Source organism: Durio zibethinus, chromosome 9 (assembly GCF_047325235.1).
Source record: "Durio zibethinus cultivar Kanyao isolate XHJ-2024 chromosome 9, ASM4732523v1, whole genome shotgun sequence".
In the NCBI taxonomy this organism is placed as follows: Eukaryota; Viridiplantae; Streptophyta; class Magnoliopsida; order Malvales; family Malvaceae; genus Durio; species Durio zibethinus.
In genome coordinates, this window is record NC_143170.1 from 20,377,141 (window position 1) to 20,449,229 (window position 72,089).

Genomic DNA, 72,089 nt, shown 5'->3' on the forward strand with positions numbered 1-72,089 from the left:
TAAATGGACATGACTATTTGAACTGATTCGATAAAAAAAATTAACTTTTTAAATCACTTAGTTATTAATTTTTGGAATATTAATAAATTAGTTTTATTTTATTTTGAATAAGCTTGTATGAACTAAAACAATTGTTTTATGACAAACGAAAGGTCATAACAATTTTAAATAGAAAATTGGTCAAATAGTCATAGCTATTTAAATTTGTTAATATTAGTTTATAATATTAATTATTAGTTCATACAAGCTTATAAAACAGTTGATTAATATTTGTCTTGTCACAAATATCGGATTTCTGAATAATTATCTATTTTAATTATCGATAATTTATCATAAAATATCAAATATACATTTTAAAATATTTATGATTATTTTTAATAATTATTTAATGAAATTCATAAATTATATTATTATTTCATAGCTTATTTATTAATAAATATCAATAATTAACTAATAATATTTTAATATTTTAATTTAAATATTTAAAACTTTTAATTATTAACATTCAAAATATTAATAAACAAAAGATATTAACAAATAAATCTGTTTACCAATCAAGTTCAAATAGTTGTGACTATTTGAACAATTATTTATTTAAAATCATTATGACCTTTTGTTTTGACAAAACAACAGTTGTTTCAGTTCATAAAAGCTAATCCAAGATAAAATAATACTAATTTCTTAATATTTCAAAAATTAATGAGCAAGAGTTTAAAAAAATTAATTTGTTTATTTAACAAATTTAAATAGTTATGGCTATTTGAATATTATCTATTTAAAATCATTATGATCTTTTGTTTTGTCAAAAAACAATTGTTTCAGCTCATACAAGCTTATTCGAAATAAAATAATAGTAATTTATTAATATTTCAAAAATTAATAAGTGATTTAAAAAATGATTTTGTTTACTGAATTAGTTCAAATAATTATGGCTATTTCAATAATTATCTATTTGAAATCAATATTACCTTTTGTTCGGTCATATAATAATTGTTTTTTTATCATACAAGCTTCTGAATAAAATAACACTAATTTATTAACCTTTCAAAAGTTAGTAAGTAAGAAATTTAAAAAATAAATTTATTTATCGAACCCGTTTAAATAGTTATGACTATTGGAACGAATGTATAGTTTAAATCAGTTATTTAAAAAGTAAACCTTTTTTGTTCTGTCATAAAACAATTATGCATGTTCATACAAGCTTATTCGAAATAAAATAATACTAGTCTAATAATACTCCAAAAATTAATAACTAAGAGATTTAAAAAATAAAATATGTTTGTCGAACCAGTTTAAATAGTTAAGACTATATAAACAATTATCTATTTTAAATCGTTATGATCTTTTGTTTTATCGTAAAATTATTTTTTAAATTCATGCTAGCTTATTCAGAATAAAATAAAATGAATTTATTAATATTTCAAAATTAATAAGAAATTTAACAAATAATTTTGCTTACCTAACCAGTTCAAATAATTATAATTATTTGAATAATTATTTATTTCAAATAATTATGACTTTTTTTTGTCGTAAAACAAATGTTTTTGTCCATATAAGTTTGTTTGGAATAAATTAATACTACTCTATTAATAATTTAAAAATTAATAATAGATCTAAAAAATAAATCTTTTTAGATATCTATTAATTAAAAAAAATGAAAAATGAAAATATTTAAATTAAAATCAATTCCAGATAATTAATAATAAATTATAAGTATTTATAATAATAATAATTATAACCAAGAAATAATTTAATTTATTAAAGTTAATAGAATTAAGTTAATTAAATATTATAAATAGTAAATAAATAAACTATAGAAATAGCTATAGTTTTTATTAATTATAAATTAATTGATAATTAAAATTATTTAATTAAAATAATTATAACTGTATAGATTATAACTAAGAATTTAATATTCTTATTTAGTTATTATTATATATATTTTATTAGATAATTAAATTTATTTATGATAAATTAGATAATAGTAGATATAAGATCTCGAGACAAATTAAAAGCTTTTATTCATAATATAATTATTAATTTTTATGATTTATATTAATTTTTAATCACTTATTAATTATAAATAAATTTATTGGATTGCTTATAAATTTATATAATTACGTAATATAATTATATCACATAACAAATAGTTTATTTTTTATTATAATTTATTTTTAATTAATAATTAATAATTGTGTTAATTGTAGCTATTTTGTTAAATATATATATTGTTTGATTTATTAAGTAGCTAATTAAAAATGATTTATAACAATAAATATAGTTATGTCAATGCATTAAATATTCATAACTATTTGAATATTATTCTAATTTAAGTTTCAATTTGTTTAATTTTAAATAACAAGATACTAATATTTGAAATTTCAAAAAATTCCATCATTGGATAATTATTATTTATTCTCAACATCCTTAGAGCACCTAAAAATGTATCTAAAAGCAAATAAGTATGAAACACAATGAAAAATTAAAATCGCGCAATAATTGTGCGAATGGTTTTTAAGCCCAGAATTGTTCAGAAACAAAGTCTGATGTTTTAAATCATAATTATTATCTATATGGCTTTTTTTATTTATAATAATTTGAAATAGATAATTGTTCAAATAGTAATAACTATTTGAACTGGTTATAATTATTTAAACCGGTTTGGTAAATCAATTTATTTTTTAAATCTTTTACTAATTCTTGAAGTATCAAAAAATTAGTATTATTTTGTTTCAAATAAGCTTATAAGTTGAAAATCAATTGTTTTAATTAAAATTATTTAATTAAATTAATTATAACTGTATAGATTATAACTAAGAATTTAATATTCTTATTTAATTATTGTTATATATTTTTTATTAGATAATTCAATTTGAATTAAATTTATTTATGATAAATTAGATAATAGTAGATATAAGATCTCAGGACAAATTTAAAGCTTTTATTCAGAATATAATTATTAATTGGTAAACATATTTAAATATTAATTTTTAAGATTTATATTAATTTTTAATTATGAATAAATTTATTGGATAGCGTATAAATTTATATAATTATGTAATATAATTATATCACATAACAAATAGTTTATTTTTTATTAATAATTAATAACTGTGTTAATTGTAGCTATTTTGTTAAATATATATATTATTTAATTTATTAAGTAGCTAATTAAAAATTATTTATAACAATAAATATGGTTATGTTAATGTATTCAAATATTCATAACTATTTGAATATTATTCTAATTTAAGTTTCAATTTGTTTAATTTTAAATAATAAGATACTAATATTTGAAATTTCTAAAAATTCCATAATTGGATAATTATTATTTATTGTCAACATTCTTAGAGCACCTAAAAATGTATCTAAAAGCAAATAAGTATGAAATAAAATGAAAAATTAAAATCGTGCAATAATTGTGCGAATGGGTTTTAGGCCCAAAATTGTTCAGAAACAACATTTGACGTTTTAAATCATAAATATTATCTATATGCCTTTTTTTATTTATAATAATTTGAAATAGATAATTGTTTAAATAGTAATAACTATTTGAAGTGGTCATAATTATTTAAACCGGTTTGGTAAATAAATTTATTTTTTAAATCTCTTACTAATTCTTGAAGTATTAAAAAATTAGTATTACTTTGTATGAAATAAGTTTATAAGTTGAAAATCAATTGTTTTATGACAAAAAGAAAGGTAATAACAATTTTATTTAATAAGATTGTATGTTGGAAAACAATTGTTTTATGACAAAATGAAAGGTAATAATGATTGGAAATAGATAATTATTCAAGGCCATAATTATTTGAATAATTTGGCAAGCTGATTTATTTTTTAAATCTCTTATTAATTTTTGAAATATTAACAAAGTAGTATTATTTTATTTTGCATAAGCTTTTATACTGAAATAATTATTTTATTAAAAAACAAAAGGTTATAACGATTTGAAATAGATAACTATTCTAATGGACATGACTATTTGAACTGATTCGATAAAAAAATTAACTTTTTAAATCACTTAGTTATTAATTTTTGGAATATTAATAAATTAGTTTTATTTTATTTTGAATAAGCTTGTATGAACTAAAACAATTGTTTTATAACAAACGAAAGGTTATAACAATTTTAAATAGACAATTGGTCGCTATTTAAATTTGTTAATATTAGTTTATAATATTAATTATTAGTTCATATAAGCTTATAAAACAGTTGATTAATATTTGTCTTGTCTCAAATATCAGATTTCTGAATAATTATCTATTTTAATTATCAATAGTTTATCATAAAATATCAAATATAATATTTATGATTATTTTTAATAATTATTTAACAAAATTAATAAATTATATTATTATTTCATAGCTTATTTATTAATAAATATCAATAATTAACTAATAATATTTTAATATTCTAATTTAAATGTTTAAAACTTTTAATCATTAACATTCAAAATATTAATAAACAAAGGATATGAAAAAATAAATCTGTTTACCAATCAAGTTCAAATAGTTGTGACTATTTGAACAATTATTTATTTAAAATCATTATGACCTTTTGTTTCGACAAAAAAATAATTGTTTCAGTTCATAAAAGCTTATCCAAGATAAAATAATACTAATTTCTTAATATTTCAAACATTAATGAGCAAGAGTTTAAAAAAATTAATTTGTTTATTTAACAAATTTAAATAGTTATGGCTATTTGAATATTATCTATTTAAAATCATTATGATCTTTCGTTTTGTCATAAAACAATTGTTTCAGTTCACACAAGCTTATTCGAAATAAAATAATAGTAATTTGTTAATATTTCAAAAATTAATAAGTGATTTAAAAAATGATTTTGTTTACTGAATTAGTTCAAATAATTATGGCTATTTCAATAATTATCTATTTGAAATCAATATTACCTTTTGTTCGGTCATATAATAATTGTTTTTTTATCATACAAGTTTCTGAATAAAATAACACTAATTTATTAACCTTTCAAAAGTTAGTAAGTAAGAAATTTAAAAAATAAATTTATTTATCGAACCCGTTTAAATAGTTATGACTATTCAAACGAATGTATAGTTTAAATCAGTTATTTAAAAAGTAAACCTTTTTTGTTCTGTCATAAAACAATTATGCATGTTCATACAAGCTTATTCGAAATAAAAATAATACAAGTCTAATAATACTTTGAAAATTAATAACTAAGAGATTTGAAAAATAAAATTTGTTCGCTGAACCAGTTTAAATAGTTAAGACTATATGAACAATTACCTATTTTAAATCGTTATGATCTTTTGTTTTATCATAAAATAATTTTTTCAATTCATGCTAGCTTATTTATAATAAAATAAAATGAATTTATTAATATTTCAAAAATTAATAAGAAATTTAACAAATAATTTTGCTTACCTAACAAATAATTATTATTTATTCATAATATAATTATTAATTTTTAATTATTTATTAATTACGAATAAATTTATTGGATTGCTTATAAATTTATATAATTATGTAATATAATTATATCACATAACAAATAGTTTATTTTTAATTATAATATATTTTTAATTAATAATTAATAATTACGTTAAATGTAGCTATTTTGTTAAATATATATTATTTGATTTATTAAGTAGCTAATTAAAAATGATTTATAACAATAAATATAGTTATGTCAATGCATTAAATATTCATAACTATTTGAATATTATTCTAATTTAAGTTTCAATTTGTTTAATTTTAAATAACAAGATACTAAAATTTGAAATTTCAAAAAATTCCATCATTGGATAATTATTATTTATTCTCAACATCCTTAGAGCACCTAAAAATGTATCTAAAAGCAAATAAGTATGAAACACAATTAAAAATTAAAATCGTGCAATAATTGTGCGAATGGTTTTTAAGCCCAGAATTGTTCAGAAACAAAGTTTGATGTTTTAAATCATAATTATTATCTATATAGCTTTTTTTATTTATAATAATTTGAAATAGATAATTGTTCAAATAGTAATAACTATTTGAACTGGTTATAATTATTTAAACCGGTTTGGTAAATTAATTTATTTTTTAAATCTTTTACTAATTCTTAAAGTATTAAAAAATTAGTATTATTTTGTTTCAAATAAGCTTATAAGTTCAAAATCAATTGTTTTCATTAAAATTATTTAATTAAAGTAATTATAACTGTATAGATTATAACTAAGAATTTAATATTCTTTTTTAATTATTGTTATATATATTATATTAGATAATTCAATTTGAATTAAATTTATTTTTGATAAATTAGATAATAGTAGATATAAGATCTCAGGACAAAATTAAAGCGTTTATTCAGAATATAATTATTAATTGGTAAACATATTTAAATATTAATTTTTAAGATTTATATTAATTTTTAATTATGAATAAATTTATTGGATAGCGTATAAATTTATATAATTATGTAATATAATTATATCACATAACAAATAGTTTATTTTTTATTATAATTTATTTTTAATTAATAATTAATAACTGTGTTAATTGTAGCTATTTTGTTAAATATATATATTATTTGATTTACTAAGTAGCTAATTAAAAATTATTTATAACAATAAATATGGTTATGTTAATGCATTCAAATATTCATAACTATTTAAATATTATTCTAATTTAAGTTTCAATTTGTTTAATTTTAAATCATAAGATACTAATATTTGAAATTTCTAAAAATTCCATCATTGGATAATTATTATTTATTCTAAACATTCTTAGAGCACCTAAAAATGTATCTAAAAGCAAATAAGTATGAAATAAAATGAAAAATTAAAATCGTGCAATAATTGTGCGAATGGTTTTTAAGCCCAAAATTGTTCAAAAACAAAATCTGACGTTTTAAATCATAATTATTATCTATATGCCTTTTTTTATTTATAATAATTTGAAATAGATACTTGTTAAAATAGTAATAACTATTTGAAGTGGTAATAATTATTTAAACCGGTTTGGTAAATAAATTTATTTTTTAAATCTCTTACCAATTCTTGAAGTATTAAAAAATTAGTATTATTTTGTTTCAAATAAGTTTATAAGTTGAAAATCAATTGTTTTATGACAAAAAGAAAAGGTAATAACAATTTTATTTAATAAGCTTGTCTGTTGGAAAATAATTGTTTTATGACAAAACGATAGGTAATAATGATTGGAAATAGATAATTATTCAAGGCCATAATTATTTGATATAATTTGGCAAGCTGATTTATTTTTTAAATCTCTTATTAATTTTTGAAATATTAATAAAGTAGTATTATTTTATTTTGCATAAGCTTTTATACTGAAACAATTATTTTATGAAAAAACAAAAGGTCATAACGATTTGAAATAGATAACTATTCAAATGGACATGACTATTTGAACTATTTTGATAAAAAAAATTAACTTTTTAAATCACTTAGTTATTAATTTTTGGAATATTAATAAATTAGTTTTATTTTATTTTGAATAAGCTTGTATGAACTAAAACAATTGTTTTATGACAAACGAAAGGTCATAACAATTTTAAATAGACAATTGGTCAAATAGTCATAGCTATTTAAATTTGTTAATATTAGTTTATAATATTAATTATTAGTTCATACAAGCTTATAAAACAGTTGATTAATATTTGTCTTGTCTCAAATATCGGATTTCTGAATAATTATATATTTTAATTATCGATAATTTATCATAAAATATCAAATATACATTTTAAAATATTTATGATTAGTTTTAATAATTATTTAACAAAATTCATAAATTATATTATTATTTCATAGCTTATTTATTAATAAATATCAATAATTAACTAATAATATTTTAATATTTTAATTTAAATATTTAAAACTTTTAATTATTAACATTCAAAATATTAATAAACAAAGGATATGAAAAAATAAATATGTTTACCAATCAAGTTCAAATAGTTGTGACTATTTGAACAATTATTTATTTAAAATCATTATGACCTTTTGTTTTGACAAAAAAAAACAATTGTTTCAGTTCATAAAAGCTAATCCAAGATAAAATAATACTAATTTCTTAATATTTCAAAAATTAATGAGTAAGAGTTTAAAAAAATTAATTTGTTTATTTAACAAATTTAACTAGTTATGGCTATTTGAATATTATCTATTTAAAATCATTATGATCTTTTGTTTTGTCATAAAACAATTATTTCAGTTCATACAAGCTTATTTGAAATAAAATAATAGTAATTTATTAATATTTCAAAAATTAATAAGTGATTTAAAAAATGATTTTCTTTACTGAATTAGTTCAAATAATAATGGCTATTTCAATAATTATCTATTTGAAATCAATATTACCTTTTGTTCGGTCATATAATAATTGTTTTTTTATCATACAAGCTTCTAAATAAAATAACACTAATTTATTAACCTTTCAAAAGTTAGTAAGTAAGAAATTTAAAAAATAAATTTATTTATCGAACCCGTTTAAATAGTTATGACTATTGGAACGAATGTATAGTTTAAATCAGTTATTTAAAAAGTAAACCTTTTTTGTTCTGTCATAAAACAATTATGCATGTTCATACAAGCTTATTCGAAATAAAATAATACTAGTCTAATAATACTCTGAAAATTAATAAATAAGAGATTTAAAAAATAAAATATGTTTGCCGAACCAGTTTAAATAGTTAAGACTATATGAACAATTATCTATTTTAAATCGTTATGATCTTTTGTTTTATCGTAAAATAATTTTTTCAATTCATGCTAGCTTATTCAGAATAAAATAAAATGAATTTATTAATATTTCAAAAATTAATAAGAAATTTAACAAATAATTTTGCTTACCTAACCAGTTCAAATAATTATAATTATTTGAATAATTATTTATTTCAAATAATTATGACCTTTTTTTTGTCGTAAAACAAATGTTTTTGTCCATATAATTTTGTTTGGAATAAATTAATACTACTGTATTAATATTTTAAAAATTAATAATAGATCTAAAAAATAAATCTTTTTAGATATCTATTAATTAATAAAAATCAATAATTAAAATATTTAAATTAAAATCAATTCGAGATAATTAATAATAAATTCTAAGTATTTATAATAATAATAATTATAACCAAGAAATAATTTAATTTATTAAAGTTAATAGAATTAAGTTAATTAAATATTTATAAATAGTAAATAAATAAATTATAGAAATAGCTATAGTTTTTATTAATTATAAATTAATTGATAATTAAAATTATTTAATTAAATTAATTATAATTGTATAGATTATAACTAAGAATTTAATATTCTTATTTAATTATTATTATATATATTTTATTAGATAATTCAATTTATTTATGATAAATTAGATAATAGTAGATATAAGATCTCAGGACAAATTTAAAGCTTTTATTCATAATATAAATATTAATTTTTATGATTTATATTAATTTTTAATTATTTATTAATTATGAATAACTTTATTGGATTGCTTATAAATTTATATAATTATGTAATATAATTATATCACATAACAAATAGTTTATTTTTTATTATAATTTATTTTTAATTAATAATTAATAATTGTGTTAATTGTAGCTATTTTGTTAAATATATATATTATTTGATTTATTAAGTAGCTAATTAAAAATTATTTATAACAATAAATATAGTTATGTCAATGCATTAAATATTCATAACTATTTGAATATTATTCTAATTTAAGTTTCAATTTGTTTAATTTTAAATAACAAGATACCAACATTTGAATTTTCAAAAAATTCCACCATTGGATAATTATTATTTATTCTCTACATACTTAGAGCACCTAAAAATGTATCTAAAAGCAAATAAGAATGAAACACAATGAAAAATTAAAATCGCGCAATAATTGTGCGAACGGTTTTTAAGCCCAGAATTGTTCAGAAATAAAGTCTGATGTTTTAAATCATAATTATTATCTATATGGCTTTTTTTATTTATAATAATTTGAAATAGATAACTGTTCAAATAGTAATAATTGTTTGAACTTGTTATAATTATTTAAACATGTTTGTTAAATCAATTTATTTTTTAAATCTTTTACTAATTCTTGAAGTATTAAAAAATTAGCATTATTTTGTTTCAAATAAGCTTATAAGTTGAAAATCAATTATTTTAATTAAAATTATTTAATTAAATTAATTATAACTGTATAGATTATAACTAAGAATTTAATATTCTTATTAATTATTGTTATATATATTTTATTAGATAATTCAATTTGAATTAAATTTATTTATGATAAATTAGATAATAGTAGATATAAGATCTCAGGACAAAATTAAAGCTTTTATTCAGAATATAATTATTAATTGGTAAACATATTTAAATATTAATTTTTAAGATTTATATTAATTTTTAATTATGAATAAATTTATTGGATAGCGTATAAATTTATATAATTATGTAATATAATTATATCACATAACAAATAGTTTATTTTTTATTATAATTTATTTTTAATTAATAATTAATAACTGTGTTAATTGTAGCTATTTTGTTAAATATATATATTATTTGATTTATTAAGCAGCTAATTAAAAATTATTTATAACAATAAATATGGTTATGTTAATGCATTCAAATATTCATAACTATTTGAATATTATTCTAATTTAACTTTCAATTTGTTTAATTTTAAAAAATAAGATACTAATATTTGAAATTTCTAAAAATTCCCTCATTGGATAATTATTATTTATTCTCAACATTCTTGAAGCACCTAAAAATGTATCTAAAAGCAAAAAAGTATGAAATACAATGAAAAATTAAAATCATGCAATAATTGTGCGAATGGTTTTTAAGCCCAAAATCGTTCAGAAACAAAATCTGACGTTTTAAATCATAATTATTATCTATATGCCTTTTTTTATTTATAATAATTTGAAATAGATAATTGTTCAAATAGTAATAACTATTTGAAGTTGTCATAATTATTTAAACCGGTTTGGTAAATAAATTTATTTTTTAAATCTCTTACTAATTCTTGAAGTATTAAAAAATTAGTATTATTTTGTTTCAAATAAGTTTATAAGTTGAAAATCAATTGTTTTATGACAAAAAGAAAAGGTAATAACAATTTTATTTAATAAGCTTGTATGTTGGAAAACAATTGTTTTATGACAAAACGAAAGGTAATAATGATTGGAAATTGATAATTATTCAAGGCTATAATTATTTGATATAATTTGGCAAGCTGATTTATTTTTTAAATCTCTTATTAATTTTTGAAATATTAATAAAGTAGTATTATTTTATTTTGCATAAGCTTTTATACTGAAACAATTATTTTATGAAAAAACAAAAGGTCATAGCGATTTGAAATAGATAACGATTCAAATGGACATTACTATTTGAACTGATTCGATAAAAAAAATTAACTTTTTAAATCACTTAGTTACTAATTTTTGGAATATTAATAAATTAGTTTTATTTTATTTTGAATAAGCTTGTATGAACTAAAACAATTGTTTTATGACAAACGAAAGGTCATAACAATTTTAAATAGACAATTGGTCAAAAAGTCATAGCTATTTAAATTTGTTAATATTAGTTTATAATATTAATTATTAGTACATACAAGCTTACATAAACAGTTGATTAATATTTGTCTTGTCTCAAATATCGGATTTTTGAATAATTATTTATTTTAATTATCGATAATTTATCATAAAATATCAAATATACATTTTAAAATATTTATGATTAGTTTTAATAATTATTTAACAAAATTCATAAATTATATTATTATTTCATAGCTTATTTATTAATAAATATCAATAATTAACTAATAGTATTTTAATATTTTAATTTAAATATTTAAAATTTTTAATTATTAACATTCAAAATATTAATAAACAAAGGATATGAAAAAATAAATCTATTTACCAATCAAGTTCAAATAGTTGTGACTATTTGAACAGTTATTTATTTAAAATCATTATGACCTTTTGTTTCGACAAAAAAACAATTGTTTCAGTTCATAAAAGCTTGTCCAAGATAAAATAATACTAATTTCTTAATATTTCAAAAATTAATGAGCAAGAGTTTAAAAAAATTAATTTGTTTATTTAACAAATTCAAATAGTTATGGCTATTTGAATATTATCTATTTAAAATCATTATGATCTTTCGTTTTGTCATAAAACAATTGTTTCAGTTCATACAAGCTTATTGAAAATAAAATAATAGTAATTTATTAATATTTCAAAAATTAATAAGTGATTTAAAAAATGATTTTGTTTACTGAATTAGTTCAAATAATTATGGCTATTTCAATAATTATCTATTTGAAATCAATATTACCTTTTGTTCGGTCATATAATAATTGTTTTTTTTATCATACAAGCTTCTGTATAAAATAACTCTAATTTATTAACCTTTCAAAAGTTAGTAAGTAAGAAATTTAAAAAATAAATTTATTTATCGAACCCGTTTAAATAGTTATGACTATTCGAATGAATGTATAGTTTAAATCAGTTATTTAAAAAGTAAACCTTTTTTGTTTTGTAATAAAACAATTATGCATGTTCATACAAGCTTATTCGAAATAAAAATAATACAAGTCTAATAATACTCTGAAAATTAATAACTAAGAGATTTAAAAAATAAAATTTGTTCGCTGAACCAGTTTAAATAGTTAAGACTATATGAACAATTATCTATTTTAAACCATTATGATCTTTTGTTTTATAATAAAATAATTTTTTCAATTCATGCTAGCTTATTCAGAATAAAATAAAATGAATTTATTAATATTTCAAAAATTAATAAGAAATTTAACAAAAATTTTGCTTACCTAACAAATAATTATTATTTCTTCTCAACATTCTTAGAGCACATAAAAATGTATCTAAAAACAAATAAGTATGAAATACAACGAAAAATTAAAATCATGCAATAAGTGTGCGAATGGTTTTTAAGCCCAAAATTGTTCAGAAACAAAAATTTTTAAGATTTATATTAATTTTTAATTATGAATAAATTTATTGGATAGCGTATAAATATATATAATTATGTAATATAATTATATCACATAACAAATAGTTTATTTTTTATTATAATTTATTTTTAATTAATAATTAATAACTGTGTTAATTGTAGCTATTTTGTTAAATATATATTATTTGATTTATTAAGTAGCTAATTAAAAATTATTTATAACAATAAATATGGTTATGTTAATGCATTCAAATATTCATAACTATTTGAATATTATTCTAATTTAAGTTTCAATTTGTTTAATTTTAAATAATAAGATACTAATATTTGAAATTTCTAAAAATTCCCTCAATGGATAATTATTATTTATTCTCAACATTCTTAGAGCACCTAAAAATGTATCTAAAAGCAAATAAGTATGAAATACAATGAAAAATTAAAATCGTGCAATAATTGTGCGAATGGTTTTTAAGCCCAAAATTGTTCAGAAACAAAATCTGACGTTTTAAATCATAATTATTATTTGTATGCCTTTTTTTATTTATAATAATTTGAAATATATAATTGTTCAAATAGTAATAACTATTTGAAGTGGTCATAATTATTTAAACCGGTTTGGTAAATAAATTTATTTTTTAAATCTCTTACTAATTCTTGAAGTATTAAAAAATTAGTATTATTTTGTTTCAAATAAGTTTATAAGTTGAAAATCAATTGTTTTATGACAAAAAGAAAAGGTAATAACAATTTTATTTAATAAGCTTGTATGTTGGAAAACAATTGTTTTATGACAAAACGAAAGGTAATATTGATTGGAAATAGATAATTATTCAAGGCCATAATTATTTGATATAATTTGGCAAGCTGATTTATTTTTTCAATCTCTTATTAAATTTTGAAATATTAATAAAGTAGTATTATTTTATTTTGCATAAGCTTTTATACTAAAACAATTATTTTATGAAAAATAAAAAGGTAATAACGATTTGAAATAGATAATTATTCAAATGGACATGACTATTTGAACTGATTCGATAAAAAAATTAACTTTTTAAATCACTCAGTTATTAATTTTTGGAATATTAATAAATTAGTTTTATTTTATATTGAATAAGCTTGTATGAACTAAAACAATTGTTTTATGACAAATGAAAGGTCATAACAATTTTAAATAGACAATTGGTCGCTATTTAAATTTGTTAATATTAGTTTATAATATTAATTATTAGTTCATAAAAGCTAATAAAACAGTTGATTAATATTTGTCTTGTCTCAAATATCGGATTTCTGAATAATTATCTATTTTAATTATCGATAATTTATCATAAAATATCAAATATACATTTTAAAATATTTATGATTATTTTTAAAAATTATTTAACAAAATTCATAAATTATATTATTATTTCATAGCTTATTTATTAATAAATATCAATAATTAACTAATAATATTTTAATATTTTAATTTAAATATTTAAAACTTTTAATTATTAACATTCAAAATATTAATAAACAAAGGATATGAAAAAAGAAATCTGTTTACCAATCAAGTTCAAATAGTTGTGACTATTTGAACAATTATTTATTTAAAATCATTATGACCTTTTGTTTCGACAAAAAAATAATTGTTTCAGTTCATAAAAGCTTATCCAAGATAAAATAATACTAATTTCTTAATATTTCAAAAATTAATGAGCAAGAGTTTAAAAAAATTAATTTGTTTATTTAACAAATTTAAATATTTAGGGCTATTTGAATATTACCTATTTAAAATCATTATGATCTTTTGTTTTGTCGTAAAACAATTGTTTCAGTTCATACAAGCTTATTCGAAATAAAATAGTAGTAATTTATTAATATTTCAAAAATTAATAAGTGATTTAAAAAATGATTTTGTTTACTGAATCAGTTCAAATAATTATGGCTATTTCAATAATTATCTATTTGAAATCAATATTACCTTTTGTTCGATCATATAATAATTATTTTTTTATCATACAAGCTTCTGAATAAAATAACACTAATTTATTAACCTTTCAAAAGTTAGTAAGTAAGTTCGTTAAAAAATAAATTTATTTATCGAACCCGTTTAAATAGTTGTGACTATTCGAACGAATGTATAGTTTAAATCAGTTATTTAAAAAGTAAACCTTTTTTGTTCTGTTATAAAACAATTATGCATGTTCATACAAGCTTATTCGAAATAAAATAATACTAGTCTAATAATACTCTGAAAATTAATAACTAAGAGATTTAAAAAATAAAATATGTTTGCTGAACCAGTTTAAATAGTTAAGACTATATGAACAATTATCTATTTTAAATCGTTATGATCTTTTGTTTTATCGTAAAATAATTTTTTCAATTCATGCTAGCTTATTCAGAATAAAATAAAATGAATTTATTAATATTTCAAAAATTAATAAGAAATTTAACAAATAATTTTGCTTACCGAACCAGTTCAAATAATTATAATTATTTGAATAATTATTTATTTCAAATAATTATGACCTTTTTTTTTGTCGTAAAACAAATGTTTTCGTCCATATAAGTTTGTTTGGAATAAATTAATACTACTCTATTAATATTTTAAAAATTAATAATAGATCTAAAAAATAAATCTTTTTAGATATCTATTAATTAATAAAAATCAATAATTAAAATATTTAAATTAAAATCAATTCCAAATAATTAATAATAAATTATAAGTATTTATAATAATAATAATTATAACCAAGAAATAATTTAATTTATTAAAGTTAATAGAATGAAGTTAATTAAATATTTATAAATAGTAAATAAATAAACTATAGAAATAGCTATAGTTTTTATTAATTATAAATTAATTGATAATTAAAATTTTTTAATTAAATTAATTATAACTGTACAGATTATAACTAAGAATTTAATATTCTTATTTAATTATTCTTATATACATTTTATTAGATAATTAAATTTATTTATGATAAATTAGATAATAGTAGATATAAGATCTCAGGACAAATTTAAAGCTTTTATTCATAATATAATTATTAATTTTTATGATTTATATTAATTTTTAATTATTTATTAATTATGAATAAATTTATTGGATTGCTTATAAATTTATATAATTACGTAATATAATTATATCACATAAAAAATAGTTTATTTTTTATTATAATTTATTTTTAATTAATAATTAATAATTGTGTTAATTGTAGCTATTTTGTTAAATATATATATATATATTATTTGATTTATTAAGTAGCTAATTAAAAATTATTTATAACAATAAATATAGTTATGTCAATGCATTAAATATTCATAACTATTTGAATATTATTTTAATTTAAGTTTCAATTTGTTTAATTTTAAATAACAAGATACTAACATTTGAAATTTCAAAAAATTCTATCATTAGATAATTATTATTTATTCTCAACATCCTTAGAGCACCTAAAAATGTATCTAAAAGCAAATAAGTATGAAACACAATGAAAAATTAAAATCGTGCAATAATTGTGCGAATGGTTTTTAAGCCCAGAATTGTTCAGAAACAAAGTCTGATGTTTTAAATCATAATTATTATCTATATGGCTTTTTTTATTTATAATAATTTGAAATAGATAATTGTTCAAATAGTGATAACTATTTGGACCGGTTATAATTATTTAAACCGGTTTGGTAAATCAATTTATTGTTTAAATCTTTTACTAATTCTTGAAGTATTAAAAAATTAGTATTATTTTGTTTCAAATAACCTTATAAGTTGAAAATCAATTGTTTTAATTAAATAATTATAACTGTATAGATTATAACTAAGAATTTAATATTCTTATTTAATTATTGTTATATATAATTTATTAGATAATTCAATTTAAATTAAATTTATTTATGATAAATTAGATAATAGTAGATATAAGATCTCAGGACAAAATTAAAGCTTTTATTCAGAATATAATTATTAATTGGTAAACATATTTAAATATTAATTTTTAATTATGAATAAATTTATTGGATAGCGTATAAATTTATATAATTATGTAATATAATTATATCACATAACAAATAGTTTATTTTTTATTATAATTTATTTTTAATTAATAATTAATAACTGTGTTAATTGTAGCTATTTTGTTAAATATATATATTATTTGATTTATTAAGTAGCTAATTAAAAATTATTTATGACAATAAATATGGTTATGTTAATGCATTCAAATATTCATAACTATTTGAATATTATTTTAATTTAAGTTTCAATTTGTTCAATTTTAAATAATAAGATACTAATATTTGAAATTTCTAAAAATTCCATCATTGGATAATTATTATTTATTCTCAACATTTTTAGAGCACCTAAAAATGTATCTAAAAGCAAATAAGTATGAAATAAAATGAAAAATTAAAATCGTGCAATAATTGTGCGAATGGTTTTTAAGCCCAAAATTGTTCAGAAACAAAATCTGACGTTTTAAATCATAATTATTATCTATATGCCTTTTTTTATTTATAATAATTTGAAATAGATAATTGTTCAAATAGTAATAACTATTTGAAGCGGTCATAATTATTTAAACCGGTTTGGTAAATAAATTTATTTTTTAAATCTCTTACTAATTCTTGAAGTATTAAAAAATTAGTATTATTTTGTTTCAAATAAGTTTATAAGTTGAAAATCAATTGTTTTATGACAAAAAAGAAAAGGTAATAACAATTTTATTTAATAAGCTTGTATGTTGGAAAACAATTGTTTTATGACAAAACGAAAGGTAATAATGATTGGAAATAGATAATTATTCAAGGCCATAATTATTTGATATAATTTGGCAAGCTGATTTATTTTTTAAATCTCTTATTAATTTTTGAAATATTAATAAAGTAGTATTATTTTATTTTGCCTAAGCTTTTATACTGAAACGATTATTTTATGAAAAAACAAAAAGTCATAACGATTTGAAATAGATAACTATCCAAATGGACATAACTATTTGAACTGATTAAATAAAAAAATTAACTTTTTAAATCACTTACTTATTAATTTTTGGAATATTAATAAATTAGTTTTATTTTATTTTGAATAAGCTTGTATGAACTAAAACAATTGTTTTATGGCAATTGAAAGGTCATAACAATTTTAAATAGACAATTGGTCAAATAGTCATAGCTATTTAAATTTGTTAATATTAGTTTATAATATTAATTATTAGTTCATACAAGCTTATAAAACTGTTGATTAATATTTGTCTTGTCTCAAATATCAGATTTTTGAATAATTATATATTTTAATTATCGATAATTTATCATAAAATATCAAATATACATTTTAAAATATTTATGATTATTTTTAATAATTATTTAACAAAATTCATAAATTATATTATTATTTCATAGCTTATTTATTAATAAATATCAATAATTAACTAATAATATTTTAATATTTTAATTTAAATATTTAAAACTTTTAATTATTAACATTCAAAATATTAATAAACAAAGGATATGAAAAAATAAATCTGTTTACCAATCAAGTTCAAATAGTTGTGACTATTTGAATAATTATTTATTTAAAATCATTATGACCTTTTGTTTTGAGAAAAAAACAATTGTTTCTGTTCATAAAAGCTTATCCAAGATAAAATAATACTAATTTCTTAATATTTCAAAAATTAATGAGCAAGAGTTTAAAAAAATTAATTTGTTTATTTAACAAATTTAAATAGTTATGGCTATTTGAATATTATCTATTTAAAATCATTATGATCTTTTGTTTTGTCATAAAACAATTGTTTCAGTTCATACAAGCTTATTCGAAATAAAATAATAGTAATTTATTAATATTTCAAAAATTAATAAGTGATTTAAAAAATAATTTTGTTTATTGAATTAGTTCAAATAATTATGGCTATTTCAATAATTATCTATTTGAAATCAATATTACCTTTTGTTCGGTCATATAATAATTGTTTTTTTATCATACAAGCTTCTGAATAAAATAACACTAATTTATTAACCTTTCAAAAGTTAGTAAGTAAGAAATTTAAAAAATAAATTTATTTATCGAACCCGTTTAAATAGTTATGACTATTCGAACGAATGTATAGTTTAAATCAGTTATTTAAAAAGTAAACCTTTTTGGTTCTGTCATAAAACAATTAGGCATGTTCATACAAGCTTATTCGAAATAAAATAATACTAGTCTAATAATACTCTGAAAATTAATAACTAATAGATTTAAAAAATAAAATATGTTTGCCGAACCAGTTTAAATAGTTAAGACTATATGAACAATTATTTATTTTAAATCGTTATGATCTTTTGTTTTATCGTAAAATAATTTTTTCAATTCATGCAAGCTTATTCAGAATAAAATAAAATGAATTTATTAATATTTCAAAAATTAATAAGAAATTTAACAAATAATTTTGCCTACCTAACCAGTTCAAATAATTATAATTTTTTGAATAATTATTTATTTCAAATAATTATGACCTTTTTTTTTGTCGTAAAACTGTTTTTGTCCATATAAGTTTCTTTCGAATAAATTAATACTACTCGATTAATATTTGAAAAATTAATAATAGATCTAAAAAATAAATCTTTTTAGATATCTATTAATTAATAAAAATCAATAATTAAAATATTTAAATTAAAATCAATTCCAGATAATTAATAATAAATTATAAGTATTTATAATAATAATAATTATAACCAAGAAATAATTTAATTTATTAAAGTTAATAGAATTAAGTTAATTAAATATTTATAAATAGTAAATAAATAAACTATATAAATAGCTATAGTTTTTATTAATTATAAATTAATTGATAATTAAAATTATTTAATTAAATTAATTATAACTGTATAGATTATAACTAAGAATTTAATATTCTTATTTAATTATTATTATATATATTTTATTAGATAATTAAATTTATTTATGATAAATTAGATAATAGTAGATGTAAGATCTCAGGACAAATTTAAAGCTTATATTCATAATATAATTATTAATTATTAATTATTTATTAATTATGAATAAATTTATTGGATTGCTTATAAATTTATATAATTACGTAATATAATTATATCACATAACAAATAGTTTATTTTTTATTATAATTTATGTTTAATTAATAATTAGTAATTGTGTCAATTGTAGCTATTTTGTTAAATATATATATTATTTGATTTATTAAGTAGCTAATTAAAAATTATTTATAACAATAAATATAGTTATCTCAATGCATTAAATATTCATAACTATTTGAATATTAATCTAATTTAAGTTTAAATTTGTTTAATTTTAAATAACAGGATACTAATATTTGAAATTTCAAAAAATTCCATCATTGGATAATAATTATTTATTCTCAACATCCTTAGAGCACCTAAAAATGTATCTAAAAGCAAATAAGTATGAAACACAATGAAAAATTAAAATCGCGCAATAATTGTGCGAATGGTTTTTAAGCCCAGAATTGTTCAGAAACAAAGTCTGATGTTTTAAATCATAATTATTATCTATATGGCTTTTTTTATTTATAATAATTTGAAACAGATAATTGTTCAAATAGTAATAACTATTTGAACTGGTTATAATTATTTAAACTGGTTTTGTAAATTAATTTATTTTTTAAATCTTTTACTAATTCATGAAGTATTAAAAAATTTGTATTATTTTGTTTCAAATAAGCTTATAAGTTGAAAATCAATTGTTTTAACTAAAATTATTTAATTAAATTAATTATAACTGTATAGATTATAACTAAGAATTTAATATTCTTATTTAATTATTGTTGTATATATTTTATTAGATAATTCAATTTGAATTAAATTTATTAATGCTAAATTAGATAAAAGTAGATATAAGATCTCAGGACAAAATTAAAGCCTTTATTCATAATATAATTATTAATTTTTATGATTTATATTAATTTTTAATTACTTATTAATTACGAATAAATTTATATAATTACGTAATATAATTATATCACATAAAAACTAGTTTATTTTTTATTATAATTTATTTTTAATTAATAATTAATAATTGTGTTAATTGTAGCTATTTTGTTAAATATATATTATTTGATTTATTAAGTAGCTAATTAAAAATTATTTATAATATGAAATATAGTTTTGTAAATACATTAAATATTCTTAACTATTTGAATATTATTCTAATTTAAGTTTCAATTTGTTTAATTTTAAATAACAAGATACTAACATTTGAAATTTCAAAAAATTCCATCATTGTATCATTATTATTTATTCTCAATATCCTTAGAGCACCTAAAAATGTATCTAAAAGCAAATAAGTATGAAACACAATAAAAAATTAAAATCACGCAATAATTGTGCGAATGGTTTTTAAGCCCAGAATTGTTCAGAAACAAAGTCTAATGTTTTAAATCATAATTATTATCTATATAGCTTTTTTTATTTATAATAATTTGAAATAGATAATTGTTCAAATAGTAATAACTATTTGAACTGGTTATAATTATTTAAACCGGTTTGGTAAATCAATTTATATTTTAAATCTTTTACTAATTCTTGAAGTATTAAAAAATTAGTATTATTTTGTTTCAAATAACCTTATAAGTTGAAAATCAATTGTTTTAATTAAAATTATTTAACTAAATTAATTATAGCTGTATAGATTAAAACTAAGAATTTAATATTCTTATTTAATTATTGTTATATATATTTTATTAGATAATTCAATTTGAATTAAATTTATTTATGATAAATTAGATAATAGTAGATATAAGATCTCAGGACAAAATTAAAGCTTTTATTCAGAATATAATTATTAATTGGTAAACATATTTAAATATTAATTATTAATTATTAATAAATTTATTGGATATCGTATAAATTTATATAATTATGTAATATAATTATATCACATAACAAATAGTTTATTTTTTATTATAATTTATTTTTAATTAATAATTAATAACTGTGTTAATTGTAGCTATTTTGTTAAATATATATTATTTGATTTATTAAGTAGCTAATTAAAAATTATTTATAACAATAAATATGGTTATGTTAATGCATTCAAATATTCATAATTATTTGAATATTATTCTAATTTAAGTTTCAATTTGTTTAATTTTAAATAATAAGATACTAATATTTGAAATTTCTAAAAATTCTATCATTGGATAATTATTATTTATTCTCAACATTCTTAGAGCACCTAAAAATGTATCTAAAAGCAAATAAGTATGAAATACAATGAAAAATTAAAATCGTGCAATAATTGTGCGAATGGTTTTTAAGCCCAAAATTATTCAGAAACAAAATCTGACGTTTTAAATCATAATTATTATCTATATGCCTTTTTTTATTTATAATAATTTGAAATAGATAATTGTTCAAATAGTAATAACTATTTGAAGTGGTCATAATTATTTAAACCGGTTTGGTAAATAAATTTATTTTTTAAATCTCTTACTAATTCTTGAAGTATTAAAAAATTAGTATTATTTTGTTTCAAATAAGTTTATAAGTTGAAAATCAATTGTTTTATGACAAAAAGAAAAGGTAATAACAATTTTATTTAATAAGCTTGTACGTTGGAAAACAATTGTTTTATGACAAAATGATAGGTAATAATGATTGGAAATATATAATTATTCAAGGCCATAATTATTTGATATAATTTGGCAAGCTGATTTATTTTGTAAATCTCTTATTAATTTTTGAAATATTAATAAAGTAGTATTATTTTATTTTGCATAAGCTTTTATACTGAAACAATTATTTTATGAAAAAACAAAAAGTCAGAACGATTTGAAATAGATAACTACTCAAATGGACATGACTATTTGAACTGATTCGATAAAAAAATTAACTTTTTAAATCACTTAGTTATTAATTTTTGGAATATTAATAAATTAGTTTTATTTTATTTTGAATAAGCTTGTATGAACTAAAACAATTGTTTTATGACAAACAAAAGGTCATAACAATTTTAAATAGACAATTGGTCAAACAGTCATAGCTATTTAAATTTGTTAATATTAGTTTATAATATTAATTATTAGTTCATACAAGCTTATAAAACTGTTGATTAATATTTGTTTTGTCTCAAATATCAGATTTCCGAATAATTATATATTTTAATTATTGATAATTTATCATAAAATATCAAATATACATTTTAAAATATTTATGATTATTTTTAATAATTATTTAACAAAATTCATAAATTATATTATTATTTCATAGCTTATTTATTAATAAATATCAATAATTAACTAATAATATTTTAATATTTTAATTTAAATATTTAAAACTTTTAATTATTAACATTCAAAATATTAATAAACAAACGATATGAAAAAATAAATCTGTTTACCAATCAAGTTCAAATAGTTGTGACTATTTGAACAATTATTTATTTAAAATCATTATGACCTTTTGTTTTGACAAAAAAATAATTGTTTCAGTTCATAAAAGCTTATCCAAGATAAAATAATACTAATTTCTTAATATTTCAAAAATTAATGAGCAAGAGTTTAAAAAAATTAATTTGTTTATTTAACAAATTTAAATAGTTAGGGCTATTTGAATATTATTTATTTAAAATCGTTATGATCTTTTGTTTTGTCATAAAACAATTGTTTCAGTTCATACAAGCTTATTCGAAATAAAATAATAGTAATTTATTAATATTTCAAAAATTAATAAGTGATTTAAAAAATAATTTTGTTTACTGAATTAGTTCAAATAATTATGGCTATTTCAATAATTATCTATTTGAAATCAATATTACCTTTTGTTCGGTCATATAATAATTGTTTTTTTATCATACAAGCTTCTGAATAAAATAACACTAATTTATTAACCTTTCAAAATTTAGTAAGTAAGAAATTTAAAAAATAAATTTATTTATCGAACCCATTTAAATAGTTATGAATATTCGAACGAATGTATAGTTTAAATCAGTTATTTAAAAAGTAAACCTTTTTTGTTCTGTCATAAAACAATTATGCATGTTCATACAAGCTTATTCGAAATAAAAATAATACAAGTCTAATAATACTCTGAAAATTAATAACTAAGAGATTTAAAAAATAAAATTTGTTCACTAAACCAGTTTAAATAGTTAAGACTATATGAACAATTATCTATTTTAAATCGTTATGATCTTTTGTTTTATCATAAAATAATTTTTTCAATTCATGATAGCTTATTTAGAATAAAATAAAATGAATTTATTAATATTTCAAAAATTAATAAGAAATTTAACAAATAATTTTGCTTACCTAACAAATAATTATTATTTATTCTCAACATTCTTAGAGCACCTAAAAATGTATCTAAAAGCAAATAAGTATGAAATACAATGAAAAATTAAATTCGTGCAATAATTGTGTGAATGGTTTTTAAGCCCAAAATTGCTCAGAAACAAAAATTTTTAAGATTTATATTAATTTTTAATTATTAATAAATTTATTGGATAACGTATAAATATATATAATTATGTAATATAATTATATCACATAACAAATAGTTTATTTTTTATTATAATTTATTTTTAATTAATAATTAATAATTATGTTAATTGTAGCTATTTTGTTAAATATATATTATTTGATTTATTAAGTAGCTAATTAAAAATTATTTACAACAATAAATATGGTTATGTTAATGCATTCAAATATTCGTAACTATTTGAATATTATTCTAATTTAAGTTTCAATTTGTTTAATTTTAAATAATAAGATACTAATATTTGAAATTTCTAAAAATTCCATAATTGGATAATTATTATTTATTCTCAACATTCTTAGAGCACCTAAAAATGTATCTAAAAGCAAATAAGTATGAAATACAATGAAAAATTAAAATCATGCAATAATTGTTCGAATGGTTTTTAAGCCCAGAATTGTTCAAAAACAAAGTCTGATGTTTTAAATCATAATTATTATCTATATGGCTTTTTTTATTTATAATAATTTGAAATAGATAATTATTCAAATAGTAATAACTATTTGAACTGGTTATAATTATTTAAACCGGTTTGGTAAATCAATTTATTTTTTAAATCTTTTACTAATTCTTGAAGTATTAAAAAATTAGTATTATTTTGTTTCAAATAAGCTTATAAGTTGAAAATCAATTGTTTTAATTAAAATTATTTAATTAAATTAATTATAATTGTATAGATTATAACCAAGAACTTAATATTCTAATTTAATTATTGTTATATATATTTTATTAGATAATTCAATTTGAATTAAATTTATTTATAATAAATTAGATAATAGTAGATGTAAGATCTCAGGACAAAATTAAAGCTTTTATTCAGAATATAATTATTAATTGGTAAACATATTTAAATATTAATTTTTAATTATGAATAAATTTATTGGATAGCGTATAAATTTATATAATTATGTAATATAATTATTTGACAAAACAAATAATTTATTTTTTTATTATAATTTATTTTTAATTAATAATTAATAACTGTGTTAATTGTAGCTATTTTGTTAAATATATATATTATTTGATTTATTAAGTAGCTAATTAAAAATTATTTATAACAATAAATATGGTTATGTTAATGCATTCAAATACTCATAACTATTTGAATATTATTCTAATTTAAGTTTCAATTTGTTTAATTTTAAATAATAAGATACTAATATTTGAAATTTCTAAAAATTCTATCATTGGATAATTATTATTTATTCTCAACATTCTTAGAGTGCCTAAAAATGTATCTAAAAGCAAATAAGTATGAAATATAATGAAAAATTAAAATCATGCAATAATTGTGCGAATGGTTTTTAAGCCCAAAATTGTTCAGAAACAAAATCTGACGTTTTAAATCATAATTATTATCTATCTGCCTTTTTTTATTTATAATAATTTGAAATAGATAATTGTTCAAATAGTAATAACTATTTGAAGTGGTCATAATTATTTAAACCGGTTTGGAAAATAAATTTATTTTTTAAATCTCTTACTAATTCTTGAAGTATTAAAAAATTAGTATTATTTTGTTTCAAATAAGTTTATAAGTTGAAAATCAATTGTTTTATTTAAATTAATTATAACTGTATAGATTATAACTAAGAATTTAATATTCTTATTTAATTATTGTTATATATATTTTATTAGATAATTAAATTTATTTATGATAAATTATATAATAGTAGATATAAGATCTCAGGACAAATTTAAAGCTTTTATTCATAATATAATTATTAATTTTTATGATTTATATTAATTTTTAATTATTTATTAATTATGAATAAATTTATTGGATTGCTTATAAATTTATATAATTATGTAATATAATTATATCGCATAACAAATAGTTTATTTTTTATTATAATTTATTTTTAATTAATAATTAATAATTGTGTTAATTGTAGCTATTTTGTTAAATATATATATATTATTTGATTTATTAAGTAGCTAATTAAAAATTATTTATAACAATAAATATAGTTATGTCAATGCATTAAATATTCATAAATATTTGAATATTATTCTAATTTAAGTTTCAATTTGTTTAATTTTAAATAACAAGATACTAACATTTGAAATTTCAAAAAATTCAATCATTGGATAATTATTATTTATTCTCAACATTCTTAGAGCACCTAAAAACGTATCTAAAAGCAAATAAGTATTAAACACAATGAAAAATTAAAATCGCGCAATAATTGTGCGAATGGTTTTTAAGACCAGAATTGTTCAGAAACAAAGTCTGATGTTTTAAATCATAATTATTATCTATATGGCTTTTTTTATTTATAATAATTTGAAATAGATAATTGTTCAAATAGTAATAACTATTTGAACTGGTTATAATTATTTAAACCGGTTTGGTAAATCAATTTATTTTTTAAAACTTTTACTAATTCTTGAAGTATTAAAATATTAGTATTATTTTGTTTCAAATAAGCTTATAAGTTGAAAATCAATTGTTTTAATTAAAATTATTTAATTAAATTAATTATAACTGTATAGATTATAACTAAGAATTTAATATTCTTATTTAATTATTGTTATATATATTTTATTAGATAATTAAATTTGAATTAAATTTATTTATGATAAATTAGATAATAGTAGATATAAGATCTCAGGACAAAATTAAAGCTTTTATTCATAATATAATTATTAATTGGTAAACATATTTAACTATTAATTTTTAAGATTTATATTAAGTTTTAATTATGAATAAATTTATTGGATTGCTTATAAATTTATATAATTATGTAATATAATTATATCGCATAACAAATAGTTTATTTTTTCTTATAATTTATTTTTAATTAATAATTAATAATTGTGTTAATTGTAGCTATTTTGTTAAATATATATATTATTTGATTTGTTAAGTAGCTAATTAAAAATTATTTATAACAATAAATATAGTTATGTCAATGCATTAAATATTCATAACTATTTGAATATTATTCTAATTTAAGTTTCAATTTGTTTAATTTTAAATAACAAGATACTAACATTTAAAATTTCAAAAAGTTCCATAATTGGATATTTATTATTTATTCTCAACATCTTTAGAGCACCTAAAAATGTATCTAAAAGCAAATAAGAATGAAACACAATGAAAAATTAAAATCGCGAAAAAATTGTGCAAATGGTTTTTAAGCCCAGAATTGTTCAGAAACAAAGTCTGATGTTTTAAATCATAATTACTATCTATATGGCTTTTTTATTTATAATAATTTGAAATAGATAATTGTTCAAATAGTAATAACTATTTGAACTGGTTATAATTATTTAAACCGGTTTGGTAAATCAATTTTTTTTTAAAATCTTTTACTAATTCTTGAAGTATTAAAAAATTAGTATTATTTTGTTTCAAATAAGCTTATAAGTTGAAAATCAATTGTTTTAATTAAAATTATTTAATTAAATTAATTATAACTGTATAGATTATAACTAAGAATCTAATATTCTTATTTAATTATTGTTATATATATTTTATTAGATAATTCAATTTGAATTCAATTTATTTATGATAAATTAGATAATAGTAGATATAAGATCTCAGGACAAAATTAAAGCTTTTATTCATAATATAATTATTAATTGGTAAAGATATTTAAATATTAATTTTTAAGATTTATTTTAATTTTTAATTATGAATAAATTTATTGGATAGCGTATAAATTTATATAATTATGTAATATAATTATATCACATAACAAATAGTTTATTTTTTATTATAATTTATTTTTAATTAATAATTAATAACTGTTTTAATTGTAGCTATTTCGTTAAATATATATATTATTTGATTTATTAAGTAGCTAATTAAAAATTATTTATAACAATAAATATGGTTATGTTAATGCATTCAAATATTCATAACTATTTGAATATTATTCTAATTTTAAGTTTCAATTTGTTTAATTTTAAATATGAAATTTCTAAAAATTCCATCATTGGATAATTATTATTTATTCTCAAATTCTTAGAGCACCTAAAAATGTATCTAAAAGCAAATAAGTATGAAATACAATGAAAAATTAAAATCGTGCAATAATTGTGCGAATGGTTTTTAAGTCCAAAATTGTTCAGAAACAAAATCTGACGTTTTAAATCATAATTATTATCTATATGCCTTTTTTTATTTATAATAATTTGAAATAGATAATTGTTCAAATAGTAATAACTATTTGAAGTGGTCATAATTATTTAAACCGGTTTGGTAAATAAATTTATTTTTTAAATCTCTTACTAATTCTTGAAGTATTAAAAAATTAGTATTATTTTGTTTAAAATAAGTTTATAAGTTGAAAATCAATTGTTTTATGACAAAAAGAAAGGTAAGAACAATTTTATTTAACAAGCTTATATGTTGGAAAACAATTGTTTTATGACAAAACGAAAGGTAATAATGATTGGAAATAGATAATTTTTGAAGGCTATAATTATTTGATATAATTTGGCAAGCTGATTTATTTTTTAAATCTCTTATTAATTTTTGAAATATTAATAAAGTAGTATTATTTTATTTTGCATAAGCTTTTATACTGAAACAATTATTTTATGAAAAAACAAAAGGTAATAACGATTTGAAATAGATAACTATTCAAATGGACATGACTATTTGAACTGATTCGATAAAAAAATGAACTTTTTAAATCACTTAGTTATTAATTTTTGGAATATTTTATTTTGAATAAGCTTGTATGAACTAAAACAATTGTTTTATGACAAACGAAAGGTCATAACAATTTTAAATAGACAATTGGTCAAATATTCATTGCTATTTAAATTTGTTAATATTAGTTTATAATATTAATTATTAGTCCATACAAGCTTATAAAACAGTTGATTAATATTTGTCTTTTCTCAAATATCGGATTTCTGAATAATTATCTATTTTAATTATCGATAATTTATCATAAAATATCAAATATACATTTTAAAATATTTATGATTATTTTTAATAATTATTTAACAAAATTCATAAATTATATTATTATTTCATAGCTTATTTATTAATAAATATCAATAATTAACTAATAATATTTTCATATTTTAATTTAAATATTTAAAACTTTTAATTATTAACATTCAAAATATTAATAAACAAAGGATATGAAAAAATAAATATGTTTACCAATCAAGTTCAAATAGTTGTGACTATTTGAACAATTATTTATTTAAAATCATTATGACCTTTTGTTTTGACAAAAAAACAATTGTTTCAGTTCATAAAAGCTTATCCAAGATAAAATAATACTAATTTCTTAATATTTCAAAAATTAATGAGCAAGAGTTTAAAAAAATTAATTTGTTTATTTAACAAATTTAAATAGTTAGGGCTATTTGAAAATTATATATTTAAAATCATTATGATCTTTTGTTTTGTCATAAAACAATTGTTTCAGTTCATACAAGCTTATTCCAAAATAAAATAATAGTAATTTATTAATATTTCAAAAATTAATAAGTGATTTAAAAAATGATTTTGTTTACTAAATTAGTTCAAATAATTATGGCTATTTCAATAATTATCTATTTGAAATCAATATTACCTTTTGTTCGGTCATATAATAATTGTTTTTTTATCATACAAGCTTCTAAATAAAATAACACTAATTTATTAACCTTTCAAAAGTTAGTAAGTAAGAAATTTAAAACATAAATTTATTTATCGAACCCGTTTAAATAGTTTGACTATTCGAACGAATGTATAGTTTAAATCAGTTATTTAAAAAGTAAACCTTTTTTGTTCTGTCATAAAACAATTATGCATGTTCATACAAGCTTATTCGAAATAAAATAATACTAGTCTAATAATACTTTGAAAATTAATAACTAAGAGATTTAAAAAATAAAATATGTTTGCTGAACCAGTTTAAATAGTTAAGACTATATGAACAATTATCTATTTTAAATCGTTATGATCTTTTGTTTTAAAGTAAAATAATTTTTTCAATTCATGCTAGCTTATTCAGAATAAAATAAAATGAATTTATTAATATTTTAAAAATTAATAAGAAATTTAACAAATAATTTTGCTTACCTAACCGTTCAAATAATTATAATTATTTGAATAATTATTTATTTCAAATAATTATGACCTTTTTTTTTATCGTAAAACAAATGTTTTTGTCCATATATGTTTGTTTGGAATAAATTAATACTACTCTATTAATATTTTAAAAATTAATAATAGATCTAAAAAATAAATCTTTTTAGATACCTATTAATTAATAAAAATCAATAATTAAAATATTTAAATTAAAATCAATTCAAGATAATTAATAATAAATTATAAGTATTTATAATAATAATAATAATTATAACCAAGAAATAATTTAATTTATTAAAGTTAATAGAATTAAGTTAATTAAATATTTATAAATAGTAAATAAATAAACTATAGAAATAGCTATAGTTTTAATTAATTATAAATTAATTGATAATTAAAATTATTTAATTAAATTAATTATAACTGTATAGATTATAACTAAGAATTTAATATTCTGATTTAATTATTATTATATATATTTTATTAGATAATTAAATTTATTTATGATAAATTAGATAATAGTAGATATTAGATCTCAGGACAAATTTAAAGCTTTTATACATAATATAACTATTAATTTTTATGATTTATATTAATTTTTAATTATTTATTAATTATGAATAATTTTATTGGATTGCCTATAAATTTATATAATTACGTAATATAATTATATCACATAACAAATAGTTTATTTTTTATTATAATTTATTTTGTATTAATAATTAATAATTGTGTTAATTGTAGCTATTTTGTTAAATATATATATTATTTGATTTATTAAGTAGCTAATTAAAAATTATTTATAACAATAAATATAGTTATGTCAATGCATTAAATATTCATAACTATTTGAATATTATTCTAATTTAAGTTTCAATTTGTTTAATTTTAAATAACAAGATACTAATATTTGAAATTTCAAAAAATTCCATCATTTGATAATTATTATTTATTCTCAACATACTTAGTGCACCTAAAATTGTATCTAAAAGCAAATAAGCATGAAACACAATAAAAAATTAAAATCGCGCAATAATTGTGCGAATGGTTTTTAAGCCCAGAATTGTTCAAAAACAAAGTCTGATGTTTTAAATCATAATTATTATCTATATGGCTTTTTTTATTTATAATAATTTGAAATAGATAATTGTTCAAATAGTAATAACTATTTGAACTGGTTATAATTATTTAAACCGGTTTGGTAAATCAATTTATTTTTTAAATCTTTTACTAATTCTTGAAGTATGAAAAAATTAGTATTATTTTGTTTCAAATAAGCTTATAAGTTGAAAATCAATTGTTTTAATTAAAATTATTTAATTAAATTAATTATAACTGTATAGATTATAACTAAGAATTTAATATTCTTATTTAATTATTGTTATATATATTTTATTAGATAATTCAATTTGAATTCAATTTATTTATGATAAATTAGATAATAGTAGATATAAGATCTCAGGACAAAATTAAAGCTTTTATTCATAATATAATTATTAATTGGTAAACATATTTAAATATTAATTTTTAAGATTTATATTAATTTTTAATTACGAATAAATTTATTGGATAACGTATAAATTTATATAATTATGTAATATAATTATATCACATAACAAATAGTTTATTTTTTATTATAATTTATTTTTAATTAATAACTAATAACTGTGTTAATTATAGCTATTTTGTTAAATATATATATTATTTGATTTATTAAGTAGCTAATTAAAAATTATTTATAACAACAAATATGGTTATGTTAATGCATTCAAATATTCATAACTATTTGAATATTATTCTAATTTAAGTTTCAATTTGTTTAATTTTAAATAATAAGATACCGATATTTGAAATTTCTAAAAATTCCATCATTGGATAATTATTATTTATTCTCAACATTCTTAGAGAACCTAAAAATGTATCTAAAAGCAAATAAGTATGAAATACAATGAAAAATTAAAATCGTGCAATAATTGTGCGAATGGTTTTTAAGCCCAAAATTGTTCAAAAACAAAATCTGACGTTTTAAATAATAATTATTATCTATATGCCTTTTTTTTTTATAATAATTTGAAATAAATAGTTGTTCAAATAGTAATAACTATTTGAAGTGGTCATAATTATTTAAACCGGTTTAGTAAATAAATTTATTTTTTAAATCTCTTACTAATTCTTGAAGTATTAAAAAATTAGTATTATTTTGTTTCAAATAAGTTTATAAGTTGAAAATCAATTATTTTATGACAAAAAGAAAGGTAACAACAATTTTATTTAATATGCTTGTATGTTGGAAAACAATTGTTTTATGACAAAACGAAAGGTAATAATGATTGGAAATATATAATTATTCAAGGCCATAATTATTTGATATAATTTGGCAAGCTGATTTATTTTTTAAATCTCTTATTAATTTTTGAAATATTAATAAAGTAGTATTATTTTATTTTGCATAAGCTTTTATACTGAAACAATTATTTTATGAAAAAAAAAAAGGTCATAACGATTTGAAATAGATAACTATTCAAATGGACATGACTATTTGAACTGATTCGATAAAAAAATTAACTTTTTAAATCACTTTGTTATTAATTTTTGGAATATTAACAAATTAGTTTTATTTTATTTTGAATAAGCTTGTATGAACTAAAACAATTGCTTTATGACAAACGAAAGGTCATAACAATTTTAAATAGACAATTGGTCAAATAGTCATAGCTATTTAAATTTGTTAATATTAGTTTATAATATTAATTATTAGTTCATACAAGCTTATAAAACAGTTGATTAATATTTGTCTTGTCTCAAATATCGGATTTCTGAATAATTATCTATTTTAATTATCGATAATTTATCATAAAATATCAAATATACATTTTAAAATATTTATAATTATTTTTAATAATTATTTAACGAAATTCATAAATTATATTATTATTTCATAGCTTATTTATTAATAAATATCAATAATTAACTAATAATATTTTAATAGTTTAATTTAAATATTTAAAACTTTTAATTATTAACATTCAAAATATTAATAAACAAAGGATATGAAAAAAAAAATCTGTTTACCAATCAAGTTCAAATAGTTGTGACTATTTGAACAATTACTTATTTAAAATCATTATGACCTTTTGTTTTGACAAAAAAACAATTGTTTCAGTTCATAAAAGCTTATCCAAGATAAAATAATACTAATTTCTTAATATTTCAAAAATTAATGAGCAAGAGTTTAAAAAAATTAATTTGTTTATTTAACAAATTTAAATAGTTATGGCTATTTGAATATTATCTATTTAAAATCATTATGATCTTTTGTTTTGTCATAAAACAATTGTTTCAGTTCATACAATCTTATTCGAAATAAAATAATAGTAATTTATTAATATTTCAAAAATTAATAAGTGATTTAAAAAATGATTTTGTTTACTGAATTAGTTCAAATAATTATGGCTATTTCAATAATTATCTATTTGAAATCAATATTACCTTTTGTTCGGTCATATAATAATTTTTTTTATCATACAAGCTTCTGAATAAAATAACACTAATTTATTAACCTTTCAAAAGTTAGTAAGTAAGAAATTTAAAAAATAAATTTATTTATCGAACCCGTTTAAATAGTTATGACTATTCGAGCGTATGTATAGTTTAAATCAGTTATTTAAAAAGTAAACCTTTTTTGTTCTGTCATAAAACAATTATGCATGTTCATACAAGCTTATTCGAAACAAAAATAATACAAGTCTAATAATACTCTGAAAATTAATAACTAAAAGATTTAAAAAATAAAATATGTTTGCTGAACCGGTTTAAATAGTTAAGACTATATGAACAATTATCTCTTTTAAATTGTTATGATCTTTTGTTTTATCGTAAAATAATTTTTTTCAATTCATGCTAGCTTATTCAGAGTAAAATAAAATGAATAAGAAATTTAACAAATAATTTTGCTTACCTAACCAGTTCAAATAATTATAATTATTTCAATAATTATTTATTTCAAATAATTATGACCTTTTTTTTTTGTCGTAAAACAAATGTTTTTGTCCATATAAGTTTGTTGGGAATAAATTAATACTACTATATTAATATTTTAAAAATTAATAATAGATCTAAAAAATAAATTTTTTTAGATATCTATTAATTAATAAAAATCAATAATTAAAATATTTAAATTAAAATCAATTCTAGATAATTAATAATAAATTATAAGTATTTATAATAATAATAATTATAACCAAGAAATAATTTAATTTATTAAAGTTAATAGAATCAAGTTAATTAAATATTTATAAATAGTAAATAAATAAACTATAGAATAGCTATAGTTTTTATTAATTATAAATTAATTGATAATTAAATTATTTAATTAAATTAATTATAACTGTATAGATTATAACTAAGAATTTAATATTCTTATTTAATTATTATTATATATATTTTATTAGATAAGTAAATTTATTTATGATAAATTAGATAATAGTAGATATAAGATCTCAGGACAAATTTAAAGCTTTTATTTATAATATAATTATTAATTTTTAATTATTTATTAATTATGAATAAATTTATTAGATTGCTTATAAATTTATATAATTATGTAATATAATTATATCACATAACAAATAGTTTATTTTTTATTATAATTTATTTTGTATTAATAATTAATAATTGTGTTAATTGTAGCTATTTTGTTAAATATATATATTATTTGATTTATTAAGTAGCTAATTAAAAATTATTTATAACAATAAATATAGTTATGTCAATGCATTAAATATTCATAACTATTTGAATATTATTCTAATTTAAGTTTCAATTTGTTTAATTTTAAATAACAAGATACTCAAATTTGAAATTTCAAAAAATTCATCATTGGATAATTATTGTTTATTCTCAACATCCTTAGACCACCTAAAAATGTATCTAAAAGCAAATAAGTATGAAACACAATGAAAAATTAAAATCGCGCAATAATTGTGCGAATGGTTTTGAAGCCTAGAATTGTTCAGAAACAAAGTCTGATGTTTTAAATCATAATTATTATCTATATGCCTTTTTTTATTTATAATAATTTGAAATAGATAATTGTTCAAATAGTAATAACTATTTGAACTGGTTATAATTATTTAAACCGGTTTGGTAAATCAATTTATTTTTTAAATCTTTTACTAATTCTTGAAGTATCAAAAAATTAGTATTATTTTGTTTCGAATAAGCTTATAAGTTAAAAATCAATTGTTTTAATAAAAATTATTTAATTAAATTAATTATAGCTGTATAGATTACAACTAAGAATCTAATATTCTTATTTGATTATTGTTATATATATTTTATTAGATAATTCAATTTGAATTAAATTTATTTATGATAAATTAGATAATAGTAGATATAAGATCTCAGGACAAATTTAAAGCTTTTATTGATAATATAATTATTAATTTTTAATTATTTATTAATTATGAATAAATTTATTAGATTGCTTATAAATTTATATAATTATGTAATATAATTATATCACATAACAAATAGTTTATTTTTTATTATAATTTATTTTGTATTAATAATTAATAATTGTGTTAATTGTAGCTATTTTGTTAAATATATATACTATTTGATTTATTAAGTAGCTAATTAAAAATTATTTATAACAATAAATATAGTTATGTCAATGCATTAAATATTCATAACTATTTGAATATTATTCTAATTTAAGTTTCAATTTGTTTAATTTTAAATAACAAGATACTCATATTTGAAATTTCAAAAAATTCCATCATTGGATAATTATTATTTATTCTCAACATCCTTAGAGCACCTAAAAATGTATCTAAAAGCAAATAAGTATGAAACACAATAAAAAATTAAAATCGCGCAATAATTGTGCGAATGGTTTTTAAGCCCAGAATTGTTCAGAAACAAAGTCTGCTGTTTTAAATCATAATTATTATCTATATGACTTTTTTTATTTATAATAATTTGAAATATATAATTGTTCAAATAGTAATAAGTATTTGAAGGTGTCATAATTATTTAAACCGGTTTGGTAAATCAAATTATTTTTTAAATCTTTTACTAATTCTTGAAGTATTAAAAAATTAGTATTATTTTGTTTCAAATAAGCTTATAAGTTGAAAATTAATTGTTTTAATTAAATTAATTATAACTGCATAGATTATAACTAAGAATTTAATATTCTAATTTAATTATTGTTATATATATTTTATTAGATAATTCAATTTGAATTAAATTTATTTATGATAAATTAGATAATAGTAGATATAAGATCTCAGGACAAAATTAAAGCTTTTATTCAGAATATAATTATTAATTGGTAAACATATTTAAATATTAATTTTTAAGATTTATATTAATTTTTAATTATGAATAAATTTATTGGATAGCGTATAAATTTATATAATTATGTAATATAATTATATCACATAACAAATAGTTTATTTTTTATTAATAATCAATAACTGTGTTAATTGTAGCTATTTTGTTAAATATATATTATTTGATTTATTAACTAGCTAATTAAAAATTATTTATAACAATAAATATGGTTATGTTAATGCATTCAAATATTCATAACTATTTGAATATTATTCTAATTTAAGTTTCAATTTGTTTAATTTTAAATAATAAGATACTAATATTTGAAATTTCTAAAAATTCCATCATTGGATAATTATTATTTATTCTCAACATTCTTAGAGCACCTAAAAATGTATCTAAAAGCAAATAAGTATGAAATACAATGAAAAATTAAAATCGTGCAATAATTGCGCGAATGGTTTTTAAGCCCAAAATTGTTCAGAAACAAAATCTGACGTTTTAAATCATAATTATTATCTATATGCCTTTTTTTAATTATAATAATTTGAAATAGATAATTGTTCAAATAGTAATAACTATTTGAAGTGGTCGTAATTATTTAAACCGGTTTGGTAAATAAATTTATTTTTTAAATCTCTTACTAATTCTTGAAGTATTAAAAAATTAGTATTATTTTGTTTCAAATAAGTTTATAAGTTGAAAATCAATTGTTTTATGACAAAAAGAAAGGTAATAACAATTTTATTTAACAAGCTTTTATGTTGGAAAACAATTGTTTTATGACAAAACGAAAGGTAATAATGATTGGAAATAGATAATTATTGAAGGCTATAATTATTTGATATAATTTGGCAAGCTGATTTATTTTTTAAATCTCTTATTAATTTTTGAAATATTAATAAAGTAGTATTATTTTATTTTGCATAAGCTTTTATACTGAAACAATTATTTTATGAAAAAACAAAACGTCATAACGATTTGAAATAGATAACTATTCAAATAGACATTACTATTTGAACTGATTCGATAAAAAAATTAACTTTTTAAATCACTTTGTTATTAATTTTTGGAATATTAACAAATTAGTTTTATTTTATTTTGAATAAGCTTGTATGAACTAAAACAATTGCTTTATGACAAACGAAAGGTCATAACAATTTTAAATAGACAATTGGTCAAATAGTCATAGCTATTTAAATTTGTTAATATTAGTTTATAATATTAATTATTAGTTCATACAAGCTTATAAAACAGTTGATTAATATTTGTCTTGTCTCAAATATCGGATTTCTGAATAATTATCTATTTTAATTATCGATAATTTATCATAAAATATCAAATATACATTTTAAAATATTTATAATTATTTTTAATAATTATTTAATGAAATTCATAAATTATATTATTATTTCATAGCTTATTTATTAATAAATATCAATAATTAACTAATAATATTTTCATATTTTAATTTAAATATTTAAAACTTTTAAGTATTAACATTCAAAATATTAATAAACAAAGGATATGAAAAAATAAATCTGTTTACCAATCAAGTTCAAATAGTTGTGACTATTTGAACAATTATTTATTTAAAATCATTATGACCTTTTGTTTTGACAAAAAAACAATTGTTTCAGTTCATAAAAGCTTATCCAAGATAAAATAATACTAATTTCTTAATATTTCAAAAATTAATGAGCAAGAGTTTAAAAAAATTAATTTGTTTATTTAACAAATTTAAATAGTTATGGCTATTTGAATATTATCTATTTAAAATCATTATGATCTTTTGTTTTGTCATAAAACAATTGTTTCAGTTCATACAAGCTTATTCGAAACAAAATAATAGTAATTTATTAATATTTCAAAAATTAATAAGTGATTTAAAAAATGATTTTGTTTACTGAATCAGTTCAAATAATTATGGCTATTTCAATAATTATCTATTTAAAATCAATATTACCTTTTGTTCGGTCATATAATAATTGTTTTTTTTATCATACAAGCTTCTGAATAAAATAACACTAATTTATTAACCTTTCAAAAGTTAGTAAGTAAGAAATTTAAAAAATAAATTTATTTATCGAACCCGTTTAAATAGTTATGACTATTCGAACGAATGTATAGTTTAAATCGGTTATTTAAAAAGTAAACCTTTTTTGTTCTGTCATAAAACAATTATGCATGTTCATACAAGCTTATTTGAAATAAAATAGTACTAGTCTAATAATACTCTGAAAATTAATAACTAAGAGATTTAAAAAATAAAATATGTTTGCTGAACCAGTTTAAATAGTTAAGACTATATGAACAATTATCTATTTTAAATCGTTATGATCTTTTGTTTTATCGTAAAATAATTTTTTCAATTCATGCTAGCTTATTTAGAATAAAATAAAATGAACTTATTAATATTTCAAAAATTAATAAGAAATTTAACAAATAATTTTGCTTACCTAACCAGTTCAAATAATTATAATTATTTGAATAATTATTTATTTCAAATAATTATGACCTTTTTTTTTGTCGTAAAACAAATGTTTTTGTCTATATAAGTTTGTTTGGAATAAATTAATACTACTCTATTAATATTTTAAAAATTAATAATAGATCTAAAAAATAAATCTTTTTAGATATCTATTAATTAATAAAAATCAATAATTAAAATATTTAAATTAAAATCAATTCAAGATAATTAATAATAAATTATAAGTATTTATAATAATAATAATTATAACCAAGAAATAATTTAATTTATTAAAGTTAATAGAATTAAGTTAATTAAATATTTATAAATAGTAAATAAATAAACTATAGAAATAGCTATAGTTTTTATTAATTATAAATTAATTGATAATTAAAATTATTTAATTAAATTAATTATAATTGTATAGATTATAACTAAGAATTTAATATTCTTATTTAATTACTATTATATATATTTTATTAGATAATTAAATTTATTTATGATAAATTAGATAATAGTAGATATAAGATCTCGGGACAAATTTAAAGCTTTTATTCATAATATAATTATTAATTTTTATGATTTATATTAATTTTTAATTATTTATTAATTATGAATAAATTTATTGGATTGCTTATAAATTTATATAATTACGTAATATAATTATATCACATAACAAATAGTTTATTTTTTATTATAATTTATTTTTAATTAATAATTAATAACTGTGTTAATTGTAGCTATTTTGTTAAATATATATATTATTTGATTTAGTAAGTAGCTAATTAAAAATTATTTATAACAATAAATATGGTTATGTTAATGCATTCAAATATTCATAACTATTTGAATATTATTCTAATTTAAGTTTCATTTTGTTTAATTTTAAATAATAAGATACGAATATTTGAAATTTCTAAAAATTCCATCATTGGATAATTATTATTTATTCTCAACATTCTTAGAGCACCTAAAAATGTATCTAAAAGCAAATAAGTATGAAATACAATAAAAATTAAAATCGTCCAATAATTGTGCGAATGGTTTTTAAGCCCAAAATTGTTCAGAAACAAAATCTGACGTTTTAAATCATAATTATTATCTATATGCCCTTTTATTTATAATAATTTGAAATAGATAATTGTTCAAACAGTAATAACTATTTGAAGTGGTTATAATTATTTAAACCGGTTTGGTAAATAAATTTATTTTTTAAATCTCTTACTAATTTTAAAGTATTAAAAAAATAGTATTATTTTTTTTCAAATAAGTTTATAAGTTGAAAATCAATTGTTTTATGACAAAAAGAAAAAGTCATAACAATTTTATTTAATAACCTTGTATGTTGGAAAACAATTGTTTTATGACAAAACGAAAGGTAATAATGATTGGAAATAGATAATTATTCGAGGCCATAATTATTTGATATAATTTGGCAAGCTGATTTATTTTTTAAATCTCTTATTAATTTTTGAAATATTAATAAAGTAGTATTATTTTATTTTGCATAAGCTTTTATACTGAAACAATTATTTTATGAAAAAACAAAAGGTCATAACGATTTGAAGTAGATAACTATTCAAATGGACATGACTATTTGAACTGATTCGAAAAAAAAATTAACTTTCTAAATCACTTAGTTATTAATTTTTGGAATATTAAAAAATTAGTTTTATATTATTTTGAATAAGCTTGTATGAACTAAAACAATTGTTTTATGACAAACGAAAGGTTATAACAATTTTAAATAGACAATTGGTCAAATAGTCATAGCTATTTAAATAATTTAATATTAGTTTATAATATTAATTATTAGTTCATACAAGCTTATAAAACAATTGACTAATATTTGTCTTGTCTCAAATATCGGATTTTTGAATAATTATCTATTTTAATTATCGATAATTTATCATAAAATATCAAATATACATTTTAAAATATTTATAATTATTTTAAATAATTATTTAACAAAATTCATAAATTATATTATTATTTCATAGCTTATTTATTAATAAATATCAATAATTAACTAATAATATTTTAATATTTTAATTTAAATATTTAAAACTTTTAATTATTAACATTCAAAATATTAATAAACAAAGGATATGAAAAAATAAATCTGTTTACCAATCAAGTTCAAATAGTTGTGACTATTTGAACAATTATTTATTTAAAATCATTATGAGCTTTTGTTTTGACAAAAAAACAATTGTTTCAGTTCATAAAAGCTTATCCAAGATAAAATAATTCTAATTTCTTAATATTTCAAAAATTAATGAGCAAGAATTTAAAAAAATTAATTTGTTTATTTAACAAATTTAAATAGTTAGGGCTATACGAATATTATCTATTTAAAATCATTATGATCTTTTGTTTTGTCAAAAAACAACTGTTTCAGTTCATACAAGCTTATTCGAAATAAAATATTAGTAATTTATTAATATTTCAAAAATTAACAAGTGATTTAAAAAATAATTTTGTTTACTGAATTAGTTCAAATAATTATGGCTATTTCAATAATTATCTATTTGAAATCAATATTACCTATTGTTCGGTCATATAATAATTGTTTTTTTATCATACAAGCTTCTGAATAAAATAACACTAATTTATTAACCTTTCAAAAGTTAGTAAGTAAGAAATTTAAAAAATAAATTTATTTATCGAACCCATTTAAATAGTTATGACTGTTGGAACGAATGTATAGTTTAAATCGGTTATTTAAAAAGTAAACCTTTTTTGTTCTGTCATAAAACAATTATGCATGTTCATACAAGCTTATTCGAAATAAAATAATACTAGTCTAATAATCCTCTGAAAATTAATAACTAAGAGATTTAAAAAATAAAATATGTTTGTTGAACCAGTTTAAATAGTTAAGACTATATGAACAATTATCTATTTTAAATCGTTATTATCTTTTGTTTTATCGTAAAATAATTTTTTCAATTCATGCTAGCTTATTCAGAATAAAATAAAATGAATTTATTAATATTTCAAAAATTAATAAGAAATTTAACAAATAATTTTGCTTACCTAACCAGTTCAAATAATTATAATTATTTGAAAAATTATTTATTTCATATAATTATGACCTTTTTTTTTGTCGTAACACAAATGTTTTTGTCCATATAAGTTTGTTTGGAATAAATTAATACTACTCTATTAATATTTTAAAAATTAATAATAGATCTAAAAAATAAATCTTTTTAGATATCTATTAATTAATAAAAATAAATAATTAAAATATTTAAATTAAAATCAATTCCAAATAATTAATAATAAATTATAAGTATTTATAATAATAATAATTATAACCAAGAAATAATTTAATTTATTAAAGTTAATTGAATCAAGTTAATTAAATATTTATAGATAGTAAATAAATAAACTATAGAAATAGCTATAGTTTTTATTAATTATAAATTAATTGATAATTAAAATTATTTAATTAAATTAATTATAACTGTATAGATTATAACTAAGAATTTAATATTCTTATTTAATTATTATTATATATATTTTATTAGATAATTAAATTTATTTATGATAAATTAGATAATAGTAGATATAAGATCTCGGGACAAATTTAAAGCTTTTATTCATAATATAATTATTAATTTTTATGATTTATATTAATTTTTAATTATTTATTAATTATGAATAAATTTATTAGATTGCTTATAAATTTATATAATTACGTAATATAATTATATCACATAACAAATAATTTATTTTTTATTATAATTTATTTTTAATTAATAATTAATAATTGTGTTAATTGTAGCTATTTTGTTAAATATATATTATTTGATTTATTAAGTAGCTAATTAAAAATTATTTATAACAATAAATATAGTTATGTTAATGCATTAAATATTCATAACTATTTGAATATTATTCTAATTTAAGTTTCAATTTGTTTAATTTGAAATAACAAGATACTAATATTTGAAATTTTAAAAAATTCCATCATTAGATAATTATTATTTATTCTCAACATCCTTACAGCACCTAAAAATGTATCTAAAAGCAAATAAGTATGAAATACAATCAAAAATTAAAATCGTGTAATAATTGTGCGAATGGTTTTTAAGCCCAGAATTGTTCAGAAACAAAGTCTGATGTTTTAAATCATAATTATTATCTATATGGCTTTTTTTATTTATAATAACTTGAAATAAATAATTGTTCAAATAGTAATAACTATTTAAACCGGTTATAATTATTTAAACCGGTTTGGTAAATCAATTTATTTTTTAAATCTTTTACTAATTCTTGAAGTATTAAAAAATTAGTATTATTTTGTTTCAAATAAGCTTATAAGTTGAAAATCAATTGTTTTAATTAAAATTATTTAATTGAATTAATTATAACTGTATAGATTATAACAAAGAATTTAATATTCTTATTTAATTATTGTTATATATATTTTATTAGATAATTTAATTTGAATTAAATTTATTTATAATAAATTAGATAATAGTAGATATAAGATCTCAGGACAAATTTAAAGCTTTTATTCAAAATATAATTTTTAATTGATAAACATATTTAAATATTAATTTTTAAGATTTATATTAATTTTTAATTATGAATAAATTTATTGGATAGCGTATAAATTTATATAATTATGTAATATAATTATATCACATAACAAATAGTTTAATTTTTATTATAATTTATTTTTAATTAATAATTAATAACTGTGTTAATTGTAGCTATTTTGTTAAATATATATTATTTGATTTATTAACTAGCTAATTAAAAATTATTTATAACAATAAATATGGTTATGTTAATGCATTCAAATATTCATAACTATTTGAATATTATTCTAATTTAAGTTTCAATTTGTTTAATTTTAAATAATAAGATACTAATATTTGAAATTTCTAAAAATTCCATCATTGGATAATTATTATTTATTCTCAACATTCTTAGAGCACCTAAAAATGTATCTAAAAGCAAATAAGTATGAAATACAATGAAAAATTAAAATCGTGCAATAATTGTGCGAATGGTTTTTAAGCCCAAAATTGTTCAGAAACAAAATCTGACGTTTTAAATCATAATTATTATCTATATGCCTTTTTTTATTTATAATAATTTGAAATAGATAATTGTTCAAATAGTAATAACTATTTGAAGTGGTCATAATTATTTATACCGGTTTGGTAAATAAATTTATTTTTTAAATCTCTTACTAATTCTTTAAGTATTAAAAAATTAGTATTATTTTGTTTCAAATAAGTTTATAAGTTGAAAATCAATTGTTTTATGACAAAAAGAAAAGGTAATAACAATTTTATTTAATAAGCTTGTATGTTGGAAAACAATTGTTTTATGACAAAACGAAAGGTAATAATGATTGAAAATAGATAATTATTGAAGGCCATAATTATTTGATATAATTTGGCAAGCTGATTTATTTTTTAAATCTCTTATTAATTTTTGAAATATTAATAAAGTAGTATTATTTTATTTTGCATAAGCTTTTATACTGAAACAATTATTTTATGAAAAAACAAAAGGTCATAACGATTTGAAATAGATAACTATTCAAATGGACATGACTATTTGAACTGATTCGTTAAAAAAAATTAACTTTTTAAATCACTTAGTTATTTAGATATCTATTAATTAAAAAAAATCAATAATTAAAATATTTAAATTAAAATCAATTCCAGATAATTAATAATAAATTATAAGTATTTATAATAATAATAATTATAACCATGAAATAATTTAATTTATTAAAGTTAATAGAATTAAGTTAATTAAATATTTATAAATAGTAAATAAATAAACTATAGAAATAGCTATAGTTTTTATAATATATCATATAATTATATCATATAATTATCTATAGTTTTTATAATATATCATATAATATATCATATAATTAACTAATAATATTTTAATTTAAATATTTAAAACTTTTAATTATTAACATTCAAAATATTAATAAAGAAAGGATATGAAAAAATAAATATGTTCACCAATCAAGTTCAAATAGTTGTGACTATTTAAACAATTATTTATTTAAAATCATTATGACCTTTTGTTTTGAAAAAAAAAACAATTGTTTCAGTTCATAAAAGCTTATCCAAGATAAAATAATACTAATTTCTTAATATTTCAAAAATTAATGAGCAAGAGTTTAAAAAAATTAATTTGTTTATTTAACAAACTTAAATAGTTATGGCTATTTGAATATTATTTATTTAAAATCATTATGATCTTTCGTTTTGTCAGAAAACAATTGTTTCAGTTCATACAAGCTTATTCGAAATAAAATAGTAGTAATTTATTAATATTTCAAAAATTAATAAGTGATTTAAAAAATGATTTTGTTTACTGAATTAGTTCAAATAATTATGGCTATTTCAATAATTATCTATTTGAAATCAATATTACCTTCTGTTCGATCATATAATAATTGTTTTTTTATCATACAAGCTTTTGAATAAAATAACACTAATTTATTAACCTTTCAAAAGTTAGTATGTAAGAAATTTAAAAAACAAATTTATTTATCGAACCCGTTTAAATAATTATTACTATTCGAACGAATGTATAGTTTAAATCAGTTATTTAAAAAGTAAACCTTTTTTGTTCTGTCATAAAACAATTATGCATGTTCATACAAGCTTATTCGAAATAAAATAATACTAGTCTAATAATACTCTGAAAATTAATAACTAAGAGATTTAAAAAATAAAATATGTTTGTTGAACCAGTTTAAATAGTTAAGACTATATGAACAATTATCTATTTTAAATCGTTATGATCTTTTGTTTTATCGTAAAATAATTTTTTCAATTCATGCTAGCTTATTCAGAATAAAATAAAATGAATTTATTAATATTTCAAAAATTAATAAGAAATTAACAAATAATTTTGCTTACCTAACCAGTTCAAATAATTATAATTATTTGAATAATTATTTATTTCAAATAATTATGACCTTTTTTTTTGTCGTAAAACAAATGTTTTTGTCCATATAAGTTTGTTTGGAATAAATTAATACTACTCTATTAATATTTTAAAAATTAATAATAGATCTAAAAAATAAATCTTTTTAGATATCTATTAATTAATAAAAATCAATAATTAAAATATTTAAATTAAAATCAATTCCAGATAATTAATAATAAATTATAAGTATTTATAATTATAATAATTATAACCAAGAAATAATTTAATTTATTAAAGTTAATAGAATGAAGTTAATTAAATATTTATAAATAGTAAATAAATAAACTATAGAAATAGCTATAGTTTTTATTAATTATAAATTAATTGATAATTAAAATTATTTAATTAAATTAATTATAACTGTATAGATTATAACTAAAAATTTAATATTCTTATTTAATTATTATTATATATATTTTTTTAGATAATTAAATTTATTTATGATAAAATAGATAATAGTAGATATAAGATCTCAAGACAAATTTAAAGCTTTTATTAATAATATAATTATTAATTTTTATGATTTATATTAATTTTTAATTATTTATTAATTATGAATAAATTTCTTGGATTGCTTATAAATTTATATAATTACGTAATATAATTATATCACATAACAAATAGTTTATTTTTTATTATAATTTATTTTTAATTAATAATTAATAATTGTGTTAATTGTAGCTATTTTGTTAAATATATATATTATTTGATTCATTAACTAGCTAATTAAAAATTATTTATAACAATAAATATAGTTATGTCAATGCATTAAATATTCATAACTATTTGAATATTATTCTAATTTAAGTTTCAATTTGTTTAATTTTAAATAACAAGATACTAACATTTGAAATTTCAAAAAATTCCATCATTGGATAATTATTATTTATTCTCAACATCCTTAGAGCACCTAAAAATGTATCTAAAAGCAAATAAGTATGAAACACAATAAAAAATTAAAATCGCGCAATAATTGTGCGAATGGTTTTTAAGCCCAGAATTGTTCGGAAATAAAGTCTGATGTTTTAAATCATAATTATTATCTATATTGCTTTTTTTATTTATATTAATTTGAAATAGATAATTGTTCAAATAGTAATAACTATTTGGACCGGTTATAATTATTTAAACCGGTTTGGTAAATCAATTTATTTTTTAAATCTTTTACTAATTCTTGAAGTATTAAAAAATTAGTATTATTTTGCTTCAAATAAGCTTATAAGTTGAAAATCAATTGTTTTATAACAAAAAGAAAGGTAATAACAATTTTATTTAATAAGCTTGTATGTTGGAAAACAATTGTTTTATGATAAAACGAAAGGTAATAATGATTAGAAATAGATAATTATTCAAGGCTATAATTATTTGATATAATTTGGCAAGCTGATTTATTTTTTAAATCTCTTATTAATTTTTGAAATATTAATAAAGTAGTATTATTTTATTTTGCATAAGCTTTTATATTGAAACAATTATTTTATGAAAAAACAAAAGGTAATAACGATTTGAAATAGATAACTATTCAAATGGACATGACTATTTGAACTGATTCGATAAAAAAATTAACTTTTTAAATCACTTTGTTATTAATTTTTGGAATATTAATAAATTAGTTTTATTTTATTTTGAATAAGCTTCTATGAACTAAAACAATTGTTTTATGACAAACGAAAGGTAATAACAATTTTAAATAGACAATTGGTCGCTATTTAAATTTGTTAATATTAGTTTATAATATTAATTATTAGTTCATACAAGCTTATAAAACAGTTGATTAATATTTGTCTTGTCTCAAATATCGGATTTCTGAATAATTATCTATTTTAATTATCGATAATTTATCATAAAATATCAAATATACATTTTAAAATATTTATGATTATTTTTAATAATTATTTAACGAAATTCATAAATTATATTATTATTTCATAGCTTATTTATTAATAAATATCAATAATTAACAAATAATATTTTAATATTTTAATTTAAATATTTAAAACTTTTAATTATTAACATTCAAAATATTAATAAACAAAGGATATGAAAAAATAAATCTGTTTACCAATCAAGTTCAAATAGTTGTGACTATTTGAACAATTATTTATTTAAAATCATTATGACCTTTTGTTTTGACAAAAAAACAATTGTTTCAGTTCATAAAAGCTTGTCGAAGATAAAATAATACTAATTTCTTAATATTTCAAAAATTAATGAGCAAGAGTTTAAAAAAATTAATTTGTTTATTTAACAAATTTAAATAGTTATGGCTATTGGAATATTATCTATTTAAAATCATTATGATATTTTGTTTTGTCATAAAACAATTGTTTCAGTTCATACAAGCTTATTCGAAATAAAATAATAGTAATTTATTAATATTTCAAAAATTAATAAGTGATTTAAAAAATGATTTTGTTTACTGAATTAGTTCAAATAATCATGGCTATTTCAATAATTATTTATTTGAAATCAATATTACCTTTTGTTCGATCATATAATAATTGTTTTTTTCTCGTACAATCTTCTGAATAAAATAACACTAATTTATCAACCTTTCAAAAGTTAGTAAGTAAGAAATTTAAAAAATAAATTTATTTATCGAACCCGTTTAAATAGTTATGACAATTCGAACGAATGTATAGTTTAAATCAGTTATTTAAAAAGTAAACCTTTTTTGTTTTGTCATAAAACAATTATGCATGTTCATACAAGCTTATTCGAAATAAAATAATACTAGTCTAATAACACTCTAAAAATTAATAACTAAGAGATTTAAAAAATAAAATATGTTTGCTGAATCAGTTTAAATAGTTAAGACTATATGAACAATTATCTATTTTAAATCGTTATGATCTTTTGTTTTATCGTAAAATAATTTTTTCAATTCATGCTAGCTTATTCAGAATAAAATAAAATGAATTTATTAATATTTCAAAAATTAATAAGAAATTTAACAAATAATTTTGCTTTCCTAACCAATTCAAATAATTATAATTATTTGAATAATTATTAATTTCAAATAATTATGATCTTTTTTTTGTCGTAAAACAAATGTTTTTGTCCATATAAGTTTGTTTGGAATAAATTAATACTACTCTATTAATATTTTAAAAATTAATAATAGATCTCAAAAATAAATCTTTTTAGATATCTATTAATTAATAAAAATCAATAATTAAAATATTTAAATTAAAATCAATTCCAGATAATTAATAATAAATTATAAGTATTTATAATAATAATAATTATAACCAAGAAATAATTTAATTTGTTAAAGTTAATAGAATGAAGTTAATTAAATATTTATAAATAGTAAATAAATAAACTATTAAAATAGCTATAGTTTTTATTAATTATAAATTAATTAATAATTAGATTTATTTAATTAAATTAATTATAACTGTATAGATTATAACTAAGAATTTAATAATCTTATTTAATTATTATTATATATATTTTATTAGATAATTAAATTTATTTACGATAAATTAGATAATAGTAGGTATAAGATCTCAGGACAAATTTAAAGCTTTTATTCATAATATACTTATTAATTTTAATGATTTATATTAATTTTTAATTATTTATTAATTATGAATAAATTTATTTAATTGCTTATAAATTTATATAATTATGTAATATAATTATATCACATAACAAATATTTATTTTTTATTATAATTTATTTTTAATTAATAATTAATAACTGTGTTAATTGTAGCTATTTTGTTAAATATATATATTATTTGATTTATTAAGTAGCTAATTAAAAATTATTTATAACAATAAATATGGTTATGTTAATGCATTCAAATATTCATAACTATTTGAATATTATTCTAATTTAAGTTTCAATTTGTTTAATTTTAAATAATAAGATACTAATATTTGAAATTTCTAAAAATTCCATCATTGGATAATTATTATTTATTCTCAACATTCTTAGAGCACCTAAAAATGTATCTAAAAGCAAATAAGTATGAAATACAATGAAAAATTAAAATCGTGCAATAATTGTGCGAATGGTTTTTAAGCCCAAAATTGTTCAGAAACAAAATCTGACGTTTTAAATCATAATTATTATCTATATGCCATTTTTTATTTATAATAATTTGAAATAGATAATTGTTCAAATAGTAATAACTATTTGAAGTGGTCATAATTATTTAAACCGGTTTGGTAAATAAATTTATTTTTTAAATCTCTTACTAATTCTTTAAGTATTAAAAAATTAGTATTATTTTGTTTCGAATAAGTTTATAAGTTGAAAATCAATTGTTTTATGACAAAAAGAAAGGTAATAACAATTTTATTTAATAAGCTTGTATGTTGGAAAACAATTATTTTATGACAAAACGAAAGGTAATAATGATTGGAAATAGATAATTATTCAAGGCCATAATTATTTGATATAATTTGGCAAGCTGATTTATTTTTTAAATCTCTTATTAATTTTTGAAATATTAATAAAGTAGTATTATTTTATTTTGCATAAGCTTTTATACTGAAACAATTATTTTATGAAAAAAGAAAAGGTAATAACGATTTGAAATAGATAACTATTCAAATGGACATGACTATTTGAACTGATTCGATAAAAAAATTAACTTTTTAAATCACTTAGTTATTAATTTTTAGAATATTAATAAATTAGTTTTATTTTATTTTGAATAAGCTTGTATGAACTAAAACAATTGTTTTATGACAAACGAAAGGTCATAACAATTTTAAATAGACAATTGGTCAAATAGTCATAGCTATTTAAATTTGTTAATATTAGTTTATAATATTAATTATTAGTTCATACAAGCTTATAAAACAGTTGATTAATATTTGTCTTGTCTCAAATATCGGATTTCTGAATAATTATCTATTTTAATTATCGATAATATATCATAAAATATCAAATATACATTTTAAAATATTTATGATTACTTTTAATAATTATTTAACAAATTCATAAATTATATTATTATTTCATAGCTTATTTATTAATAAATATCAATAATTAACTAATAATATTTTAATATTTTAATTTAAATATTTAAAACTTTTAATTATTAACATTCAAAATATTAATAGACAAAGGATATGAAAAAATAAATCTGTTTACCAATCAAGTTCAAATAGTTGTGACTATTTGAAGAATTATTTATTTAAAATCATTATGACCTTTTGTTTTGACAAAAAAACAATTGTTTCAGTTCATAAAAGCTTATCAAAGATAAAATAATACTAATTTCTTAATATTTCAAAAATTAATGAGCAAGAGTTTAAAAAAATTAATTTGTTTATTTAACAAATTTAAATAGTTATGGCTATTTGAATATTATCTGTTTAAAATCATTATGATCTTTCGCTTTGTCATAAAACAATTATTTCATTTCATACAAGCTTATTCGAAATAAAATAATAGTAATTTAATAATATTTCAAAAATTAATAACGAAGTGATTTAAAAAATGATTTTGTTTACTGAATTAGTTCAAATAATTCTGGCTATTTCAATAATTATCTATTTGAAATCAATATTACCTTTTGTTCGGTCATATAATAATTGTTTTTTATCATACAAGCTTCTGAATAAAATAACACTAATTTATTAACCTTTCAAAAGTTAGTAAGTAAGAAATTTAAAAAATAAATTTATTTATCGAACCCGTTTAAATAGTTATGACTATTCAAACGAATGTATAGTTTAAATCAGTTATTTAAAAAGTAAACCTTTTTTGTTCTGTCATAAAACAATTACGCATGTTCATACAAGCTTACTCGAAATAAAATAATACTAGTCTAATAATACTCTGAAAATTAATAACTAAGAGATTTAAAAAATAAAATATGTTTGCCGAACCAGTTTAAATAGTTAAGACTATATGAACAATTATCTATTTTAAATCGTTATGATCTTTTGTTTTATCGTAAAATAATTTTTTCAATTCATGCTAGCTTATTCAAAATAAAATAAAATGAATTTATTAATATTTCAAAAATTAATAAGAAATTTAACAAATAATTTTGCTTATCTAACTAGTTCAAATAATTATAATTATTTGAATAATTATTTATTTCAAATAATTATGACCTTTTTTTTTCGTAAAACAAATGTTTTTGTCCATATAAGTTTGTTTGGAATAAATTAATACTACTCTATTAATATTTTAAAAATTAATAATAGATCTAAAAAATAAATATTTTTAGATATCTATAAATTAATAAAAATAATTAATTAAAATATTTAAATTAAAATAAATTCCAGATAATTAATAATAAATTATAAGTATTTATAAGAATAATAACTATAACCAAGAAATAATTTAATTTATTAAAGTTAATAGAATTAAGTTAATTAAATATTTATAAATAGTAAATAAATAAACTATAGAAATAGCTATAGTTTTTATTAAATATAAATTAATTGATAATTAAAATTATTTAATTAAATTAATTATAACTGTATAGATTATAACTATGAATTTAATATTCTTATTTAATTATTATTATATATATTTTATTAGATAATTAAATTTATTTATGATAAATGAGATATAGTAGATATAAGATCTCAGGACAAATTTAAAGCTTTTATTCATAATATAATTTTTAATTTTTAATTATTTATTAATTAAGAATAAATTTATTGGATTGCTTATAAATTTATATAATTATGTAATATAATTATATAACATAACAAATAGTTTATTTTTTATTATAATTTATTTTTAATTAATAATTAATAATTGTGTTAATTGTAGCTATTTTGTTAAATATATATTATTTGATTTATTAAGTAGCTAATTAAAAATTATTTATAACAATAATATAGTTATGTCAATTCATTAAATATTAATAACTATTTGAATATTATTCTAATTTAAGTTTCAATTTGTTTAATTTTAAATAAAAAGATACTAATATTTGAAATTTCAAAAAATTCAATCATTGGTTAATTATTATTTATTCTCAACATCCTTAGAGCACCTAAAAATGTATCTAAAAGCAAATAAGTATGAAACACAATGAAAAATTAAAATCGTGCAATAATTGTGCGAATGGTTTTTAAGCTCAGAATTGTTAATAAACAAAGTCTGATGTTTTAAATCATAATTATTATCTATATGGCTTTTTTTATTTATAATAATTTGAAATAGATAATTGTTCAAATAGTAATAACTATTTGAACTGGTTATAATTATTTAAACCGGTTTGGTAAATCAATTTATTTTTTAAATCTTTTACTAATTCTTGAAGTATTAAAAAATTAGTATTATTTTGTTTCAAATAAGCTTATAAGTTGAAAATCAATTGTTTTAATTAAAATTATTTAATTAAATTAATTATAACTGTATAGATTATAACTAAGAATTTAATATTCTTATTTAATTATTGTTATATATATTTTATTAGATAATTAAATTTGAATTAAATTTATTTATGATAAATTAGATAATAGTAGATATAAGATCTCAGGACAAAATTAAAGCTTTTATTCAGAATATAATTATTAATTGGTAAACATATTTAAATATTAATTTTTAAGATTTATATTAATTTTCAATTATGAATAAATTTATTGGATAGCGTATAAATTTATATAATTATGTAATATAATTATATCACATAACAAATAGTTTATTTTTTATTATAATTTATTTTTTATTAATAATTAATAACTGTGTTAATTGTAGCTTTTTTGTTAAATATATATATTATTTGATTTATTAAGTAGCTAATTAAAAATTATTTATAACAATAAATATAGTTATGTCAATGCATTAAATATTCATAACTATTTGAATATTATTCTAATTTAAGTTTCAATTTGTTTAATTTTAAATAACAAGATACTAATAATTGAAATTTCAAAAAATTCCATCATTGGATAATTATTATTTATTCTCAACATTCTTAGAGCACCTAAAAATGTATCTAAAAGCAAACAAGTATGAAATACAATGAAAAATTAAAATCGTGCAATAATTGTGCGAATGGTTTTTAAGCCCAAAATTTTTCAGAAACAAAGTCTAATTTTTTAAATCATAATTATTATCTATATGGCTTTTTTATTTATAATAATTTGAAATATATAATTGTTCAAATAGTAATAACTATTTGAACTGGTTATAATTATTTAAACCGGTTTGGTAAATCAATTTATTTTTTAAATCTTTTACTAATTCTTGAAGTATTAAAAAATTAGTATTATTTTGTTTCAAATAAGCTTATAAGTTGAAAATCAATTGTTTTAATTAAAATTATTTAATTAAATTAATTATAACTGTATAGATTATAACTAAGAATTTAATATTCTTATTTAATTATTGTTATATATATTTTATTAGATAATTAAATTTGAATTAAATTTATTTATGATAAATTAGATAATAGTAGATATAAGATCTCAGGACAAAATTAAAGCTTTTATTCAGAATATAATTATTAATTGGTAAACATATTTAAATATTAATTTTTAAGATTTATATTAATTTTTAATTATGAATAAATTTATTGGATAGCGTATAAATTTATATAATTATGTAATATAATTATATCACATAACAAATAGTTTATTTTTTATTATAATTTATTTTTTATTAATAATTAATAACTGTGTTAATTGTAGCTATTTTGTTAAATATATATATTATTTGATTTATTAAGTAGCTAATTAAAAATTATTTCTAACAATAAATATAGTTATGTCAATGCATTAAATATTCATAACTATTTGAATATTATTCTAATTTAAGTTTCAATTTGTTTAATTTTAAATAACAAGATACTAATAATTGAAATTTCAAAAAATTCCATCATTGGATAATTATTATTTATTCTCAACATCCTTAGAGCACCTAAAAATGTATCTAAAAGCAAACAAGTATGAAATACAATGAAAAATTAAAATCGTGCAATAATTGTGCGAATGGTTTTTAAGCCCAAAATTTTTCAGAAACAAAGTCTGATTTTTTAAATCATAATTATTATCTATATGGCTTTTTTATTTATAATAATTTGAAATATATAATTGTTCAAATAGTAATAACTATTTGAACTGGTTATAATTATTTAAACCGGTTTGGTAAATCAATTTATTTTTTAAATCTTTTACTAATTCTTGAAGTATTAAAAAATTAGTATTATTTTGTTTCAAATAAGCTTATAAGTTGAAAATCAATTGTTTTAATTAAAATTATTTAATTAAATTAATTATAACTGTATAGATTATAACTAAGAATTTAATATTCTTATTTAATTATTGTTATATATATTTTATTAGATAATTAAATTTGAATTAAATTTATTTATGATAAATTAGATAATAGTATATATAAGATCTCAGGACAAAATTAAAGCTTTTATTCATAATATAATTATTAATTGGTAAACATATTTAAATATTAGTTTTTAAGATTTATATTAATTTTTAATTATGAATAAATTTATTGGATAGCGTATAAATTTATATAATTATGTAATATAATTATATCACATAACAAATAGTTTATTTTTTATTATAATTTATTTTTTATTAATAATTAATAACTGTGTTAATTGTAGCTATTTTGTTAAATATATATATTCTTTGATTTATTAAGTAGCTAATTAAAAATTATTTCTAACAATAAATATAGTTATGTCAATGCATTAAATATTCATAACTATTTGAATATTATTCTAATTTAAGTTTCAATTTGTTTAATTTTAAATAACAAGATACTAATAATTGAAATTTCAAAAAATTCCATCATTGGATAATTATTATTTATTCTCAACATCCTTAGAGCACCTAAAAATGTATCTAAAAGCAAACAAGTATGAAATACAATGAAAAATTAAAATCGTGCAATAATTGTGCGAATGGGTTTTAAGCCCAGAATTTTTCAGAAACAAAGTCTGATTTTTTAAATCATAATTATTATCTATATAGCTTTTTTTATTTATAATAATTTGAAATATATAATTGTTCAAATAGTAATAACTATTTGAACTGGTTATAATTATTTAAACCGGTTTGGTAAATCAATTTATTTTTTAAATCTTTTACTAATTCTTGAAGTATTAAAAAATTAGTATTATTTTGTTTCAAATAAGCTTATAAGTTGAAAATCAATTGTTTTAATTAAAATTATTTAATTAAATTAATTATAACTGTATAGATTATAACTAAGAATTTAATATTCTTATTTAATTATTGTTATATATATTTTATTAGATAATAAAATATAATTAAATTTATTTATGATAAATTAGATAATAGTAGATATAAGATCTCAGGACAAAATTAAAGCTTTTATTCATAATATAATTATTAATTGGTAAACATATTTAAATATTAATTTTTAAGATTTATATTAATTTTTAATAATGAATAAATTTATTGGATAGCGTATAAATTTATATAATTATGTAATATAATTATATCACATAACAAATAGTTTGTTTTTTATTATAATTTATTTTTAATTAATAATTAATAACTGTGTTAATTGTAGCTATTTTGTTAAATATATATATTATTTGATTTATTAAGTAGCTAATTAAAAATTATTTATAACAATAAATATTGTTATGTTAATGCATTCAAATATTCATAACTATTTGAATATTATTCTAATTTAAGTTTTAATTTGTTTAATTTTAAATAATAAGATACTAATATTTGAAATTTCTAAAAATTCAATCATTAGATAATTATTATTTATTCTCAACATTCTTAGAGCACCTAAAAATGTATCTAAAAGCAAAAAGTATGAAATACAATGAAAAATTAAAATCGTACAATAATCGTGCGATTGGATTTTAGGCTCAAAATTGTTCAGAAACAAAATCTGACGTTTTAAGTCATAATTATTATCTACATGCCTTTTTTTATTTATAATAATTTGAAATAGATAATTGCTCAAATATTAATAACTATTTGAAGTGGTTATAATTATTTAAACCGGTTTGGTAAATAAATTTATTTTTTAAATTTCTTACTAATTCTTGAAGTACTAAAAAATTAGTATTATTTTGTTTCAAATAAGGTTATAAGTTGAAAATCAATTGTTTTATGACAAAAAGAAAGGTAATAACAATTTTATTTAATAAGCTTGTATGTTGGAAAACAATTGTTTTATGACAGAACGAATGGTAATAATGATTGGAAATAAATAATTATTCAAGGCCATAATTATTTGATTTAATTTGGCAAGCTGATTTATTTTTTAAATCTCTTATTAATTTTTGAAATATTAATAAAGTAGTATTATTTTATTTTGCATAAGCTTTTATACTGAAACAATTATTTTATGAAAAAACAAAAGGTTATAACGATTTGAAATAGATAACTATTCAAATGGACATGACTATTTAATTTGATTCGATAAAAAAATTAACTTTTTAAATCACTTAGTTATTAATTTTTGGAATATTAATAAATTAGTTTTATTTTATTTTGAATAAGCTTGTATGAACTAAAACAATTGTTTTATGACAAACGAAAGGTCATAACAATTTTAAATAGACAATTGGTCAAATAGTCATAGCTATTTAAATTTGTTAATATTAGTTTATAATATTAATTATTAGTTCATACAAGCTTATAAAACAGTTGATTAATATTTGTCTTGTCTCAAATATCGGATTTCTGAATAATTATCTATTTTAATTATCGATAATTTATCATAAAATATCCCATATACATTTTAAAATATTTATGATTATTTTTAATAATTATTTAACAAAATTCATAAATTATATTATTATTTCATAGCTTATTTATTTATAAATATCAATAGTTAACTAATAATATTTTAATATTTTAATTTAAATATTTAAAACTTTTAATTATTAACATTCAAAATATTAATAAACAAAAGATATGAAAAAATAAATCTGTTTACCAATCAAGTTCAAATAGTTGTGACTATTTGAACAATTATTTATTTAAAATCATTATGACCTTTTGTTTTGACAAAAAAACAATTGTTTCAGTTCATAAAAGCTTGTCCAAGATAAAATAATACTAATTTCTTAATATTTCAAAAATTAATGAGCAAGAGTTTAAAAAAATTAATTTGTTTATTTAAGAAATTTAATTGGTTATGGCTATTTAAATATTATCTATTTAAAATCATTATGATCTTTTTTTTTGTCATAAAACAATTGTTTCAGTTCATACAAGCTTATTCGAAATAAAATAATAGTAATTTATTAATATTTCAAAAATTAATAAGTGATTTAAAAAATGATTTTGTTTACTGAATTAGTTCAAATAATTATGGCTATTTCAATAATTATCTATTTGAAATCAATATTACCTTTTGTTCGATCATATAATAATTGTTTTTTTCTCATACAAGCTTCTGAATAAAATAACACTAATTTATTAACCTTTCAAAAGTTAGTAAGTAAGAAATTTAAAAAATAAATTTATTTATCGAACCCGTTTAAATAGTTATGATTATTCGAACGAATGTATAGTTTAAATCAGTTATTTAAAAAGTAAACCTTTTTTGTTCTGTCATAAAACAATTATGCATGTTCATACAAGCTTATTCGAAATAAAATAATACTAGTCTAATAATACTCTGAAAATTAATAACTAAGAGATTTAAAAAATAAAATATGTTTGTGGAACCAGTTTAAATAGTTAAGACTATATGAACAATTATCTATTTTAAATCGTTATGATCTTCTGTTTTATCGTAAAATAATTTTTTCAATTCATGCTAGCTTATTCAGAATAAAATAAAATGAATTTATTAATATTTCAAAAATTAATAAGAAATTTAACAAATAATTTTGCTTACCTAACCGGTTCAAATAATTATAATTATTTGAATAATTATTTATTTCAAATAATTATACCTTTTTTTTGTCGTAAAACAAATGTTTTTGTCCATATAAGTTTGTTTGGAATAAATTAATACTACTCTATTAATATTTTAAAAATTAATAATAGATCTAAAAAATAAATCTTTTTAGATATATATTAATTAATAAAAATCAATAATTAAAATATTTAAATTAAAATCAATTCCAGATAATTAATAATAAATTATAAGTATTTATAATAATAATTATAACCAAGAAATAATTTAATTTATTAAAGTTAATAGAATTAAGTTAATTAAATATTTATAAATAGTAATTAAATAAACTATAGAAATAGCCATAGTTTTTATTAATTATAAATTAATTGATAATTAAAATTTTTTAATTAAATTAATTATAACTGTATAGATTATAACTAAGAATTTAATATTCTTATTTAATTATTATTATATACATTTTATTAGATAATTAAATTTATTTATGATAAATTAGATAATAGTAGATATAAAATCTCCGGACAAATTTAAAGCTTTTATTCATAATATAATTATTAATTTTTATGATTTATATTAATTTTTAATTATTTATTAATTATGAATAAATTTATTGGATTGCTTATAAATTTATATAATTACGTAATATAATTATATCACATAACAAATAGTTTATTTTTTATTATAATTTATTTTTAATTAATAATTAATAATTGTGTTAATTGTAGCTATTTTGTTAAATATATATATTATTTGATTTATTAAATAGCTAATTAAAAATTATTTATAACAATAAATATAGTTATGTCAATGCATTAAATATTCATAACTATTTGAATATTATTCTAATTTAAGTTTCAATTTGTTTAATTTTAAATAACAAGATACTAACATTTGAAATTTCAAAAAATTGCATCATTGGATAATTATTATTTATTCTCAACATTCTTAGAGCACCTAAAAATGTATCTAAAAGCAAATAAGTATGAAACACAATGAAAAATTAAAATCGCACAATAATAGTGCGAATGGTTTTTAAGCCCAGAATTATTCAGAAACAAAGTCTGATGTTTTAAATTATTATTATTATCTATATGGGTTTTTTTATTTATAATAATTTGAAATAGATAATTGTTCAAATAGTAATAACTATTTGGACCGGTTATAATTATTTAAACCGGTTTGGTAAATCAATTTATTTTTTAAATCTTTTACTAATTCTTGAAGTATTAAAAAATTAGTATTATTTTGTTTCAAATAAGCTTATAAGTTGAAAATCAATTGTTTTAATTAAAATTATTTAATTAAATTAATTATAACTATATAGATTATAACTAGGAATTTAATATTCTTATTTAATTATTGATATATATATTTTATTAGATAATTCAATTTGAATTAAATTTATTTATGATAAATTAGATAATAGTAGATATAAGATCTCAAGACAAAATTAAAGCTTTTATTCAAAATATAATTATTAATTGGTAAACATATTTAAATATTAATTTTTAAGATTTATATTAATTTTTAATTATGAATAAATTTATTGGATAGCGTATAAATTTATATAATTATGTAATATAATTATATCACATAACAAATAATTTATTTTTTATTATAATTTATTTTTAATTAATAATTAATAACTGTGTTAATTGTAGCTATTTTGTTAAATATATATATTATTTGATTTATTAAGTAGCTAATTAAAAATTATTTATAACAATAAATATGGTTATGTTAATGCATTCAAATATTCATAACTATTTGAATATTATTCTAATTTAAGTTTCAATTTGTTTAATTTTAAATAATAAGATACTAATATTTGAAATTTCTAAAAATTCCATCATTGGATAATTATTATTTATTCTCAACATTCTTAAAGCACCTAAAAATGTATCTAAAAGCAAATAAGTATGAAATACAATGAAAAATTAAAATCATGCAATAATTGTGCGAATGGTTTTTAAGCCCAAAATTGTTCAGAAACAAAATCTGACGTTTTAAATCATAATTATTATCTATATGCCTTTTTTTATTTATAATAATTTGAAATAGATAATTGTTCAAATAGTAATAACTATTTGAAGTGGTCGTAATTATTTAAACCGGTTTGGTAAATAAATTTATTTTTTAAATCTCTTAATAATTCTTGAAGTATTAAAAAATTAGTATTATTTTGTTTCAAATAAGTTTATTAGTTGAAAATCAATTGTTTTATGACAAAAAGAAAGGTAATAACAATTTTATTTAACAAGCTTATATGTTGGAAAACAATTGTTTTATGACAAAACGAAAGGTAATAATGATTGAAAATAGATAATTATTCAAGGCCATAATTATTTGATATAATTTGGCAAGCTGATTTATTTTTTAAATCTCTTATTAATTTTTGAAATATTAATAAAGTAGTATTATTTTATTTTGCATAAGCTTTTATACTGAAACAATTATTTTATGAAAAAATAAAAGGTCATAACGATTTGAAATAGATAACTATTCAAATGGACATGACTGTTTGAACTGATTCGATAAAAAAATTAACTTTTTAACTCACTTAGTTATTAATTTTTGGAATATTAACAAATTAGTTTTATTTTATTTTGAATAAGCTTGTATGAACTAAAACAATTGTTTTATGACAAACGAAAGGTCATAACAATTTTAAATAGACAATTGGTCGCTATTTAAATTTGTTAATATTAGTTTATAATATTAATTATTAGTTCATACAAGCTTATAAAACAGTTTATTAATATTTGTCTTGTCTCAAATATCGAATTTCTGAATAATTATCTATTTTAATTATCGATAATTTATCATAAAATATCAAATATATATTTTTAAATATTTATGATTATTTGTAATAATTATTTAACAAAATTCATAAATTATATTATTATTTCATAGCTTATTTATTAATAAATATCAATAATTAACTAATAATATTTTAATAGTTTAATTTAAATATTTAAAACTTTTAATTATTAACATTCAAAATATTAATAAACAAAGGATATGAAAAAATAAATCTGTTTACCAATCAAGTTCAAATAGTTGTGACTATTTGAACAATTACTTATTTAAAATCATTATGACCTTTTGTTTTGACAAAAAAACAATTGTTTCAGTTCATAAAAGCTTATCCAAGATAAAATAATACTAATTTCTTAATATTTCAAAAATTAATGAGCAAGAGTTTAAAAAAATTAATTTGTTTATTTAACAAATTTAAATAGTTATGGCTATTTGAATATTATCTATTTAAAATCATTACGATCTTTTGTTTTGTCATAAAATAATTGTTTCAGTTCATACAAGCTTATTCGAAATAAAATAATAGTAATTTATTAATATTTCAAAAATTAATAAGTGATTTAAAAAATGATTTTGTTTACTGAATTAGTTCAAATAATTATGGCTATTTCAATAATTATCTATTTGAAATCAATATTACCTTTTGTTCGGTCATATAATAATTGTTTTTTTATCATACAAGCTTCTGAATAAAATAACACTAATTTATTAACCTTTCAAAAGTTAGTAAGTAAGAAATTTAAAAAATAAATTTATTTATCGAACTCGTTTAAATAGTTATGACTATTCGAACGAATGTATAGTTTAAATCAGTTATTTAAAAAGTAAACCTTTTTTGTTCTGTCATAAAACAATTATGCATGTTCATACAAGCTTATTCGAAATAAAATAATACTAGTCTAATAATACTTTGAAAATTAATAACTAAGAGATTTAAAAAATAAAATATGTTTGTGAACCAGTTTAAATAGTTAAGACTATATGAACAATTATCTATTTTAAATCGTTATGATCTTTTGTTTTATCTTAAAATAATTTTTTCAATTCATGCTAGCTTATTCAAAATAAAATAAAATGAATTTATTAATATTTCAAAAATTAATAAGAAATTTAACCAATAATTTTGCTTACCTAACCCGTTCAAATAATTATAATTATTTGAATAATTATTTGTTTCAAATAATTATGACCTTTTTTTTTGTCGTAAAACAAATGTTTTTGTCCATATAAGTTTGCTTGGAATAAATTAATACTACTCTATTAATATTTTAAAAATTAATAATAGATCTAAAAAATAAATCTTTTTAGATATCTATTAATTAATAAAAATCAATAATTAAAATATTTAAATTAAAATCAATTCCAGATAATTACTAATAAATTATAAATATTTATAATAATAATAATTATAACCAAGAAATAACTTAATTTATTAAAGTTAATAGAATTAAGTTAATTAAATATTTATAAATAGTAAATAAATAAACTATAGAAATAGCTATAGTTTTTATTAATTATAAATTAATTGATAATTAAAATTATTTAATTAAATTAATTATAACGGTATAGATTATAACTAAGAATTTAATATTCTTATTTAATTATTATTATACATATATATTTTATTAGATAATTAAATTTATTTATGATAAATTATATAATAGTATATATAAGATCTCAGGACAAATTTAAAGCTTTTATTCATAATATAATTATTAATTTTTATGATTTATATTAATTTTTAATTATTTATTAATTATGAATAAATTTATTGGATTGCTTATAAATTTATATAATTATGTAATATAATTATATCGCATAACAAATAGTTTATTTTTTATTATAATTTATTTTTAATTAATAATTAATAATTGTGTTAATTGTAGCTATTTTGTTAAATATATATATATTATTTGATTTATTAAGTAGCTAATTAAAAATTATTTATAACAATAAATATAGTTATGTCAATGCATTAAATATTCATAAATATTTGAACATTATTCTAATTTAAGTTTCAATTTGTTTAATTTTAAATAACAAGATACTAACATTTGAAATTTCAAAAAATTCCATCATTGGATAATTATTATTTATTCTCAACATCCTTAGAGCACCTAAAAATGTATCTAAAAGCAAATAAGTATGAAACACAATGAAAAATTAAAATCGCGCAATAATTGTGCGAATGGTTTTTAAGCCCAGAATTGTTCAGAAACAAAGTCTGATGTTTTAAATCATAATTATTATCTATATAGCTTTTTTTATTTATAATAATTTAAAATAGATAATTGTTCAAATAGTAATAACTATTTGAACTGGTTATAATTATTTAAACCGGTTTGGTAAATCAATTTATTTTTTAAATCTTTTACTAATTCTTGAAGTATTAAAAAATTAGTATTATTTTGTTTCAAATAAGCTTATAAGTTGAAAATCAATTGTTTTAATTAAAATTATTTAATTAAATTAATTATAACTGTATAGATTATAACTAAGAATTTAATATTCTTATTTAATTATTGTTATATATATTTTATTAGATAATTCAAATTGAATTAAATTTATTTATGATAAATTAGATAATAGCAGATATAAGATCTCAGGACAAAATTAAAGCTTTTATTCATAATATAATTATTAATTGGTAAACATATTTAAATATTAATTTTTAAGATTTATATTAAGTTTTAATTATGAATAAATTTATTGGATAGCGTATAAATTTATATAATTATGTAATATAATTATATCACATAACAAATAGTTTATTTTTTATTATAATTTATTTTTAATTAATAATTAATAACTGTGTTAATTGTAGCTATTTTGTTAAATATATATATTATTTGATTTATTAAGTAGCTAATTAAAAATTATTTATAACAATAAATATGGTTATGTTAATGCATTCAAATATTCATAACTATTTGAATATTATTCTAATTTAAGTTTCAATTTGTTTAATTTTAAATAAGAAGATACTAATATTTGAAATTTCTAAAAATTCCATCATTGGATAATTATTATTTATTCTCAACATTCTTAGGGCACCTAAAAATGTATCTAAAAGCAAATAAGTATGAAATACAATGAAAAATTAAAATCGTGCAATAATTGTGCGAATGGTTTTTAAGCCCAAAATTGTTCAGAAACAAAATCTGACGTTTTAAATCATAATTATTATCTATATGCCTTTTTTTTATTTATAATAATTTGAAATAGATAATTGTTCAAATAGTAATAACTATTTGAAGTGGTCATAATTATTTAAACCGGTTTGGTAAACAAATTTATTTTTTAAATCTCTTACTAATTCTTGATGTATTAAAAAATTAGTATTATTTTGTTTCAAATAAGTTTATAAGTTGAAAATCAATTGTTTTATGACAAAAAGAAAGGTAATAACAATTTTATTTAATAAGCTTGTTTGTTGGAAAACAATTGTTTTATGACAAAACGAAAGGTAATAATGATTCGAAATAGATAATTATTCAAGGGCATAATTATTTGATATAATTTGGCAAGCTGATTTATTTTTTAAATCTCTTATTAATTTTTGAAATATTAATAAAGTAGTATTATTTTATTTTGCATAAGCTTTTATACTGAAACAATTATTTTATGAAAAAACAAAAGGTCATAACGATTTGAAATAGATAACTATTCAAACGGACATGACTATTTGAACTGATTCGATAAAAAAATTAACTTTTTAAATCACTTAGTTATTAATTTTTGGAATATTAATAAATTAGTTTTATTTTATTTTGAATAAGCTTGTATGAACTAAAACAATTGTTTTATGACAAACGAAAGGTCATAACAATTTTAAATAGACAATTGGTCGCTATTTAAATTCGTTAATATTAGTTTATAATATTAATTATTAGTTCATACAAGCTTATAAAACAGTTGATTAATATTTGTCTTGTCTCAAATATCGGATTTCTGAATAATTATCTATTTTAATTATCGATAATTTATCATAAAATATCAAATATACATTTTAAAATATTTATGATTATTTTTAATAATTATTTAACAAAATTCATAAATTATATTATTATTTCATAGCTTATTTATTAATAAATATCAATAATTAACTAATAATATTTTAATATTTTAATTTAAATATTTAAAAATTTTAATTATTAACATTCAAAATATTAATAAACAAAGGATATGAAAAAATAAATCTGTTTACCAATCAAGTTCAAATAGTTGTGACTATTTGAACAATTATTTATTTAAAATCATTATGACCTTTTGTTTTGACAAAAAAACAATTGTTTCAGTTCATAAAAGCTTATCAAAGATAAAATAATACTAATTTCTTAATATTTCAAAAATTAATGAGCAAGAGTTTAAAAAATTTAATTTGTTTATTTAACAAATTTAAATAGTTATGGCTATTTGAATACTATCTATTTAAAATCATTATGATCTTTCATTTTGTCATAAAACAAGTGTTTCAGTTCATACAAGCTTATTCGAAATAAAATAATAGTAATTTATTAATATTTCAAAAATTAATAAGACATTTAAAAAATGATTTTGTTTACTGAATTAGTTCAAATAATTATGGCTATTTCAATAATTATCTATTTGAAATCAATATTACCTTTTGTTCGGTCATATAATAATTGTTTTTTTATCATAAAAGCTTCTTAATAAAATAACACTAATTTATTAACCTTTCAAAAGTTAGTAAGTAAGAAATTTAAAAAATAAATTTATTTATCGAACTCGTTTAAATAGTTATGACTATTCGAACGAATGTATAGTTTAAATCAGTTATTTAAAAAGTAAACCTTTTTTGTTCTGTCATAAAACAATTATGCATGTTCATACAAGCTTATTCGAAATAAAATAATACTAGTCTAATAATACTCTGAAAATTAATAACTAAGAGATTTAAAAAATAAAATATGTTTGCTGAACCAGTTTAAATAGTTAAGACTATATGAACAATTATCTATTTTAAATCGTTATGATCTTTTATTTTATCGTAAAATAATTTTTTCAATTCCTACTGGCTTATTCAGAATAAAATAAAATGAATTTATTAATATTTCAAAAATTAATAAGAAATTTAACAAATAATTTTGCTTACCTAGCCAGTTCAAATAATTATGACCTTTTTTTTGTCATAAAACAAATGTTTTTGTCCATATAAGTTTGTTTGGAACAAATTAATACTACTCTATTAATATTTTAAAAATTAATAATAGATCTAAAAAATAAATCTTTTTAGATATCTATTAATTAATAAAAATCAATAATTAAAATATTTAAATTAAAATCAATTCCAAATAATTAATAATAAATTATAAGTATTTATAATAATAATAATTATAACCAAGAAATAATTTAATTTATTAAAGTTAATAGAATTAAGTTAATTAAATATTTATAAATAGTAAATAAATAAACTATAGAAATAGCTATAGTTTTTATTAATTATAAATTAATTGATAATTGAAATTATTTAATTAAATTAATTATAACTGAATAGATTATAACTAAGAATTTAATATTCTTATTTAATTATTATTATACATATATATTTTATTAGATAATTAAATTTATTTATGATAAATTATATAATAGTATATATAAGATCTCAGGACAAATTTAAAGCTTTTATTCATAATATAATTATTAATTTTTATGATTTATATTAATTTTTAATTATTTATTAATTATGAATAAATTTATTGGATTGCTTATAAATTTATATAATTATGTAATATAATTTTATCGCATAACAAATAGTTTATTTTTTATTATAATTTATTTTTAATTAATAATTAATAATTGTGTTAATTGTAGCTATTTTGTTAAATATATATATTATTTTATTTATTAAGTAGCTAATTAAAAATTATTTATAACAATAAATATAGTTATGTCAATGCATTAAATATTCATAACTATTTGAATATTATTCTAATTTAAGTTTCAATTTGTTTAATTTTAATTAACAAGATACTAATATTTGAAATTTCAAAAAATTCCATCATTGGATAATTATTATTTATTCTCAACATCCTTAGAGCACTTAAAAATGTATCTAAAAGCAAATAAGTATGAAACACAATGAAAAATTAAAATCGTGCAATAATTGTGTGAATGGTTTTTAAGCCCAGAATTGTTCAGAAACAAAGTCTGATGTTTTAAATCATAATTATTATCTATATGGCTTTTTTTATTTATAATAATTTGAAATAGATAATTGTTCAAATAGTAATAACTATTTGAACTGGTTATAATTATTTAAACCGGTTTGGTAAATCAATTTATTTTTTAAATCTTTTACTAATTCTTGAAGTATTAAAAAATTAGTATTATTTTGTTTCAAATAAGCTTATAAGTTGAAAATCAATTGTTTTAATTAAAATTATTTAATTAAATTAATTATAACTGTATAGATTATAACTAAGAATTTAATATTCTTATTTAATTATTGTTATATATATTTTATTAGATAATTCAATTTGAATTAAATTTATTTATGATAAATTAGATAATAGTAGATATAAGATCTCAGGACAAAATTAAAGCTTTTATTCATAATATAATTATTAATTGGTAAACATATTTAAATATCAATTTTTAATTATGAATAAATTTATTGGATAGCGTATAAATTTATATAATTATGTAACATAATTATATCACATAACAAATAGTTTATTTTTTATTATAATTTATTTTTAATTAATAATTAATAACTGTGTTAATTGTAGCTATTTTGTTAAATATATATATTATTTGATTTATTAAGTAGCTAATTAAAAATTATTTATAACAATAAATATGGTTATGTTAATGCATTCAAATATTCATAACTATTTGAATATTATTCTAATTTAAGTTTCAATTTGTTTAATTTTAAATAATAAGATACTAATATTTGAAATTTCTAAAAATTCCATCATTGGATAATTATTATTTATTCTCAACATTCTTAGAGCTCCTAAAAATGTATCTAAAAGCAAATAAGTATGAAATACAATGAAAAATTAAAATCGTGCAATAATTGTGCGAATGGTTTTTAAGCTCAAAATTGTTCAGAAACAAAATCTGACGTTTTAAATCATAATTATTATCTATATGCCTTTTTTTATTTATAATAATTTGAAATAGATAATTGTTCAAATAGTAATAACTATTTGAAGTGGTCATAATTATTTAAACCGGTTTGGTAAATAAATTTATTTTTTAAATCTCTTACTAATTCTTGAAGTATTAAAAAATTAGTATTATTTTGTTTCAAATAAGTTTATAAGTTGAAAATCAATTGTTTTATGACAAAAAGAAAAGGTAATAACAATTTTATTTAATAAGCTTCTATGTTGGAAAACAATTGTTTTATGACAAAACGAAAGGTAATAATGATTGGAAATAGATAATTATTCAAGGCAATAATTATTTGATATAATTTGGCAAGCTGATTTATTTTTTAAATATCTTATTAATTTTTGAAATATTAATAAAGTAGTATTATTTTATTTTGCATAAGCTTTTATACTGAAACAATTATTTTATGAAAAAACAAAAGGTCATAACGATTTGAAATAGATAACTATTCAAACGGACATGACTATTTGAACTGATTCGATAAAAAAATTAACTTTTTAAATCACTTAGTTATTAATTTTTGGAATATTAACAAATTAGTTTTATTTTATTTTGAATAAGCTTGTATGAACTAAAACAATTGTTTTATGACAAACGAAAGGTCATAACAATTTTAAATAGACAATTGGTCACTATTTAAATTTGTTAATATTAGTTTATAATATTAATTATTAGTTCATACAAGCTTATAAAACAGTTGATTAATATTTGTCTTGTCTCAAATATCGGATTTCTGAATAATTATCTATTTTAATTATCGATAATTTATCATAAAATATCAAATATACATTTTAGAATATTTACGATTATTTTTAATAATTATTTAACAAAATTCATAAATTATATTATTATTTCATAGCTTATTTATTAATAAATATCAATAATTAACTAATAATATTTTAATATTTTAATTTAAATATTTAAAACTTTTAATTATTAACATTCAAAATATTAATAAACAAAGGATATGAAAAAATAAATCTGTTTACCAATCAAGTTCAAATAGTTGTGACTATTTGAACAATTATTTATTTAAAATCATTATGACCTTTTGTTTTGACAAAAAAAACAATTGTTTCAGTTCATAAAAGCTTATCCAAGATAAAATAATACTAATTTCTTAATATTTCAAAAATTAATGAGCAAGAGTTTAAAAAAATTAATTTGTTTATTTAACAAATTTAAATAGTTATGGCTATTTCAATATTATCTATTTTAAATCATTATGATCTTTTGTTTTGTCATAAAACAATTGTTTCAGTTCATACAAGCTTATTCGAAATAAAATAATAGTAATTTATTAATATTTCAAAAATTAATAAGTGATTTAAAAAATGATTTTGTTTACTGAATTAGTTCAAATAATTATGGCTATTTCAATAATTATCTATTTGAAATCAATATTACCTTTTGTTCGGTCATATAATAATTGTTTTTTTATCATACAAGCTTCTGAATAAAATAACACTAATTTATTAACCTTTCAAAAGTTAGTAAGTAAGAAATTTAAAAAATAAATTTATTTATCGAACCCGTTTAAATAGTTATGACTATTTGAACGAATGTGTAGTTTAAATCAGTTATTTAAAAAGTAAACCTTTTTTTGTTCTGTCATAAAACAATTATGCATGTTCATACAAGCTTATTCGAAATAATACTAGTCCAATAATACTCTGAAAACTAATAAGTAAGAGATTTAAAAAATAAAATATGTTTGCTGAACCAGTTTAAATAGTTAAGACTATATGAACAATTATCTATTTTAAATCGTTATGATCTTTTGTTTTATCCTAAAATAATTTTTTCAATTCGTGCTAGCTTATTCAGAATAAAATAAAATGAATTTATTAATATTTTAAAAATTAATAAGAAATTTAACAAATAATTTTGCTTACCTAACCAGTTCAAATAATTATAATTATTTGAATAATTATTTATTTCAAATAATTATTACCTTTTTTTTTGTCGTAAAACAAATGTTTTTGTCCATATAAGTTTGTTTGGAATAAATTAATACTACTCTATTAATATTTTAGAAATTAATAATTGATCTAAAAAATAAATCTTTTTAGATATCTATTAATTAATAAAAATCAATAATTAAAATATTTAAATTAAAATCAATTCCAGATAATTAATAATAAATTATAAGTATTTATAATAATAATAATTATAACCAAGAAATAATTTAATTTATTAAAGTTAATAGAATTAAGTTAATTAAATATTTATGAATAGTAAAAAATAAACTATAGAAATAGCTATAGTTTTTATTAATTATAAATTAATTGATAATTAAAATTATTTAATTAAATTAATTGTAACTGTATAGATTATAACTAAGAATTTAATATTCTTATTTAATTATTATTATATATATTTTATTAGATAATTAAATTTATTTATGATAAATTAGATAATAGTAGATGTAAGATCTCAGGACAAATTTAAAGCTTTTATTCATAATATAATTATTAATTTTTATGATTTATATTAATTTTTAATTATTTATTAATTATGAATAAATTTATTGGATTGGTTATAAATTTATATAATTATGTAATATAATTATATCACATAACAAATAGTTTATTTTTTTATAATTATTATTTAATTATAACAATTATTTTAATTTTATATTAATAAGTAAAATTTTTAATTAATTTTAATTATATAAATAAATTAGATGTAATATTTAAATTTGATATATAGTATTAAATACAACTAGTAAAAATATATTTAATGATAATTATTAAAATATTTGTTAAATATTTTTAAAATTAATAAATATAATTATTTATTTATTAGTTATATTAAATTAAAATCAATAATTCATGTTAATATCCTTATTTTATTATCATACAAGCTTAATCATAATATAATTTATCTAATAATTGTGGTTTAATTAATAAAATATATAATTATTATCCAATAATTGGGTTTAATAAATAAGCATATTGAACAAATAATTTTCTTAATAAAATTATAATCTATTAAATAATAATGATTAG